Source organism: Schistocerca serialis, chromosome 4 (assembly GCF_023864345.2).
Source record: "Schistocerca serialis cubense isolate TAMUIC-IGC-003099 chromosome 4, iqSchSeri2.2, whole genome shotgun sequence".
Classification (NCBI taxonomy): Eukaryota; Metazoa; Arthropoda; class Insecta; order Orthoptera; family Acrididae; genus Schistocerca; species Schistocerca serialis.
The window spans coordinates 239,181,623-239,253,711 of NC_064641.1; positions in this window are offsets into that span (position 1 = coordinate 239,181,623).

A 72,089-nucleotide genomic window follows, 5' to 3' on the forward strand; every position below is an offset into this window, starting at 1 on the left:
TGCGATGGGCTGACAGAAATGTTGGTGGAATTGAAATAAAACACACTCTTCCAAAAGAAGGAACAATCGTCATACAATCGATGGAAACCAATTGTTAAATACAACCCAAATTACGTGTTTGAACCACGAGAAAATATTCTGAAATATCCGAAAATTCCTATCTCTTTTTATGAACTTCAAACTGAAGAAGTTGTTTAATTGAGTGGAAAGAAAAATTTCGAACTGCATGTCACAAACTACTATAACTCGGTAGAAGTCGACATGCCTTACTTCATTTTTGCAAAATTCCAGACAAATCGAAAAAATAATCAGCTAGTTGACTCTTTGTTACTCGAATACGTTAAACGTCACAGCATATTCCTCAAAATTGGTCGAAATGAAATTTTTCAACAGGAAATGTGGAATATTAATCCACCAAATAATTTTCTCAAAGCTCACGATGCCTTTATCGATTTTAAACGAATTACTCTAATAAAATCAGATACTGACATTAGCCCATTTAGTTTCATAACGAATTACCCGATTTATGTAATCAATATGACTCATAGAAAGAATGTTGTAAGTACACAGAAAACGACTATGAAACTATGCGCAACTTTTAACAATAAAGTTCCGAATGATACACTTGCTTACACAGTTATGTATTGTAAGCAGGATCTTACATACGGTGCACAGTGTTGAATACTTATCGAAAATTTTTAATTATGTAAATGAATAAAAAACTAGAAAAAGTTACAGAAGCGTTAACTTCTTGTTTACATTTCTGTTCGACGTACTTTCGGAAAGTAAAAGCTAGTGAATAATTTACTTCGTTAACCAATTTATTTTATTTATTTTCTTACATTCACCTTTATAAAAAATTATATTAAGTTTAATATCTTAGCTTCACATAGGGAAATGAGTGATTAAATTAATTTTGTTACATTTACTTTTTATATGAAATAAAAAACTCAGAAATCGGTTGGTGAAAGAAAAAATGAGGTAAATTGCTAAAATTATTTTAAAAAATGTGGTTTTGAGCTAAAGCTCAAAAATCTGTGGGGAATGATTTAAATAGACTGAATTCAAAAAATCGGTGGAGATAATTAGAAAATGCAGTAGTCAGTTAGTGAGCGAGTTAGTGAGCTGGAACCTAAAAATACATTCAATTTATGGTGTGTCTTAAACTTGACAGATTATCAGGACAATGAAGAGAGATACAAGGAAAATCAGCGACATACCTGACTAAAACAACCAAGCAAATCAGCTGCCGCCGAGCGCTGCCTCTAATGCAATCTGGACTTAAATACAATGATATGAGTATCGCGATTCAAACGCCAAGTGCCTGATGCAGCATAATTAAGTAGCCTATAGATATAGTCAGAGAACATAAATGAGAGGAATGGCGCTTTCAGTCTGAATTATGTTTGGAGTCTGGCAGTCAGTTTAATAAAATTTTCCCCTCCATCGCACCAACCAGAGCTGGAAAACGCTGAGAACATTTGTGTATCAGAGGATATCAATGCGAGTTCTGAATATCAAGACAGCATTAAAGAATACAGTGGGCCTTGGGAATCGAACTCAGCTACAAATAGTGGCTGGAGAGCAACAACATTTAACATTCTGCTCGGATTCCAGGTAGTGAGTACATGTAACAACGAAACTCGTGGCACCTGATGAAGAGAGCTGGGTAAATTTAACTTGTAGTCTTGAATCTAATTACATTACATCTGTATTACGAAAAATCGACGCTTGGGTTTCCCTACCTTTTCAAAAAGCTGATTTTCGTTCAACATAATTCTGCATTTATACATTCGCATTACATTACGTATACCTGCTTGTCCAAACGGAAACCATTAATTCCGAAATAGTTGATCACTGTTTCAGCATTATGACAGACTATGCATCAATTTTGATAAGTGTTGATCCTATCTCTACATCTTCAACATCAACACATGCATCTGCTTGTTATGTAGCCCAATATTATTCGCTTTTTATTACAAAATAGGATAGCCAGAAATGAAAGGAAAAATAGAAATTCAAATTTTAGTATTAGTTTTTATTTGATTTCAGATTGTTGCCACTCTTCTAGGTTTACCTAAATGGATGTATTTCATGTCATCTATTATAAGTTCGATTATTGTAATATCACTACATTTGGTCATACTCTAGTAACATTGTAGCTTGTGATGCTTGTAACCGATGTCAGCTGAACTCATTTTACAGTCTAATACTACACTATTAAGTTCTTCAAAAAAGTTTTTGTTGCTGTAATACTAGCTTTTGCTTTATTTCAAGATCTCGCCTCTAATCTAGACCTACCTGAATGATTCTGGAGTATGTCACGCACTATATGTTTGACAGATGTAATATAACAATATTTGTCATTACTTGTGTGAAATTTTATTTTGTGGTAGTTGTAAACTTCCCTCACAAATTACATTTTAACTTCGTTCTATATCAGTTTTATGTTTACACTGTAATACATCACTTAATGGCTGCAAACATATCTTCTGTTTTGATTATTTGAATAATCTCTATCTGTTATGTCAACAATGATGTAATATATGAGTTTCTTCTCGACGAAAATAGCCTAAGTCTATCTTTGTCTAGTTGTTTACAATGTTCTGATATATAGTTCACCACAATCTATAGTTCTCTGTAAAGGTCATTTCTATAGTCAATGCTAGCACCACCAACCATCCTTCATTTACTTCTTACATAGCTTAATCATCTCAGTCACTCTGGCACTGCTTCCCATCTAGTAGACAATGGCACTGTGAACTATGCCTATTGACATGACAGCTGTATTACATTTAATCTATGTGCTCATTTTCGTAAGCCTTTTACTAAAGTTTGATATCAATGTAAGTACAATAGTAATTGGAAATTCTGTATATGGGTTACAATGTCTACTGTGTTATACATATTCACTACCATTAATTTCGTTTTGCACTTTATTGCACAGCTTTAGTGTGAGGATGAAATTTTGAAAAATGTAACGCTTCATAAAGAATTGTGCCATCAATACCTGTCTTTATTTCAAAATTCTGCCATGAAGGTTTGGCTCAAGACCAGATGTGTTCGTTGTTTCATAGATGAATGATCCTGTAGATGTTGAAAACAAATCTCATATGCAAAGTTCGTGCAAGCACATCTAATGTTGAAATATCATATCATTATATGTGCTGCTTCCATCATCTTCAGAATGTTATATATGTGGTCAGGCATACATGAAAATTTATGTGTTGGTTAATTCACCACCTCTTAGGAATCGAATCCTATATTAGCAACATGGCGATAATCAAGAAGAAAGTGTGGTTAAATTTCCTCTGTTAGAAAATGCGCCATCAAACTAAGCTTGGCTATACATAATAATTACATCAGCTTGGTCGCTAACTGAATGTCCTAACGTTGTTAAACTAACTGTTTATTTTGCATATTATTATTACTACTAAAAACAGACGTCACAGACTTCAACATGTTGATTTTACCTTGAAAACATTGGTATTGATTGTCAGTTATAACTTATGTAATGGGTACATTGATACAGGTTTATATGTAATAATTTCTTGTTTTGGCATGCAAATATGAACCTACAATTTGTACACATTCCTGCAACAACATGCTGATGATGTTAAAGTTGAACAAGCATTTTTTAATGTTTATTTCAAATTTCTTCACATGCAAGGAGAAATTTTCATTGTCACCTTGCGATTAGCAATTTCTGTTGATTTTGAGCACTGTTATCTCCGTTGATCTGAGCTTATCTATTTCATATTTTCATTTTCAGAGCCACTCTAATATTGAGTATGAATAAAATTTATCCTTTGCTAATGATTATAGCTTTATTTACAACTGTCTTGATTATTTTGTTGACTTCTTGTTGTATTTAATGTTATGAGGATACATAATTTCAGGCAATAAAAATAAAACGCCACATTATAATTCATCCTGAAGGTAGGCTGTGTTATCTGCATATATGGCAGTAAACATTCATTGCACTAACTTTCATCACACTACCGCTACTAGGTCAGTCTTCAGCAGTCTTTAGCAAAAACATCCTTTCAGTACACATATTCCTGTAACCGAAAAGTCTTTGGACAGAGGACACACATATATCTGAAGAAACTTAAAGCTATATGCTAGGTGCATTTCAGTCGAAGAATCATGGTAAGATGGTATATTCTTATATGTTGAAGTTGGTAACGACTAACAGGTAACTCGACAAACATGGATGTTCTTACTGCCCATATTCGTTTCCTTGTATTCCCTTCTGCCCATTCTCAATGTGTTTTTCAACGGATTTTTTAAACATTGTAATCAATGTAAGAGTTCATAAGACATGCACCTTCAGTAGCACGTTGTCACACAATGTGCTGTGTGGCCATGCGTACGTTTATGTTCATGGTTCATGGATAAGGTCATTCAGAATTCCCATCAGAAATAATCTCGTACTCTGTCGGTGGTTCAGGTATTGTCAATCCTTGCCCATGTAGAACTGAACGTATGGCAGATAGAATGTTAGGATAAATCACTGTCCACTTCTACTTCTTAGATATTCCCGTCTTCATATTAGGAACCATACAGAAGTAGCAGTCACTGACATGGTTAGCTGGCTCACGCCAGATGATGAGCACTGCAAAGGGCATTGAACTTCCTTTCCCATGCGTCCAATTCCTGCGGTTGCTGGCACAAGTGGAGCTTTCACATGTGGAGCCTGTGAATTATCCTGATCACATATTTTGCACCCAAAATAACAACTGTGCCCCACACACATAGCAAAATGTGTCAGCACTATTAACACAAACTCGTGGAATCATCGTTCACTTCAGTAGCAGTGAACTTGAACAATTGGTAGTTAATCTGGAAACAAATGTGCAAACATTATTACAGGCATCAATGAAGTCACTGAAGTTGAAGAGGAGGCAGACAAAAGGATCTCTAAATTTGGTATCAAAATGTTTATATCCAAAGTATTGCACACAAGTAAGCTCAGGGACAATAATATAAGCCATTGTTACTAGTTTTTATGACTTTGACAAACCATTATAATATTTGATTTTAAACTTAAGATAAAAATCTGTACATAATTATCTCACTGTAATAAGACATTGTAAAATGAAACCTAGAGCTAATTTTCAATCGTCTTTGTGATATTCGTGATCAGCACATTACAATTTATAGGAATTAGCTATTTTCATTCAATTCACATTTTCCTTGTTTCATACTGTTATCAGAAAGATGGACTGCTAAGTATATACGATAAGAAGAAACATTCGTAAATTTCAATTTAAAATCATAAAAATGTGTACTTAGTATATACTAATAACTTCATATGTACCTTTAAAGTAACTTACATGATATATAAACAACTATCAGCAGTGAAAGTAATATTTCAGTTTAGTTTCGCGATAGATTATGTTGTTTCATTATAGTATTTTTTGGCTGGTAACTTGTCATATGACATTTGTATAACAGCTGCGTTCTTTTATACCACCTTCTGCATTCTCTATTTATATCACTCAAATCTTGCATATTTTATCATTCTAGAAATAAAGCACACACACACACACACACACACACACACACACACACACACACACACACACACACACACACACACACACACATATATATATATATATATATATATATATATATATATATATATATATATATATAGGGCACTTCCTTGACAGCATTGTCATTGTCTTGGAGCAAAGCAGACACAATCTGGTGCGGCCGTTTCAAAGTAAAAGGAAATGTTGAAGTCAGAAAAACAGAAAAAGAAGGTACAGGTATAATTCGTAAACGCAGATAAATAATTAGATAAATTATATATAGTACTATGTAGAAAAAATATGAAATAGTTAACTAATTGTCACTTAGGAAATGAGAAGTTTGTTTCCAATAAAATGTGGCGCCGGGTTGTGACTCTTGTTCAAACTCGCCCTGTTGCATAAGTATCAGCAATTATAAAAGTTGTAGCCTCATAGGATAGTTATGATCGCCACCAACAGTATCCCTTGATGTCGCTCAAGGAGGCACTCAGTAAAAATTTGAATTTTAGTCAGTGACATTTCGAGAAAACATCCTGTGATCCGAAATTTTACATCATCGTCTCCCCTGCCTTTGCTGCCAAGATAACGGCGGTGCAAATTTCTTCCATCTCAGGTTCCAATCGTTCTCACAGGAGATGGGCACCCCCCCCCCCCCCCCCCAAATATTTGTTGACAAGATGAACTGCGTGGAGGGTACGCCGGGTAACATAGTTCCTGTCATGCATTATTTAACATAGCTCAGTTCTCTCGGTTGTGTGTTTCTGATGGTAAACTTGTTTATGATGCTGAGGCGCACTGGGACAAGTGTACACTGACGTCACGGAGTGTGCATTCTGAGGGATACTCAAAATTTGTATCGTAAACTGAATATTAAATATCTTAAGTAGATATCCAAAACACCACTAACCACAGTATTCTTGCAATTTCAACTTATTACATTCTATATCATCAACATTTCAATTGAAAACTGTAAGTTTATCAAAATTATTTATGAAAAATGCTATAAATATATCTAATACATGAGCAGAATTCATTGACACTGGGTGATATCAGAATGTTCTGATATGAGCCAGTGCTCTGATATCAGCACTTCATTAGTTGTTAAAACACGCATCCAAAGATAAATATTTGCCCGTTATTAAATTCGTACATCATCAGCAGCTACGGCAGCGGGAGAGCAAATATTTGGGGTTCCCGTTTATTTGCACTTTGTTATTCGTATTGGCGCTTTCTGAAAACTTTCATCAATTGATTCGTGTCGTTGTTTCAACGATAGTCTGTTTGTTTCAACACAGAAAATACTGAACACATAACACCTCTGTTTGCTCATACTGTCTGCTTAAACGGCGTAAACATGATTTCACAGCAACGCTAATCACTGATGTCACCCAGAGAAAAAAAAGCACTTATTTTCCAAGAAACTGTATCTGGACTTGATTTCACAGGGGTTATTGTACGTTTTAGGTTTCACAAGGCATAGATACCTGGTCCAAAAAATATTTTCATCCACAATAGCCTAAAATATCCGGCAATTGTTTCGTTGAAATTGCGATACAGCTAGAGCTTAAACTCTGTTGGACAAGCATGGCAAATGTGAAGTCATAGGGGTACTCCACAGGGAACCTAAACACGGCTTCCATGCGAATATTTAACGAGTCCTTCTCCCGAATATAACGGGGCGTCACTATAGCTTGTGTAGATTCTGACTGGAACATACTTTCGAATAGCAATGTTCAGTTAGCGCTATTTAACTTATCAGGTAATTACTCTGCCGGGAATGGAAGTTTTCACAGAATGAAGCAGACCGACGTTTGTCAACGTCTGTGGAGATATACAGGGTATTACAAAAAGGTACGGCCAAACTTTCAGGAAACATTTCTCACACACGAATAAAGAATAGATGTTATGTGGACATGTGTCCGGAAACGCTTGATTTCCATGTTAGAGTTCATTTTAGTTTCGTCAGTATGTACTGTACTTCTTCGATTCACCGCCAGTTGGCCCAATTGAAGGAAGGTAATGTTGACTTCGGTGCTTGTGTTGACATGCGACTTATTGCTCTACAGTACTAGCATCAAGCACATCAGTACGTACCATCAACTGGTTAGTGTTCATTACGAACGTGGTTTTGCAGTCAGTGCAATGTATACAAATGCGGAGTTGGCAGATGCCCATTTGATGTATGGATTAGCACAGGGCAATAGCCGTGGCGCGGTACGTTTGTATCGAGACAGATTTCCAGAACGAAGGTGTCCCGACAGGGAGACGTTCGAAGCAATTGATCGGCGTCTTAGGGAGCACGGAACATTCCAGCCTATGACTCGCCACTGGGGAAGACCTAGAACGACGAGGACACCTGCAATGGACGAGGCAATTCTTCGTGCAGTTGACGATAACCCTAATGTCAGCGTCAGAGAAGTTGCTGCTGTACAAGGTAACGTTGACCACGTCACTGTATGGAGAGTGCTACGGGAGAACCAGTTGTTTCCGTACCATGTACAGCGTGTGCAGGCACTATCAGCAGCTGTTTGGCCACTACGGGTACACTTCTGCAAATGGTTCATCCAACAATGTGTCAATCCTCATTTCAGTGCAAATGTTCTCTTGACGGATGAGGCTTCAATCCAACGTGATCAAATTTTAAATTTTCACAATCAACATGTGTGGGCTGACGGTAATCCGCACGCAATTGTGCAATCACGTCATCAACGCAGATTTTCTGTGAACGTTTGGGCAGGCATTGTTGGTGATGTCTTGATTGGGCCCCACGTTCTTCCACCTACGCTCAATGGAGCACGTTATCATGATTTCATACTGGATACTCTACCTGTGCTGCTAGAACATGTGTCTTTACAAGTGCGACACAACATGTGGCTCATGCACGATGGAGCTCCTGCACATTTCAGTCGAAGTGTTCGTACGCTTCTTAACAACAGATTCGGTGACCGATGGATTGGTAGAGGCGGACCAATTTCATGGCCTCCACGCTCTCCTGACCTCAACCCTCTTGACTTTCATTTATGGGGGCAATTGAAATCTCTTGCCTACGCAACCCCGGTACCAAATGTAGAGACTCTTTGTGCTCGTATTGTGGACGGCTGTGATACAATACACCATTCTCCAGGGCTGCATCAGCGCAGCAGGGATTCCATACGACGGAGGGTGGATGCATGTATCTTCGCTAACGGAGGACATTTTGAACATTTCCTGTAACAAAGTGTTTGAAGTCACGCTGGTACGTTCTGTTGCTGTGTGTTTCCATTCCATGATTAATGTGATTTGAAGAGAAGTAATAAAATGAGCTCGAACATTGAAAGTAAGCGTTTCCGGACACATGTCCACATAAGATATTTTCTTTCTTTGTGTGGGGGAATGTTTCCTGAAAGTTTGGCCGTACCTTTTTGTAACACCCTGTATAAGAAAGGTATTACATAATACTTTGTATTTGATAAACAAATTCACCAGTATGAGACACCGGAGAGGACTAATAGACTCTCGCCGTTACCTCGATGCAAACAGTCCTCAAAGATATCTTGAGAAATTTCTTTCTTTGCTTTAAACTCAAGTTGTGTCTGTTTACGGAAATGAAGGTGGAAGAATTATTTCAGGATTGCCTCACAGCTACTGATGTTTTTATTTTCATTTTGAAGCCAATTGTAGAAGACATAATTTTCCAGAGCAATCTTTACGCAACACAGAAGGGAAAAATTTTTAATCTGAAGGAACATGAGCTGTTGGCTTTTTGGGAATTAATTTATTTATGGGTTACCACAACCTGCCGTCGTGGAAACACTACTGGTCTGCGTGGGATGACTTTGGTATTTCTATTGTAAGGTGATGCATGAGTAGAGTCAGGTTTGGTTTTATTTTGAGTAAATTACATCATAATGATAACACGTTCAACTTACGGTCTTGATAGGCGATCAAAGAAATGGTGGCACCGTCTCTTCTGGGGAGAAATAGAAATTGCTTTTGTCAATGCTTACGTCATTTTCAGTGATTTACATGGGGCACTGCCACTGCTGGAATTCAGGCGTGCTGTGCCACTAGGGCTAATGAATGAACAGCAAGTGCCAAATCTCAAAAAGAGAAACTCTGGTAAAGATGAAATAACTCCCCCAAAGAGAAGGAAAGATAACTTTTCTGTTCCTAAGGATGTACGTCTTGGCAACCGAGGAAACCATTTTGTAGTGTTCAGTTGTAAAAGAGGACGATGCGAAATGTGTGCGAAAAATAAAATTCAGTCGGGACCACGTTCACAATGTAGTACACGTAAAGTGTATTTGTGCTGCAATGAGAAAATGAACTGTTTCCAACAATTTCATGAGGTATCACTAAATACGTGACATGTAAGTACTGTCAAAAATGTATAGCTAAGTTACTATGTATTGTGAAGTTGCTTTAGAAGGTAAATTTATGCGAAATTAAAAAAAAACTCAGAAATATCAAATTTTTGTTATCTAATTTTCTAATGTGAAAATACTTAATATTTATGTGGAATAAAATACAAGTTATAAAAATTGGAACATTTTTCTGTCCATGGATTCTGACGGTACTTCTGAGTACCAGGAGTGAAAAAGTTGTAAAAAATAAAATAAAATTTTACAAAAAATCCTACCATCATTTGAGGCCACAATAGCATAAATTCTGCAAAGAAAAATATTAAAAAGTAAATTTTTTCTTATGTCAGGAAAGAAACGGTTAAAACACTTAATCCGTCCTGCACAGTGTCAAACACGCGATCCATACATTGCAGTCACCACAGCTCGTAATACAACCGTCTTTAGCTAAGAACACATAGCGTCCCGCCGTCTTCCGGCCTGCAACACACATCTTTTGTCGGGACGCAAGACACTGGTCAGGACGCGCGCTCGGGCAGTCGCCAATCGTAGGCATACTTCCTGTCTCTCGAGAAATACCTCTGCCTTCCTTCTTAGTGACCAGGTGAAGCCGGCAGCAGACCTGAAGCCACTCTGCCTTCGTACCTGAACCATCCGTGATACATAGCCATACAGAGAACAGAGGAAATGCACTGCAACCGCTTTCGGGTAGAGTGCTATACTACACGGTCCGACCAGAAAGAAACAGTGCATTTGCACTAAGGATCGACAACTATCCTACTAAATACATTCACAATAAATATTAGAATACGTGGCATGAAGTGATGTCATGATTGCATGGGCAGATGTGACATTAAGGTACGAAAAAATGACGGAAATGCGCATAAATTGAGGGAGAAATACGCCGAAATGTGGGAGTGCTTGCATATCTTCTGCTTCGTACAGGAAAATTCTTATGTGTAGCAGCAAGAAGGCTGATAGAAAATGGATGGAGTGATATGTTGAGACTGAGTTGTTACGAGGTATGATGTAATGGTAGATTAATAAGTCATTCTAGAGAGAAAGGGTTACGTTGTTGCAGGTCATTTAACCATTTTTCCGTTGTTCTGTCGGGGTGCATCAGCTGTGTGGCTTAACCTGTGTTTGTCTCGTATACAGCTGCGTGTTCTGTGAGTGACTTAGAGCACTACTTACGAGCAAAACGTTAACAGGTTACCTCTCAGTCATCAGAGGACTTCCAACTCACTTGTGATGATGATGAAACATGTCCATCCCGTTTCAGCACTTTCTTCTAGACGAACGAAGATTTATGACACATACACCATACCCCTGCCGCATCTTCGGTATAAACCCGAGTCTTCACTATTCTAACTATGGTGATTCTAAGTTAGTGGCAGGTGTCTGTGAGGTACTGGAACTCCCATATGGAAATCTGCTTAACTGATGTCCTGTTTACGGAGTTAGTGGCAGCATGACGAGTAATTTCACAAGTCAAAGACTGCTGACATGCCTTTGTCTCGTTCCTTGTAAGAGACATTCTCCGTTGCTGACAATCATTTTATAGGACTGATGGGAGCATAGTATAATTTCTTAACCGTGATCGGATGTGAATAGTGGGCGTTATACACCTGCCGAAAGTTGTGTTGTGCTTGTTTCATGAAGAATCGATGTATGTCATACGTTGAAAATATATTTCCTACATTGGAATATTAGCTGCATTATATTCGACATGACCACTATGTCAGGAACCACTCCGCTCTAACATTACAGTGTGTTATAAGTGCAGAACAGTGTAGCCTTAGGAGATGGATTATTTATCTTACGATATCGTCCTCATACTGAGCTCTCACACTAGAATAATACATTAAAATTGATAGCATGGTAGATTTACGTAAAATGCTTCAGGCTCCATCCATCTGAAGCTCCATCATGCATAAAAACCACCCGTTCTTCTTCTTCTTCTTAACTGTCTGCTACTACATCACTACACTTTCATTTCAACTACTATACAACGATAAGTGGTGCTAACTTCCTCGACGTGCGCGCACCTGGAGAAATTTTGTGCACTTGGATGGCTGCTATGATTAAGATCGGTGCGCAACAGTAGCTACAGACGCACATGAAGTCCGTGACAGTGCTGTAGGTAGGGCTGGTCATAGCCAATGCAAGGAGATCTTTCATTCTTCGACTTTATCCTAAGAATGCGAAAGTGCTCTGTGACGCAGAGAAAGATCGTAAATTACGCTCTATGATCGAAGTGCTACAAAATATTTAGGACAGTGGTATACTTTGGTGTATGTGTTCGAGAATTAACACTGAATGAATGTACTGCACAGTCATCTATCTACTTTCTCAATCGTACTCGCAAAGCACGGGAGGTGCAGTTTAGCGATGATGCAGAAATTGGGAAGCATGCTCCTGTGACACTGATTGGTGCTGAAATTACGGGAAGACTGTTAATATTGACTGCACAACTGTGATGCTTATTATGTGACGCTTATTATGACTGTAAATCGATGGTGTCTTTTCCACCTCATCCATCCAATGGTATGTTGTGGGTCACCGCATAATGATTGACTGACATCTCCTGTCTGAGATGGAGAAAGAGTCTTGGTGGAGGGGCAACACCTTCTGTGGATGACTAGTGCTGAAGAAGTGATTGTGTGCGTGACTGCTATATAAGGAATTAATCAAAATGTAGTATTGATCCGCCTGCTGTCCAATCACTGTGAAACGCGAGTTTAAATATAAAGGCTGCTGATCACCTTTGGACAACTTTTTTGAAACACCGCAAAACTCTTCCAGTTTCCATATGTTATGACTGTCTTTCATTAAAATCTCCTGTGTGTGCGTGTTTGTGTGTGTGTGTATGTATGTGTGTGTGTGTGTGTGTGTGTGTGTGTGTGTGTGTGTTTGTGTGTGTGTGTTTAGTGAGCAGCAGCATAATTTACACCCTGCCATGTCCAGATTACAGTCAGAGCCAGTGCGCTGAATTGTGTTAATGTCAGCCTAGAATCTGACACAGACCTCAAAGTCATGGTATAGAAAACAAAATTTATGACAGTGTACAAAGCTATGTCATATACTGCTTCTTGAATTTGTTGCAGCATAAAAGGAAAAAATGTATCGAACAACAGCACAGGGACCATCTCTTGTGACTGACAGTCTGTGCGATATGGTCCTCCTACACTACAAGTGATGACACTTTACACTAGTCTGTGCAGGCAGCTTCAATCACTGAGTGAATCAATACCTGTATATTTTAATGATGATCAGCACATATGTTAATTTCCAGTACGCAGACTGTATTTATTTTCGATATATATATATATATATATATATATATATATATATATATATATATATATGTGTGTGTGTGTGTGTGTGTGTGTGTGTGTGTGTGTGTGTGTGTGTGTGTATCAGGTCTATGGTCAAATCATATCGAGTTCTCTACCTCATGACAATAGTAGAGTTCTTATAGTTCACAGTGTTTTATTCACTGTGGATGGTACAAAATAACGATGACAGGGAGAATGTTCGTGTGACATATGTGAATGCACAATGCACCCTGAGGGACGCAGAGCGCCTTCAGACTGCAGTACCTCTGTGTATTTCGGACATGAACCACAAAGTGGTAGCAAAATTTTCTTGTCCTTTGTCCAGCTCCCGTAGAGTTTTTCCACTTCTACCTCAGGTTGCCAGAGAGAGCGTCGTTTGGCGTTGGCCTTACATGTCGTACAGTATTGGCAGAGCTACAACAAAATGTTCCCATTTCCACCGAATGATCAAAGCCTGATCCTGTCGCACTAACTCACTTTATTTCTACATGGTTTGCTGAAGGTGGCAGGTACAGGGCATTCTGACTTCTGCTCAATTCCAACTTAAAGTGGAATGATCACATGCACAAAGCTGCAGGAAAGGTGGGGGAGAGACTAAGAAACAGTTACAAGATGCATAGTGTCTGGCTAAAGAAACGATGTTGGAATTCTAGTGCAGCAGATCGGTTCAAAAAAACTTTCTCGTATCGAGATATGAGAGGGCCATGAATGTGATTCATTCGTGGCTGTAATCACTAAGACATCTCCATACGATCCAATGCAAGAACATAGTGGAATGGAATTGCAGACAACATTTCTGCCAGGAAGCAGAACACCATAGATCATGGAACCTATGACATCTAGACAGAATGTATTACAAATTCTGGACAAAAATCTAGTGGTTGCATAAGGGAGTTGGCGAATACCAATTTCATACCACTTTCCTTAACCGAATGACTTTTTAAATATGGTGATTTTATTACAAGCTTACACCGCCAGTAACATGCACGCTGCTCTTTTGGCCTGTTAATACACACCCCAGCGATCACCATTTATACTCAGTCTCACGGTATTTGTGTAGAACACCGCTTCATTGGAAGCAATACCATACAGCGACTGCATAGTCTTAGACGTGGATATCATTAGAGATACTGTCTGCACAGGTAGAACTAATACTGCTTGAGGCAGAACACAGCCATTGGAGTTGTATTTTCTAAACAGCTGGTCGCTCTGTTTCTAAGACACCTGGGTACAATTCTCAAGAAAAACAAGGGAGACATGTCCATCCATCGTGGATGTCCGCTCGATATTGTTTGGTATCACCAGCATTCAGTTATTGGTGAAGTGTTATACTTAGTAGTAGGGGATGCTTGATACATTCGCCGTGATCAGTGGACGTATAAAATTTGTGTGTGTACCGACATGTGTAAAGACACTGGCTATGTCCTGTCGTAAGGCAGGTAAGGATTTGACAAGGAAATCGACGTATTTTTTTACGTGAGAAATTATGTCCAGTCATAAGAATACTCCAGATATTTATGTTTACAGGGCCACAGTCGTCAGGATGGAGTATTTCAGACACTTCACTCATTGTTGAATATTGTCAGATTGAGACTGAAATCGTAATATTTAATTGTAAGTACCTTGATAAAATATATGTGGCTGGTTCTCTAGGATGATTCTGTCCAGTGCGTGGCCAGAACGGTTTAAATTTGTGGTTTACAATGGTAGCTCACTGGGCTGGAGAAACCGGCTGGGGTACAGGATTGCAGCTTACATAACCCTGTTGCCCTCAAGGCGGGTGAACAGCGATCTAATATTCAGTATGTGTTGGGCAGACTTGGTGATTGTATGCGTTCTCCATGGAAATGTGAGAAAATTCAATATGGGCTTGTGTTTGAAATGGAAAGTGACCCACCCCTGCAGAATGTCGGATTGACTGCTTCTACACATTGCCAATCGTTATTTGGTTGGGAGAATATGGATTGGGGTCTGTGTTGTGTGCGTCTAGATGGTGAAAAAAAGGCAAAAGAAATGTTCTCTGTTCCTCTACACATGAGAAACACCTTAGTTGACTTCATAAAGCAGAAGTATGATTTAGAATCAGTTATATCAGTGACATCGGTATTCGCGAGTGCTACTACCAGTTTCCTCTATTTTTATGGAGTTTTCACGTAAAGATCTTCGAAGACAACATAACTTTCCTGTGACTCAGTGGTTTGCAGTGTATTCCACTTCGCTGCAGTAGCTAAAGTTTCTAGAGAAATAATTTCCACTCCTTATCTTCAGAATTATACTGTGTGAACGATTCTGTTATGCAAGTGATATTATTGTGTGCTTCATAGCGACAGTTATCTCGTACACGGTATAACATTTTAGGAAACCATGTGGAAATACGTATGTTCTTGCAACCCCGGGTCTGGAGATGGTAGCAAGCAAGCAAGTAAGCAAGCAAGCAGGTTGGGGTCGAAAACAGTAATTCCTTGAGCCGAGGGAAATCAGCCCAGTCTTTGTATACCAGTTCGCAGAGTGACAGCGATACACTGAGGGCGCTCTGGCTATTTGACCAACTGACCTCGCGGAAAATATCTAGTGCTGAAAGGACTATGTACAGTGCCCGTGCTTCCACACAGGCAGAAGCAGCAGTTTGGCGGGTAAATCCAGTAAGAACCAATCACAATGCTCCATTCACAAGACATTGTTTGTGTGGAAAATACGAGCCTCTTCAGTGAAATTAGAACAAGACAGGGGCAAGGTATCTACGGAAAGTTCTGTGATGTCTGAAACTACCGTAATGTCTTGTTTCCTCGAATGTTCGAGACACGTTCAAGCAGACCATCCCTCTCTGGTGGGATGCTGTCCCTCACCCACTGTAGTGGCTTTAGAGGACATCTAGACCAGCAGTTGCAGGACACAGAAAATTCAACGAAAATTCCCGTCATTTTTCTCATCTGTAGGACAGTGATTAAAATTCTGTTTGTGTAATTGCTCTGACTTTCCCATCTGTGCATAGACAACAGCATGTGCTTTGAGAAGCGAGGACAATAACATCCCTGGCTCCAGCAGCAGCAAACATAAAACTAAGCCCACTCAATGTTTCAGAAAAGTCAAGAGCACCACAGCTACTCTAGGATTCATATTTGTTTCTCTCTCTCTGGCAGTGCCTTCAAACAAGCAGCTATACCTAAAGAAATGGTAATCGTCCTCTTTACAGTTACAGAGATCTTTATTTCGACTTCCAAATATCCAAGTTTTGGCGTGTAAGATCAGATATTGCAGCTGATATCGGTTTCGAGATCTGTTTCCCACAAAATCGTGTGAAGTGCCTCAGGGAGCTTGCAAAAGTGTGCTGCGATCGTTTTTGAGTCCATATTCGAAAGCGGCGATATACAGCGCAAAACTGACGCAAACTGCTCTGCAGCAATCTTTTTTGAAGGTGTACTTAGAGATATATTCAGTTGGATTTAGTAACTCCTGCAGTAGCCCTTGTTCAAAGACAACTGTGTTTCCTGCAAAAGTGCACAAAATGTCTCCGGGATGGTTTCAAAGGCGTGTCACGATCGTTTTTTAGAGTGTGTGTTCAAGTGTGGCGGTATAAACTGCAAAATTGCAGCAAACTACTATGTAGCAATCTTTTTTAAAGTGCATTTAGTGACATATTGAGTCGGTTTTAGTAACTCCTGAAGCAGCCCATGCTCAAATACAAGAGTATTTCCCACAAAAGCGCGCGAAGTGTTTCGGGGATGGTTTCACAAGTGTGTTCCGATTATTTTGGAGTCCCTATTTTAGTGTGGCGATGGTGGTATTCCACAAAATAAATATGTAGTTGTTTAAATATTTTCATGTCATCTGCAAGGCTATCACTCTCTCTTTGTGCTGTTGTATATTTATTTCCTTTTATATCTTCTAGTTGCATATGTGACAATATTCCGCAACATTAGATGTAATAGCTCCTGAAGCAGTTCATGTTCAACGACAAAGGATATCCGTGTGATGGGAACGAGGAAGGCTGTGGGTATTTCCAATGCGACAGGAAGTCCATAGCACATGGCCCTGCGTCTATTGCATGGCTGTACTGTAAGTCAGTGTGGAGGCTCTTGGGCAGGGAGCCAAGCATGTTGCCTCTCTTTCAGAGGGGCGCAGAGACACTGAGCTGAATGTCTTGACTCTTGCGTTTCAGAAGACTGATTTGACATTTACCGAATGATCTACAGTTACAGCACATGCATTTATCAGTATGAGTTGCGAAGCGTAACTTAGCCCATTTTCATTATTTCATGAAGCGTAATCATCTTCACCAAACATCATTGCTATCGACACAATCCTCAGATGCATGACTGCAGCTAATGTACTCCTTCTCAAGCACAGACATCTCGTCCACTGAACATAGTAAACAATTACGTCTGTCCTCCCGGTCTAGCAGCGATACACATACATATTTCTGGACATTTTCTGTAGATTGCCATCTTGTATTACATCGCAGGAGGAGAGAGGAGAATGGTTGACAGCGCCTTCTGGTGGTGGTATTGTGAACTAGGTCAGCTGGATTCTGGACCTCATGGTGAACACATTGGTTGGAGCTACTGTCCATGAAGATTCACACTGTTTAGGTAAATAAAAGCATACTTATGTCTATTTTATCTGGCAGCCCAGCACAGACTGAATCGTTTTACCACCAATTTTCAGATTGGAGAGGGGAGGTGAGGGGGGCAAAGGATACAAAATAAAGACTTGTGTCCATCCTTTCTGGCTTCCCTGCATAGGCTGACTCGTCTTCCCGCCAGTTTCCAGATGGGGGAGTGCAAGAGTGTGGAATGGAGGGGAATGGAGAGGAGAGAAGTGTTATGTTAGTGGAGAGAGCCCAATTGACCTATTTTCCCCCAAAAATTTGAACATCGCACCATGACATCACTGGAATGTTGCCTCTTCTATGGCTGTCATGTAGGATCCGCCATATTGAGAAAATATGGCAACAGAGCAACGTTATGTAGTAATCTCTTTGTCCTACTACTAATGTTAACCATTCCTTCTGATTTGTTCCATCTTAAGTCTTCCAAATCTCTTTTAAATTCTGATTTTCCATACTTGACCCTCTCTCTCTTCTGTATCGATTTCTGTTTCTTCTTCTAACATGTCATGGAACAAGTGCTCCCCCTCATAGAGACAATCATTATTCCCTTTTCATCTATCCGCTCTCTACTCTTCATTGAACAATGCAATTCCCATTGCTCTCTAAACGTTACCATCCTCGCTTTTAATGTAACTGACGTGTTTTGACTTTTCTATATGCTGAGTCAGTCCTTCCAAGGGCACAAGTTTTTCGATTTCTTCACATTTTTCATCCAGCCATTTCTCCTCACTTTCCCAGCACTATCTGTTCATTTCATTCCTCAGTGACATTTATTTCTCTATTCCTGATTTCCCTGAACACTTCTGTACTTCCTTCTTTCATGGAACAACTGATTTCTTCTGTAACCCGTGCTTTCTTTGCAGTTTCCTTCTCTATACCTATGATTTACTTTTCTATTTCTGTGATTGTCCTTGCAGAGATGTTCATTCCTCTTCATCTGAACTTCCTACTGAGCTATTCCTTATCGCAGTACCTACAGCCTCAGAGAACTTCTAGCGTACATCTACAGTGCTTAGTACTTCCATATCGCACATCTTTCCTCATTGTTTCTTCCTGACTTGTCTCTTAAAGTTCAGCCTACTCTTTATCACTACTAAACTATGATCTAAGACTATAGCTGCTCCTGGGTAAACCTTACAATCCACAATCTTATCTCGGAATCTCAGCCAGACCGCAATGCAATCTAACTGAAAGGCTCCCGTAGCTCCCTGCCTTTCCCACGTATACCTACTCTTCTTGTGATTCTTGAACAGCGTATTCTCTATTACTAGCTGATAACTATTACAGATATCCATTAGTCTTTCTCCTGTCTCATTCCTAGTACAGAGCCCATATTCTCCTGTAACCCTTTCTTCTGCTCCTTTCTCTGCAATTGCACTCCAGTCCCCTATGACTATTTGATCTTAATGTTCCATTACGAATTGCATTACCTTTTCAATATCCTCATAAGTTTTCTCTGTCCCTTCATTTTCAGATTGCGACGTCGGCATTTATACCTGAACTTTCGTTATCGGTGTTGGTTTGCTGTCGATTCTGATGAGAACAACCCTGTCACTGAACTGTTCACTCTCTGCCCTACCCTCCCATTCATTTCGAGTCCTACTCCGGTCCCACTTTCTGATGCTGTTGACATTACCCTATACTCACCTGACCAGAAATTCTTGTCTTATTTACATTTCACCTCACTAACCAAGCCTTTACACTTCCATTCAGCTTCCTTGGAACGTTTAAACTTAAAATATTCCATGGCCCGATTTTTAGAACGTTATCGTTTCGTCGTTTATTAAATCTTAATCTCACTCTCACTTCCCAATTGGCAGCCTCCTCTCGGAGATCCTAACGGCAGACCGGAATCTTCGCCAACGTAAAGATCATCATGACACTTTTTCAGTTACAGGCCACATATCCCGTGGATTCACGTTATGTGTCTTTTAATGTAGTGGATCCCATTCCCTTCTGAATCCACACGCCGTTGATTATTACTGATTCTTTCACATTTAGTGGCAGTTTGCCACCACAGGGGCAACAGAATGCCCTGAACTTCCGTCCGGTCCTCCGCCCTCTTTGACAAGGCTGAACGAGGGTGACGTCTTAAGCCGGATGTTTTCGGCCGCCACTGTCGATGATTTTTAATCAAGATTTAAGCTTTTGCGGGGTTATAACAATGGACCGAGGAAGTTTTGATTACAAATCGAAGACGCTATTCCCAGACCAACTTTATTTTACTGAGAAAAGTATTTGGCAAACACTGTTTATACATACTCGAGTTTTTGAGTGTTTCAAGAGTTTCCGAGACGACTGAGAAATCATTGAATATGGTTCACTCCCGGGACTCCCTTCAGCATAAAAAAAAACAAAAAAACAAAGACGCGAACAAGAAGAACATGTCATGAGTTCTGCATCAAGACAGCCCATCGGCTCATACCGCATTCTGTGTTAAGTGGTTTCTACCGAAGAACAACATCCCAGTGTTAGACAATCCATCTTATTTGCTTGGCGTAACACCATGTGACATTTATCTATTCGCAAAGATCAAATGTACATTAAAAGAAACAGGATTTCATTCCACTGAAGAACAGTGGAGACTTCCAGTATTGTTTCCATCAATGTAAAATTCGCAATGGGCGTTGGGGGTAGAGGAGTGGAGTATACTGAGGGTGACAATAGCTCGACATGTACACTGATGACCCAAAACGTTACGACCACCTGCTTAGTATCTGGTTTGTGCGCCTCAGGAACGAACTACATCAATGAATCTGCGTATCAGGGATACGACATTTTGTTGGTAGGTTAGTAGAGGTATGTGGCAATAGACGTCTACGGAAAGGTCATGTGATAAGGGTAAATAATGGGGCGCTGATTTGCGTAATCGGTGATGGAACCCGATATCGATCCAGATGGGTTCCATAGGACTTTCATCAGGCAAATTTCGTCACCGAGACACCAACGTGAATTCACTGTAATGCTCCTCAGGCCACGGTTCCGGCTCCGGGACACGTACAGTCATGCTGCTGAAAGATGGCATGGCCGTCGAGGAAGATATCAAGCATGGAGGGGTGCAAGAGGTTCGCAGGTGTCAGTGTGTCTTAGGTTAATACCACAGGTCGCATGCAAGCACAGGAAAAAGTATCCCACAGCACAATGCTTTTCCCACCGGCCTGTGGTGCACGTTTCCAGCTTTCGTTCATATCGATAACGACGATTGTAGAGACGATCGTCGACCTAGTGTAGCAAATATGTGTTTCATTAGAGCTGACGTGTTACCGTTGATTGACGATCGAATCCCGATTGTCTCGTGCCCACTGCAATCGTAATTGACCACGTATTGGGTCAAAATGTGAACATGAAGGGATGATCTGCTGTGGAGTTCCATGTTCAACAGTGAACGATGAATGGTGTGCTCCGAAACACTTGTGCGCACACCCGCATTGGGCTATTTCACGAGCGATGCCACAGATCACCATATATCCCACTTTACAGAAAAAAGCCTTCGGACCCCACCTTCACGTTGCGTGATGGGTTGTGGATGTCCAACCATTTAGCGCCTAGTGGTAGTTTCACTGTCCACCTACCTATTTCCGTAGGATGCTCACGACAGTAGAACGTCAACATTCGACCAGTTTCACCATTTTCGAGATACTCGTTCACTAACTCTGCATAATAAAATCTGACCTTTGTCAAAGTCAATTTCCTCCTTATCTTTGCCGGGGTGATCCCCTGTCCGTGTCTGCTCCGCTTAGATACTTCTGTTATCGCGTATCAAATTAGATACTTCTGTTATCGCGTCACGTGCTCGGAACGCCACCATTTAGCATCCAACGTCGCTGTGAGCAGTGGTCATAATGTTTTGGCGTATCAGTAAATACTTTTTAAATAAAATGTTTTACCGATGTTAAGGTACGCGTTACTAGACTTTTTGCCTCCAGTGATCGTTCCTAGCACATTCGGAATATTGCTCGTTCCATGTGGGGCACCCCAAATGTGTAGCTATCAGTATAAAGTAGAGTATGCCGAAGGAGTGGAGTTTGAATTCCCCTCTCACGGTTCCGACTGAGATTGTTCGCGGTATCTACAAATTACGTGAAGAAAATACTTTAAAAATTCCTTAAACTGGACACGGACCCCATTCCGTAACAGGTATCCAGCGAAGGGGTATTATTATTTAACCTTTCTTTCTGCTTTTAGTTTTAAGAGCCAGGTATTACAAGATCAAATAGAATTTCCAAAAACATTATTTCACTGGAATTGTACTGAAGTAGAGCAGAAATAAAATGTTTTCAATTTGATAAAGAAAACGGTTTCGGTGCGGAGACTTAAGATACTGAGTGGTTGGCTAAAAGTGATGCATATCGCTATAGCGTTCACGTGTCTCAACGTGTTGCTCAGTACATCTACATCTACATCTATACTCCGCGAGCCACCTTACGGTGTGTGGCGGAGGGTACTTATTGTACCACTATCTGATCCCCCCTTCCCTGTTCCATTCACGAATTGTGCGTGGGAAGAACGACTGCTTGTAAGTCTCCGTATTTGCTCTAATTTCTCGGATCTTTTCGTTGTGATCATTACGCGAGATATATGTGGGCGGTAGTAATATGTTGCCCATCTCTTCCCGGAATGTGCTCTCTCGTAATTTCGATAATAAACCTCTCCGTATTGCGTAACGCCTTTCTTGAAGTGTCCGCCACTGGAGCTTGTTCAGCATCTCCGTAACGCTCTCGCGCTGACTAAATGTCCACATGACGAATCGCGCTGCTTTTCGCTGGATCATGTCTATCTCTTCTATTAATCCAACCTGGTAAGGGTCCCATACTGATGAGCAATACTCAAGAATCGGACGAACAAGCGTTTTGTAAGCTACTTCTTTCGTCGATGAGTCACATTTTCTTAGAATTCTTCCTATGAATCTCAACCTGGCGCCTGCTTTTCCCACTATTTGTTTTATGTGATCATTCCACTTCAGATCGCTCCGGATAGTAACTCCTAAGTATTTTACGGTCGTTACCGCTTCCAATGATTTACCACCTATGGCATAATCGTACTGGAATGGATTTCTGCCCCTATGTATGCGCATTATATTACATTTATCTACGTTTAGGGAAAGCTGCCAGCTGTCGCACCATGCATTAATCCTCTGCAGGTCCTCCTGGAGTACGTACGAGTCTTCTGATGTTGCTACTTTCTTGTAGACAACCGTGTCATCTGCAAATAGCCTCACGGAGCAACCGATGTTGTCAACTAAGTCATTTGTGTATATTGTAAACAATAAAGGTCCTATCACGCTTCCCTGCGGTACTCCCGAAATTACCTCTACATCTGCAGATTTTGAACCGTTAAGAATGACATGTTGTGTTCTTTCTTCTAGGAAATCCTGAATCCAATCACAAACCTGGTCCGATATTCCGTAAGCTCGTATTTTTTTCACTAAACGTAAGTGCGGAACCGTATCAAATGCCTTCCTGAAGTCCAGGAATACGGCATCAATCTGCTCGCCAGTGTCTACGGCACTGTGAATTTCTTGGGCAAATAGGGCGAGCTGAGTTTCACATGATCTCTGTTTGCGGAATCCATGTTGGTTATGATGAAGGAGATTTGTATTATCTAAGAACGTCATAATACGAGAACACAAAACATGTTCCATTATTCTACAACAGATTGACGTAAGCGAAATAGGCCTATAATTATTCGCATCTGATTTATGACCCTTCTTGAAAATGGGAACGACCTGCGCTTTCTTCCAGTCGCTAGGTACTTTACGTTCTTCCAGCGATCTACGATAAATTGCTGATAGAAAGGGGGCAAGTTCTTTAGCATAATCACTGTAGAATCTTAAGGGTATCTCGTCTGGTCCGGATGCTTTTCCGCTACTAAGTGATAGCAGTTGTTTTTCAATTCCGATATCGTTTATTTCAATATTTTCCATTTTGGCGTCCGTGCGACGGCTGAAGTCAGGGACCGTGTTACGATTTTCCGCAGTGAAACAGTTTCGGAACACTGAATTCAGTATTTCTGCCTTTCTTCGGTCGTCCTCTGTTTCGGTGCCATCGTAGTCAACGAGTGACTGAATAGGGGATTTAGATCCACTTACCGATTTTACATATGACCAAAACTTTTTAGGGTTCTTGTTTAGATTGTTTGCCAATGTTTTATGTTCGAATTCGTTGAATGCTTCTCTCATTGCTCTCTTTACGCTCTTTTTCGCTTCGTTCAGCTTTTCCTTATCAGCTATGATTCGACTACTCTTAAACCTATGATGAAGCTTTCTTTGTTTCCTTAGTACCTTTCGTACATGATTGTTATACCACGATGGATCTTTCCCCTCGCTTTGGACCTTAGTCGCTACGAACTTATCTAAGGCGTACTGGACGATGTTTCTGAATTTTTTCCATTTTTGTTCCACATCCTCTTCCTCAGAAATGAACGTTTGATGGTGGTCACTCAGATATTCTGCGATTTGTGCCCTATCACTCTTGTTAAGCAAATATATTTTCCTTCCTTTCTTGGCATTTCTTATTACACTTGTAGTCATTGATGCAACCACTGACTTATGATCACTGATACCCTCTTCTACATTCACGGAGTCGAAAAGTTCCGGTCTATTTGTTGCTATGAGGTCTAAAACGTTAGCTTCACGAGTTGGTTCTCTAACTATCTGCTCGAAGTAATTCTCGGACAAGGCAGTCAGGATAATGTCACAAGAGCCTCTGTCCCTGGCTCCAGTTCTGATTGTGTGACTATCCCATTCTATACCTGGTAGATTGAAGTCTCCCCCTATTACAATAGTATGATCACGAAACTTCTTCACGACGTTCTGCAAGTTCTCTCTGAGGCGCTCAACTACTACGGTTGCTGATGCAGGTGGTCTATAGAAGCATCCGACTATCATATCTGACCCACCTTTGATACTTAACTTAACCCAGATTATTTCACATTCGCATTCGCTAATAACTTCACTGGATATTATTGAATTCTTTACTGCTATAAATACTCCTCCACCATTGGCGTTTATCCTATCCTTGCGGTATATATTCCATTCTGTGTCTAGGATTTCGTTACTGTTCACTTCCGGTTTTAACCAACTTTCCGTTCCTAATACTATATGCGCACTATTTCCTTCAATAAGAGATACTAATTCAGGAACCTTGCCCTGGATACTCCTGCAGTTTACCAATATTACGTTAACTTTTCCTGTTTTTGGTCTCTGAGGACGGACGTTGTTTATCAACGATGATAATGTCCTCTCTGGTAAGCCGTCAGGTATTTTATCGTTTCGCCCAAGGGGGGGTCCCTCTAACCTAAAAAACCCCCGTGTGCACGCCACACGTACTCTGCTACCCTAGTGGCTGCTTCCGGTGTGTAGTGCACGCCTGACCTGTCTAGGGGGGCCCTACAGTTCTCCACCCAATAACGGAGGTCGATGAATTTGCAACCATTATAGTCGCAGAGTCGTCTGAGCCTCTGGTTTAGACCCTCCACACGGCTCCAAACCAGAGGACCGCGATCGACTCTGGGCACTATGCTGCAGATATTAAGCTCAGCTTGCACTCCGCGTGCGATGCTGGTTGTCTTCACCAAATCAGCCAGCCGCCGGAAGGAACCAAGGATGGCCTCAGAACCCAAGCGGCAGGCGTCATTCGTTCCGACATGTGCTACTATCTGCAGCCGGTCACACCCAGTGCGTTCAATAGCTGCCGGAAGGGCCTCCTCCACATTACGGACGAGACCCCCCGGCAAGCACACCGAGTGCACACTGGCATTCTTCCCCGACCTACCCGCTATTTTCCTGAGGGGCTCCATAACCCGCCTAACGTTGGAGCTCCCTATAACTAATAGGCCCGCCCTATGTGACTGTCGGGACCTTGCCGGAGAATCGGCCACTGGCCCAACAGGCGAGGCATCCTGTGGTGGCTCGGAAACGATGTCATCACCACTAGGAAGCACCCCGTACCGGTTGGAAAGGGGTAAGGCAGCTGCCACGCGGCCAGATCCCACCTTCGCCTTTCGGCCAGGCACGCGCGAGCCCACCACTGTCCGCCATTCACCCTGGAGTGATGGCTGACCGGTAAGATGCTCACTGCCGGAAGACGCAGCGACATCAGGGGTTCCATGTGATTCCAAGGCCACCGAAGTAGGCATAGGTCTCACCACAGTTGCCCCAACGCCACTACGAGCCGACGCCTGCGCCTCGAGCTCGATGAGCCTAACAGACAAAGCCTCCACCTGCCCCCGAAGAGTGGCCAATTCTCCTTGCGTCCGCTCACAACAACCACAGTCCCTACACATGACTATGTTTACCCTACTCTATACGGTGACAAATTCCCAAGATAATCTTCTGATGAGCTACTCTGATAATCAAGAAACACTCACTGAAATACGAGACGCGAAAACTACGCTAGGTTTTCCCAGAAAAACTGTTTAAAAGCTAAGCGCAGCAAATAAGTACAAAAACGCTTTATACAAACTGAGGTAAAAATTGAAGCTTTCAAAGAGTAAGCGTGTTAAATGCACGTAATCATCTGATCATTTTGGATTTCCGGTTACAACATGTCATATGCAAAGATATCTCCTTTAATACGCCTGACTGTGCTGAACAGAATGAGTGTGAAAATTTCTAACAGATTGAAACTGTGTATAAGCCTCACTGGGACTCGAATGCTGGCATAACTCACGACGCGCCTACACAGTTTCAGTTCTACTCCTCCTTGTCTCTTACACTGCAAGATTTACAGAAATTGTCCAACATTCTTTGATGGACCAGCAGACCTTTGATAGAGGATATTGCGAAGAAAAGGCCAAACAATAGCCTGGAGTGGTTTCCAGAATTAGTCTCTCACTGTGAAATGCAGTGTGCATAGAACACGGCACCACAATTAACGCTCAGCTGTGCGGTGACACTTTGCACAAATTAACTGCAGCTCATGGAGACAGATATAAGAAAGCATTTTTTGTGCTGTCCACGACAGAACAGAAGAACAGGATTTTTAAATATGTAAAACTACAAAAAAAAGGAAAAAAACAAAATACGCTTCCGAGCGAACCGCATTGACTTGCAAAATATAAATGTTTATGCAAATGTAACATTCCGAGATGTTTTCCGTTCTTTTGTATTCTTGTTCTTGAGATTTATTTTTTCTTAGCAGTGGCAGCGTCATCTAACTTCAGCAAGCTACTGATCCCACGGGGCTGACTGTAGTCCCTCTTCAATGCTCGGACTCGATTTTCTTGCACACGAACTGATTTTCACGTCCGCAGACTACTGGGCAATTGTGGACTTTTCGTTCAACCAGCGAGAGAAATGACACAATAGTTAAGTCTTTGCATTCGTGTCTTCAATCAGAATGACGTAAAAACAACCCGAAGTTGCAGCCTGAATTATGGCTGACACCACAAGTCATACGCTGTATCTTTTCCACCATAGAATGTAGAATTCTCTCTCATCGCAGTAGTTCCATGTCTGCTGCCTTGTCATCGTTTTCCGTTTATTGTTCTTTAGGGATCTCCACAAAAGGACCTCTAAAGTTCCTGGAGAAATTCGTGTTTGCTGTGTGTGACCCGCAACACATTCGTAATTCTCTTGCGAAATACTTAAACTCAACTTCTTACAAATGTTCGAATCTCAGATTACTTGATCAAATTAACTTATAACCGTTGAGGTACAGACCTCCATCACTACAAAAGTTGGTTTAGATATTTAGCACATCCGTGTAGCATGGTGCAATGTCAGTAGCGATATCCCTGTGTGGAAATGGAACACCTTTAAAACATCATTTTCGATATGTTTCCACTATCTGAATTACTGATGCTTCGAAAAGTTTCACCAAAATTTTCTCTGCTCATCGTCGGAATCTCTAATGATATTAACATATTGACTCGTGTACATTTTAGGAAACAACCATCTCTGTCGCTGGCGTTAAAAAGATTTTGTAGAGTTGCCGAAGAACTGCACTGCGGTTGCCGATTACCATTGGCAAACGCGTCCTGTGTGATCGTTTCTGTAAGCTCACGAAGTCCCTAGAAATTCCGTTACATCCACGTTCGCGCTCACTCCTCACGTGAGGGAGGCTTAACGTTAATGGCATTAGACTCAGCGCAACAGTTACAGCACTGCATTGGGTCACAGCCAGACAGGAACAAGCCCGGCTGGTTTTGTAGCGCTAAAAGCTTTCAGAAACACAGCTGCCACTGTCACGAAGGAGCGACAGTGAAACATGTTGAGACTGGTTGACTCTGGTACAATGGTGTTCTTTTTTGAGAAACGAAGCTGCCATTGCCATGAAGGTGCGACAATGAAGCATGTTGAGACTGTGAAGACTCCTCTAGTATAATGGTATTTTTCTTGAATTCACTGACGGCTTCACCTATTTTCACCGATAAAGACAGTAATAAAGTGACTACTACAAGAAATTTGTAGAAACCTAACACTCGAGGACATATCACTTCACAACTGTTACGATAACAACATACGATGCAGATCCTGTCTTTCAACTTGGAGCATGATAGAACATGGTTCGCAAAAATTAGAAAAAGCCACGTAATGCAGTAATACTGGAAGTCACTTACAAACGCCCTATAAACGCTGGGAATAGTGCAGAGAAATAAGGCAAAAACACGAGTCGACTGTCGGAGCCTAAAAAATAAAAATAGAGAAACCAAACAATAATATTTCTGAAACAAAACACGAAAGGCAGTGAATGTTTTGTTGACTGAAGAAGTGTGTCTTGTAAGAATAACACCTGTTTCAGTCAGTTTAAAATACGCTCACATCAGACTGTAGCAAAGTACAGTTAGGCGACAAAAGTCATTGGAAAGCGGTATATATATATATATATATATATATATATATATATATATACATATATATATATATATATCTATATATATATACACTCCTGGAAATTGAAATAAGAACACCGTGAATTCATTGTCCCAGGAAGGGGAAACTTTATTGACACATTCCTGGGGTCAGATACATCACATGATCACACTGACAGAACCACAGGCACATAGACACAGGCAACAGAGCATGCACAATGTCGGCACTAGTACAGTGTATATCCACCTTTCGCAGCAATGCAGGCTGCTATTCTCCCATGGAGACGATCGTAGAGATGCTGGATGTAGTCCTGTGGAACGGCTTGCCATGCCATTTCCACCTGGCGCCTCAGTTGGACCAGCGTTCGTGCTGGACGTGCAGACCGCGTGAGACGACGCTTCATGCAGTCCCAAACATGCTCAATGGGGGACAGATCCGGAGATCTTGCTGGCCAGGGTAGTTGACGTACATCTTCTAGAGCACGTTGGGTGGCATGGGATACATGCGGACGTGCATTGTCCTGTTGGAACAGCAAGTTCCCTTGCCGGTCTAGGAATGGTAGAACGATGGGTTCGATGACGGTTTGGATGTACCGTGCACTATTCAGTGTCCCCTCGACGATCACCAGTGGTGTACGGCCAGTGTAGGAGATCGCTCCCCACACCATGATGCCGGGTGTTGGCCCTGTGTGCCTCGGTCGTATGCAGTCCTGATTGTGGCGCTCACCAGCACGGCGCCAAACACGCATACGACCATCATTGGCACCAAGGCAGAAGCGACTCTCATCGCTGAAGACGACACGTCTCCATTCGACCCTCCATTCACGCCTGTCGCGACACCACTGGAGGCGGGCTGCAAGATGTTGGGGCGTGAGCGGAAGACGGCCTAACGGTGTGCGGGATCGTAGCCCAGCTTCATGGAGACGGTTGCGAATGGTCCTCGCCGATACCCCAGGAGCAACAGTGTCCCTAATTTGCTGGGAAGTGGCGGTGCGGTCCCCTACGGCACTGCGTAGGATCCTACGGTCTTGGCGTGCATCCGTCCGTCGCTGCGGTCCGGTCCCAGGTCGACGGGCACGTGCACCTTCCACCGACCACTGGCGACAACACCGATGTACTGTGGAGACCTCACGCCCCACATGTTGAGCAATTCGGCGGTACGTCCACCCGGCCTCCGGCATGCCCACTATATGCCCTCGCTCAAAGTCCGTCAACTGCACATACGGTTCACATCCACGCTGTCGCGGCATGCTACCAGTGTTAAAGACTGCGATGGAGCTCCGTATGCCACGGCAAACTGGCTGACACTGACGGCGGCGGTGCACAAATGCTGCGCAGCTAGCGCCATTCGACGGCCAACACCGCGGTTCCTGGTGTGTCCGCTGTGCCGTGCGTGTGATCATTGTTTGTACAGCCCTCTCGCAGTGTCCGGAGCAAGTACGGTGGGTCTGACACACCGGTGTCAATGTGTTCTTTTTTCCATTTCCAGGAGTGTATATATATATATAATTATATATATATATATATATATATATATATATATATATATATATATATATATATGGATGTAGTGTCACGTACACAAGGTATAAAACGGCAGTACATTCCTTCTGAGGTGATTCATATGAAAAGTTTTCCGACATGATTATGGGACGACCGGAATTAAAGAGACTTTGAACGCGGATAGATAGTTGGAGCTAGATGGATGAGACATTTGGGAAATCGTTATGGAATTCAATATTCCAAGATCTACAGTGTCAAGAGTGTGCAGATAATACTAAACTTCAGTCATTACCTCTCACCACGGACAACGCAGTGGCCAACGGCCTTCACTTAACGACCAATAGCAGCGGTGTTTGTGTAAAGTTGCCAGTGCTAACAAACAAGCTACACTGCGTTACATAACTGCAGAAGTCAAAAGTGGGACGTACGAGGAACGTATCTGTTAGCAATGTACGGCAAAATTAGGCGTTAATGGGCTGTGGCAGAAGACGACCGACTTGAGTGCCGTTCAGTGCTTCTCCTGGGCTCGTAACCATGTCGGCTGGGCACTCTATGCCTGGAAAACCCTGGCCTGGTCAGATTAATCCCGATTTCTGTTGGTAAGAACTGATGCTAGCGTTCGAGTGTGGGCAAAGCCTACGAAGTCATGGACTCGTCGACAAGGCACTGTGCAACCTGGTGGTGGCTCCATAATGATGTAGGCTGTGTTTACATGAATTGGACTGAGTCCTCTGGTCCTCTGAACCGATCGTTGACAGGAAATGGTTATGTTCGGTTACTTGGAGACCATCTCCATCCATTCATGGACTTCTTGTTATGGACGACAATTTACTTTGTAACCGGGCCACAATTGTTCGCGACTGGTTTGAAGAACATTTTGGACATTTCGAGTGAATGATTTGGCCACATGGCCCAACATTAATCCCATCGAACATTTATGGGACATATTAGAGATGTCAGTTCGTGCACAACATCCAGCACTTGCAAACCATTCCTAATTATGGACGGCTATAGATGCAATACGACTCAATATTTCTGCAGATGACTTCGAACGACCTGTTGAGTCCATGCCACATCCAGGTGCTGCACTACGCCGCTCCAAAGGAGGTTCGACAGGATATTAGGACCTATCCTATCAGTTCTGGGACCTCAGTGTATATAAAATCACATTACATTCTGCAAACGAACTGTCTTTAAATATATACGCACACATATCTTTCGAACTGAGCTCATAATATACTGTTTACCTGTTTCCTGCTGACGGATAGTGTAGTAGTCCTAAGAAGGAATGTGTTAGTAGAAAGCACTTTCGTTAATAGGTAAAGTGCGATTCTAAGTGCTTTATGTAGAGCGCTCATCTGAAGGGTAACCAGGGGGCCGTATTCCCTCTCTAACACTGGACAACGCAGTTTTAATAGCAGAATTTTGCATTTGTATGAAGGGAAGGTATTCAGAACAAATTGTGGCTGTGGTAAGATCCACGGAAGTCAGAAAATTACCAGAATTGGACCTTCTTCTGGTCCTGTGGGGAAACATGAAGACTAAGCCGATGTGAATGGACATCTGTTGCATTTGGCCCTGTTCCTTTGGCTGGCTTACATCGGGGCAGAAGGTCAACATTTTTTCAAAGAAAGTAATCTAGCATAACTTAGTTAGAACAGTACTATGAGTGATAATGTACAAGTACGAGGGTATATCAGTTATTATCCGCAAAGTAGTTATAAAATTTTATTCTAATGAAATAGGAAACTTACAAGAATATCATTTTTCGACATAGTCTCCTTGCGTTTCAACACACTTGTTCCATCATTGTACAAGCTTCCTGATGCCCTCATAAAAGAACGTTCTCGGTTGAGCTGCGAGCCAGGAATGCACCGCTTCTTTCACTGCTTCGTTAGAGGCAAATCAACAGCCTCTTAATGCCTGTTTGAGTGCACTGTTCGAGTGATGGTCAGAAGGGCCAAGATCAGGACTATTGGAGGATGATCCAGTACTTCAAACTTGAGTTTATGGAGCGTTTCAGCAGTGTGGGTAACAGTATGCGGACGGGCGTTGTCGTGCAACAAAACAACACCGTTTGACAACAATCCTTGGTGTTTCCTTCGAATTGCCGGCTTTAGCCTGGCAGTAAGCAACTCACTGTAACGTACACTGTTTATTGTTGTGCCGCTTTCCCCGTAATGTTCCAGTACTGGACCTTGTGCGTCCCAAAAAACCGTAAGCTTCAATTTTCATGGGGACGGTTGGGTCTGGAAGTTTTTTTACACGGCGAATTTGGATGTTTCCATTACTTACTCTGCCATTTACTCTCCGGCTCGTAATGATGGATCCATGTTTCGTTACTAGTAATAATCCTGTCTAAGAATTTATTTACCATAGCGATTCAGATGGTTTTGCAGATGTCCAAGCACGTTTGTTTATGCAAATGTGTGAGTTGTTTTGGGACCCTTCTTGCACGAACTTTATGAAACCCAAGTCTGTTGTGGATGATTTCGTAGGCAGAACCGTGACTAATTTGCAGACGATGTGCCACTTCGTCAATAGTTAATCGTCTGTCTAAGAAAATCATTTCACGTGAACGCTCAATGGTTTTTTCATTTGTGATGGTAAACGGTCGTCCGGCTCCTTCATCGTGCGTAACACTGGTGCGACCATTTCGGAAATTTTCAATCGATTTGTACACACTCCATTGTGGCAAAACACTGTTACCGTATTGCACCGAAAGTCTTCGGTGAATTTCGGCACCTGATACGCCTTCCTATCACATAAAAACAGATCACTGAACGTTGCCCTTCTTTGTTGCTAATAGACAGCGGAGCAGCCATGATTAACACCACGGCAGCGATAACGAAAGTAACGTAGCATTTCGAAAATTGCAAAGATACAACAACAAATAAACAAAGCATGTGTCATCAACATAAAACGACAATACTACCAAAATAAACAAAAATATAAGTAAACTGCGAATAATAATTGACTTAACTTTGTAACAACTTAGTTGACTTAATTTCAAAACATGGATGATCTTTAATAATTCTTTTTTATCCCATGTGCCTCTACAGCATCGTAAGGTGCTGTCTGTGAATAAATGGCATTAAGTTGTTTAGTTGCTTATTGACAACAGCTCCTTGTATGTAGACAGTCCACTATATTACCATGTTACAAATTTATGTTGGAAGATATCATATCTCATATTTCAACTAGAGTGGTCCTTTTCCATGCGAGAAAATATTTGTTTTCCTAGTTTTCGCGTAACAGATTTGTCTCGCACTTCTACAACGCTGTTCGTAGACTAAATAAAAACAAATAGGAAACTAGGGTAGCTAATTGCATGTTAAAGCGTTCATTCACGTCGACTGTTAACGCCGAATGGTAATCGTATTTAGCTGTTTAAATGAAACGCCAGAAGCAGAGTGTCGTTCTCTCCCTGAGACACTCGTTGTTCAGATATAAAAGTGCAAAATTCGATGGAGCTGTCAAGCTTCACGTGGCGCCATCTGATGGTAGAAACCACATGACATTTTTATCCTCTCTATTTCTGACACAAAAATGTATCACGTCAACAACTGCAGATTTTTAAATCAATGTTTTCCCCCCTTTTTGCAAACGTTTGACGAAAACACAGTTCTCCACGTCAGCATCAGTAGCCGTTACAATTAAACAGCAGTCACTTCATTCCCGTGCTGCTTCCGTGCCCTCCTGGTCTACTAGTAACTATCAGTCTCCCTGAAGGTAATTTCTACAGGGAAACAGGAATAATACTCAGATTCAGTCGTAGTATTAGTATCTCAGCGTTTAAAATTTGGTAACAACATCTGGAAGGAGAAGGAGTTCCAGATAAAAATGAAACAAGACAGTAAAAAATTATGTCAGGAATATAAGACATCTTTGCGCCAAAGGATAACGGGAAATCTTTGATATGTACTTCCATGAATCTTACTATGTGGAACTTATTTTCCAATACGTTTTCTACATTTAACATACCCAAGGAATGGAGCATGCATTCGGAATGTTAAGCAATATTTTTTACTTTTAATCGTCAAAATAAAAATTACTCCAATGACCGGATTCAGTCACGACAGTTATTTTAAGGGCGCCAGAGAAGGCAGAAAACGCAGAGAACCGTATTTATGTACGTGTATATGTATATGTATATATATATATATATATATATATATATATATATATATATATATACAGTATATATATATATATATATATATAGGGAGTCAAATTTATCTTGACCACCCTAAATAATTGTTTGTCCAGATGCAAATTACAAAATTTTTCAAGCAAATGTTCTTTAGCCGTCAGGGGGACATCAATCAGCATCTTTGCCTTCGCTGTAGCTTTGTTTTTACAATGATATGAATAGCGGTATGACTTTTTTAAATGGGCCCCTGTACTATTTATTCGGTAATTTATTTATTCTCCTAAAGATGTATTCAAAAATGTATCAAAGTGTACCATTCACTAATACACAACATCATTAATTACACAACGCAACACTGACACTGACGCTCCCAACGCTTAGTTCAGGTACTCGGGGTAATGGAACACATCCAAGTGCTGACGTTGGCAGAGGACAAATGTAAACAGAAGTAGAAAGAATACCCATTATTCTGTCAATCATCTTCAGTTGAAGAGTGTAATGTTGATGCCTTAATTTGAGGTGTAAGCGGTGCTGATAATCCAGACCATAAAAGTGGGTTAAAAGCTGTGAGCTATCTGAGGAAGTTAACCTTGCATTACTGCGCAACTGTTTTACCGGGTATCCAGTCTAGCTTACCAAATTCCCAACCAGGTTAACATTAATTATGATCTTTTATTACTCATCTTACAATAACCAGTGATATATATATATATATATATATATATATATATATATAAAGACAATTTAAATAAAAAGAAATAAATCAGTCTATATTTGGACATTTATTTTAACGTTGATCATTATTCCATTAAAATTTCAGCATATCAAACTTGATTCATAACTAAACTGGTGCCTTATTTAAGATTGTGTAAATGTGAGTTTGTAATCTTATGGAACACATCAAATAGGGAGCGAAGATTGGGAGACTACATACAACACAGCATTCATAAAATAACACACAAAGAACGTTGAAACATATGCAAGAGGAAATTAACCACAACCAACCGATTCAATTTTCACCCAAAGAAGTTGCGTTTGTAGCGCAATCCTGTCCGTCATGAAATTACCACACACTGGTATACTAAATTCATACTAACTCTCTGTGAAATCTTCCCGAAAAGAGTAGCTGAGGGCTACTTTGATGCTTAGACCACATGCTTCACGTGGTCAACTTGGTTTACACAAAGAGTATAACTCCACAATAATTTTGATAAATTTCATCGAAACGCAATTTACAAAAGAAAAACCTCGAACCGGTTACTATCATCTTACTATTAACCTGATGGGTCAAACAATTGTATAAGGACGTGGTACTGGTCTCACAAAGTACACCCCACGTGGGTTGAACATAAAGAAAAGTTGCTATATTGAAAAATATTGTCAAGACAAGACTTTATAATCTCACGCATATTCGCATTTAAGATTGATGATCTTAGTTAGAGTTACTGATCAACACGTGGTTCCACTTTGCTCACAAAGTAGTGACAATGCAACTACCGGAAGATATTCTACACCTCACACGCGAATTACACTGCATTGCAATTTAAGGTAACATTAGATATTTCAGAGACAAACCTGAAATAAAGGTGATTAAATTTTCAGTTAGGCTGAACTTAAGAAATCCAGTCCTACGGTCTCAGCAGACACGCGCTTAGCCGGTGATCTTACCACTTCAGACACTCGCCGCGGACAAACTGACCTGGGCTCCTACCGAGCGTGCTTAACAGATACAAACGGAAGTGGCCAGAGAGGCAGCTTCCTATACCAACATGAGAGGGGACAGACAGAACCATACTAAGAATAGAAACCTCTCTGCTTTTAGAAAGCGTAGCTACCTGTTCTGACGTTGGTCCTACTGTTCTCTAGCAGACAGGCTTGTCTGCTACCATGAAGCATGCAACTAGAAATACATTTGCTCATTCATCCTCTCACAAGAGGAATTTATGCCGTAAATGGCAACAGATTTAAGAAATTAACATGAAATGAATCCAACAGAGACCTTTCATAACCCCAACACTCCGGAAAAGACTGTGCAGGGAATTTTCTGGCCAAGCTAGGACATTCCCAAGCAGGCTTCTCACACCCAACTTAAACCAAAAATGTGAAGAAAATTCAAAGGTCACCAGCTACTTGCTAAAACACAATAATTTCAACACATCTTTAGAATCTACCAGTTTCAAAGAAAAAAAAAAAAAATATGTGACACCTATTTAAAAGATAGTGTAGACCTTATTCGGTCAGCAAGTAAAAACAATGGTTCCTGTGTCATTAATATGAAAACAATTTCTTGTTGTTACCCTTACGGAGTTCACCAGTATTTGCTCATTGCAAGAGCCAAGTGATCACAGGAAAATTTATTACTGTTTATTAACAAGTAAAATTTATGAAAATAGCAAAGGTGCCACAGCAATTAAAAAAAAACATGAAAATAACATCACAATTATAAAGCAGAACATTACAATGTACAATTCGTAAAAGCAAAAACAAAGAGAAAAAACATTTTTTACAAATTGTCTATCGCAAAATAGTTCTATATCTTATAAAACTAATAATTTGTAGAATTAAAATAACTTTGTGGCACTAATTTATTCACTCTACTATATTTCAGGTAGTTAGCAAACAATGATCACTGTGTCATTAAACTGAAACTACAATTAACTATGTGATTGTTACCCTTAAGGGGTTCCTCACTATAAATATGCCCCATGCAAAGGCTAATCGATCACAGTCCAATGAGAATGAATAGCTGTCTGATTGATAAACGAAGCAACGCCACACGAACGAATTTACAAAACAAAATATCACAGATCTAATACATCACACAAGAACAAACATTGATCAATAAAATAGCTCTGAAAGTACAATAGTCAACATCTAAAAAAACACCAATAAATAAAACAACTGCAAAATACAAGAGTCAAAGTGTAAAAAAGAAAAAAACAGTAAATAGAACACCTGCAAAATACAAGAGTCAGTCTAATGAACACCAATAAACGAACCCCTGCAAAACACACGAGGCAAAGTTTCTGTGACAGAAACAAACGTATATGCATTGGACTAAGAACCGTTTAATCACTGTTTACTGACACACTCAGTAGTTTGACTGTTCCGAGGCACAATATAAGAGGGGGTGGGGGGGGCGGGGTCGTGGCCGCAGTTGTCAGTAGGGATTTTTGTCCATCTGTTGCGTGAAATCCCGCCGTCTCTGCCCTCTCATGTAGTTTCTCTTGGTGGCCCATGACACGTACATCTCGATTTGGTTCCATGTTTGTGTTGTCAAATTTGTGCGGTATCCTCGTTCGACACGCCAGGTTGATATTCCTGGGCAAGGATGACACTTAATGGCTTTTCTTTGTGCCACCCTTAGCGACCAGAGAACATCGAACCATGATTTACTGTCGCTTGACAGTGGGCATCCGTCATGAAATGTAGATAGGCGTCGTTGAAGTCTGCCCATTTCTCTGGACAGTACGTGTCAAAAGGCTCCACGCCCCTTGTGTTCTTAAATTCTTGAGTTATCCTCAATTGGCTCACCGGTTTGATATTCCTGGGCAAGGATGACACTTAGTGGCTCTTCTTTGTGCCACCCTTACCAACCAGAGAACACCGAACCATGATTTACTGTCGCTTGACAATGGGCTTCCGCCAAGAAATGTTGATAGTCGTCGTTGACGTCTGCAAGTTTCTCTGGACAGTTCCTGTCAAAAGGCTCCACGCCCCTTTATCCCTTGTCTTCTGTCGTGTCACTGCGGCCGTCTCGTCACGGTCGCATGCGTGTGGTGTGTTGCCAGCAGATGGATTTCCGCGCGGTGGACCGCTCGGCCATCTCAGGTCATCGCCTACACGAAGGGTCGCACTGGTGCGGCCGGCCATTAGCTCCAGGTGCAATGGAAAGTGTTTGCCCCGCAGCCCTTCTTTTGTTGCGAGTGTGCTCCAGAAGAGGCCCAGCTGACAGTGTGTCCTGCTGGGAAAACCCGCCTGTTAACACCTAGTCCTCCTCCTCGCTGCTCCCGCTGTCTCGTAAGAGTTTAGCCGGTTTGTTTTCACGTTCTCAACTGCATTCACAGAAATTGTTCATCATAGTTACGTGATTACAAAATTCATACATAATACTGCTTAGTATTGTCTTTCACAATTTTTAAGAACAAAAGTGAGATTTATTCTTTTTTTTTAAATAAAAAAGTTACAGGAATCGACAATATAAAAATAAAAGTTAAATGACTTGACAATATAAAGAAATAAAAGTTCAATGAATTGACAGTAAAAAATAGAAATTAAAAGAACAGACAATATAATACCTAAATCCACATCAGTAATGTGGTTCACTTGCGTTTTAATAAATCAAATGCTACTTATTAATTCACTAAAATGAATAGGATTATGCCTTGTGCAAGTATAGGTAAGGGCAGCATAGGGTTCACATGTTATTTACACACACACACATGCACACCTGTTGTCTATACTACAAACTAACTACCCATAAACATGTATTACCCAAAATTCTACTTCAATCCACTACTAGTTAATCCAACAAGCTACTTCAATGCTACTTCAACACAGTGTTTATACCACTACAACATTGTTCTAATTCATCCTCTTCTTGACGCTCGTGGCATATGTCTTGTCACATGATGAATATGGAGAAACTTTCCTTAAACATACATAGTAAAATGAACAATGGTTATTTACACGCCAAAACATTTATACGAATTGACACACTTGATAAGAGACTCGCAATTATACATTTATCATACTCATATGTTTATTCATAAAACAGTAAGACAATTTCATATAAAATTACGTTATCATGAGAATTAATAACATAGATGATTCTGAGAAGGGTAAAAATATTTTCATCATACAGGTTATACTACATTTTCTTACCCATTTTGCTACAATTTCGTTCCTTCTTTCACTTACCTTTCGCTTCCAAATCAGTTATTTCGCCTGTGGTGGTTATTCTGCATTCATTTCTCATGAATGGCAAAATTGTGGTCTTCTCTATTCTGTAAAACAGTTTCACCTTAACATCCTATTGAACTTACAACTGACACAAAAGATCTGAATCCTCCTGTAGTTTAAATGACAAATGTTTTGCTTCATCCTTATTACCTTAAACCAAGTTTTCCTTCGGTCCCATAATCAAAATTATTTAATTTTCCTCTACCTTCAAGAGGGACATTTCTTCAACTCATATAGGCTGCAGTGCTTCCCGCACCAGCGGAAACAGTAAGCTGTAATGCTCACAGCATCTGCAAAACACACAAACGTCACTTTTCTAGGACAAGTATTAAAACAGAATAACTTTTCAGGCTCTGGCTCAACATCAGTCAAGACTACAAAAAGGATCCATATTTCCGTCCCATTCTCCAATTGCTGGAGAACTGCTCGTCATTTGACTGCCATAATATTATTTCAGGGCCACATAAATTACACAAACCACTACTCTTCTTTCACCTTGAAGGGAATCCATCTACTTACGAAATCCACAGACAGCACTTTACGTACTCAGCTATAAAAAACAAAAAGGATATATCATCAATATTAACATATTAGCGCATCTTGGGAAGCCATTGGTTAAACAATCGTATTATCGCATCCTGCTTTCAAGATTCCAAACTTCCTCATTTCTTTCTCAGAGTTCTCCTATCTTAAAATATTCATGCAGCACGCATACTATAGTAAGAGATCCTCATTTATACTGACAGATATAGAATAGTAATAGATATATAGTAGCACTGAAAGCAGAAAATAGGAATCAAGGCTACTAACAGCTGGGGACCTGGGTTTGCCAGACCCATAATACCCACAGATCGGATATTCCCCTGAGTTTTGCATTAATTCAACACAGATCTTGCTTCCCTCAGGAGCTACTCTTTTCAATTTACACAAAAAAAAAACATAAACATCACTTCAATCAAATACATAGAAACATCTTTATCATTATTTTTACCAACATGTTATTCATAATGCATTTATCACAAATGTAAACTAATCAATTCTTTCTCTTCACCATCCTCTCTACTCCTCACTGTCCTTTCTATATACACTATGTACTCATTTGCCATGTCGCTCATTTGTTCCGATTGGGCGCCTTCTGCGCTGGTCATTTGTCATTGCTGGCTTTGTTCATTTCCATTTGCTGGATTATGTCTACCATTGGCCGGCCGAATTCATTTCCTCCTGGCGAGGCCCTTGAATGTTTCTATTTTTCTCATGTCTGCCCCTCAAAATACATTCTTCCCTGTCGTCAAAATCCCCCTCGTGGCCGGCGTCCCTCTCTGCACTGTTTACACAACTATTTTTAGTGCTATTGGCGAGTTCGGAATCACACCCCATGCGGCTTTCCAGATGCGCCATGCGTTCTTGTAATTCGCCTGTTACAGCTTTGTGCCGCCTGTTCACTTCGAACTGTCCCTTCTGAAATCTAAGAAGCGAACGCACTTCTTCGGTCTCTACGACCGCTACCGGTGTAGTATTGTTATCGCTCTCCGTCACCTTCATCGTGTCTAAGATGTCCGCTAATGCCGCAATCTTATCATATATTTGTCTGTCGTCCTCCGCCCCAGCCTGTTTCAATTGTTCTACTTTCTGTTCGAGTGCGTGAATCGCTTGACTGTTGTCCACAACTGTATTGCTAACGGACGCGGGACAATGCGTTTCCGCCTCCTGGACACTGGCGAGTACCTGCTGGTATTCCCTTTGGCATTCTTCACTCAGAGCTTGGAAATTCCTAAGTAGCTGTTCCATGCTCTCTTTCGATTCCGCATTGCGACTCCGCTTGCCCTGTTCTAAGGCTTGCAGACGATCATCGATTTGTTCAAATGTATGCCCTAATTCTTTCATAATATCACTCTTTATTTCAATTGCCAGATTGTTTATTCTTTGTGAGATATCATTGGACACTCTCTGCATCAATTTGTCGACTTTATTTGTCTGCTGGATTAATTTTTCGTCTATTTGTTCTCCTAGCTCATGGATCGATTTTTTTGATTTCTCTGCGTTTTCTTTATTTTGTTGCAATAAGGCTTTCATGGGTTCTGCCAAATCAATTTGGTTAGTTGGAGGCAAATTAATTTCTGACTCTGATGTGAGCCCATTCATCCTGTTTTGCATTTCCTCTGAAGTATTTATTCCCCAATGCATTTTCGGAACTGTCTGTCGCGTTAATATTCGAAATCAAATTATCTGCTTGGTCCTTGTCGCTGAAGTTGTTGGACCACCTACTTTTAGCTTGGTTACGAGTCTGCATTAATTCAATTTATACCCAGTACGCACACACTAATCAAAATAAACGTATCCCCCAAAAATTACGACAGTCACACGAAAGGTACCCAACCTAGTATGCACTTTTTCACACGCAAAACAAATTTATATATCTGATCGAAGTCAGTGTAATTTACAAGCGAGAAAAAAAACACATACATATAAAACACACAAATACAGAAAAGAAAACAAGACAAACAACGCAACACTGCTCAACAACACAGTGAATCTTTTGAAAGTCTGCTCAGAAACAACGCAGAAGTTGTTTGAGCGCTGCAGGGAAAAAAAATTAAGATTATGCAATGCTCACAATCAAACGTTACAGAGATTCCAGAGTCTAGCGGAATCACAGAACAGGGTCGCCATGTGTAACGTTGTTGCATTAATTTGTTCTGAACACGGTGCTGATATTCAAGACCATAAAAGTGGGTTAAAAGCTGTGAGCTATCTGAGGAAGTTAATCTTGCATTACTGCGAAACTGTTTCACCAGGTATCCAGTCTAGCTTACCAAATTTCCAACCAGACTAACATTAATTATGACCTTTTAGTACTCATCTTAAGATAACCGGTGATATATATGTATAAAAAGACAATTTAAATAAAAAGAAATAAATCAGTTTATATTTGGACATTTATTTTAACATTGATCATTGTTCCGTTAAAATTTCAGCATATCAAACTTGATTCATAACTAAACTGGTGCCTTATTTAGGATTGTGTAAATGTGAGTTTGTAATCTTATGGAACACATCAAATAGGGAGACGAGATTGGGAGACTATATGCAACACAGCATTCATAAAATAACACACAAAGAACGTTGAAACATATGCAAGAGGAAATTAACCACAACCAACCGATTCAATTTTCACCCCAAGAAGTTACGTTTGTAGCGCAATCCTGTCCATTATGAAATTACCACACACTGGTATACTAAATTCATACTAACTCTCTGTGAAATCTTCCCGAAAAGAATAGCTGAGGGCTACTTTGATGCTTAGACCACATGCTTCACGCGGTCAGCTTGGTTTACACAAAGAGTATAACTCCACAATAATTTTGATAAATTACATCGAGACGCAATTTACAAAAGAAAAACCTCGAACTGGTTACTATCGTCTTACTATTAACCTGATGGGTCAAACAATTGTATAAGCACGTGGTACTGGTCTCACAAAGTACACCCCACGTGGGTTGAACATAAAGAAAAGTTGCTATATTGAAAAATATTGTCAAGACAAGACTTTATAATCTCGCGCATATTCGCATTTAAGATTGATGATCTTAGTTAGAGTTACTGATCAACACGTGGTTCCACTTTACTCACAAAGTAGTGACATAGCAACTACCGGAAGATATTCTACACCTCACAAGCCAATTACACTGCGTTGCAAGCTAAGATAACTTTAGATATTTTACAGCTTAACCTGAAATAAAGGTGATTAAATTTTCAGTTAGGCTGAAGCTAAGAAATCCATTGTCCTACGGACTTAGCAGACACGCGCTTAGCCGGAGATCTTACCACTTCTGACGCTCGCCGCGGACAGACTGACCTGGGCTCCTACCGAGCGTGCTTAACAGATACAAACGGAAGTGACCAGAGAGGCAGCTTCCTATACCAGCATGACAAGGGACGGACAGGACCATACTAAGAATAGAAACCTCTCTGCTTTTAGAAAGCGTAGCTACCTGTTCCGACGTTGGTCCTACTGTTCTCTAGCAGACAGGCGTGTCTGCTACCATGAATCATGCAACTAGAAATACATTTGCTCATTCATCCTCTCACACAAAAGGAAGGGGGATGACAGTATCTTATATACAGCATATAAAATAAAGCGGATGTAGGTGCCGTATGAGACTGTGTGACATGAATTACATATAAACTGTGTTTTAAAGTGTAGTAGTGAGACAGATCGTTCTTGTTTATGTGTGAAAGTAACACGTTTCACTGCTCAGTCTCCTCCCAGATAGTCAGAAACAGTAAATTTAGAAGAGTAATTTATGCCGTAAATGACAACAGATTTAAGAAATTAACATGAAAGGAATCCAACAGAGACCTTTCAAGGGTTGTGTGTGAGCAGAATATACACCAACGAAGAGGAGTTAGTAATGCTACTCATCTATGGGGAATGTAAGTTAGCAGAACAGTAACTGTGATACTGTTTTCTTATGTACGGGTACATTTAGTACAGAAGTTCAATTGGATAGAGTAGGTATACAGCAAAGGCTATCCTTCTTACAAACTTCATCGCCATAACGTTTCTTTTATTGTTGTTGTTGTTGTTGTTGAAGGTAGGCGAAACACTACGCAGGCATCGGAACTGTACAGAGTGCGATAACCTGACAAGAACCCACCCTCCCGATGGATGTTTTCTCGTCTTGTTGCTACACGTCAGGAAACGGGAAGTTTCAACCCACGACAACGCAATTGTCGTTGCACTCGCACAGAAAAAGCTTCCCTTGCTATGCATCCACATGTAAGCACATCACAGCTTGAACACGAGTTGGCATTCCTAAAATGAGTGTACATCGTATTCTTACATGTCACCGGTTCCATCCTTCTCGTGTACACCTACACAAAGAATTGTATGGGAATCATTTCCAGAATCGTGTACTGTTTTGTCAGCGTGCACAGTAGCAAATCCTCGCCAATCCGAACTTCTTCTTCAATGTTCCTGCCGATGAATGTTCCTTCTCAAACACAGGACAGGCAGATACAAGGAAAACGTGCATTATTGGTCCAGTGACAACCCACGATGGCTTAGACAGGGCGAACGTCAGCGTCACTGGAGAGTTAACATCTGGTGTGGGATGCCTGGTACAACAGTTATTGCCTCTTATTTCATCAATGGTAGTGTAAACGGCACAGCGTATGCCAACTTCCTCAGACGAATTCTTCTTCCTCTTCTGAATGAAGAGCCGCTAAGAATCAGAATGTTTATGTGGTATCAACACGATGGATGTCCAGCACATAATGCCTGGCGTGCAGGTCGTGTTCTGAACCGAAGGTATCCTGCTAGATGAATTGGTCAAGGAGGAACAGATACTTGTCCTGCTACGTCTCCTGATTTAAATCCTATGGACTTTTTTCTTTTGTGGTGCATTAAAGATGTTTTCTATCTTGATATTCCAACAACTCTATAGGACATGCAGAAATGTATAGTGTTTGTTTGTAATTCTCTTCAGCAGGCAACCCTGGAAGTAGTAAATAATTCTTTCATTCAAAGTGTGCACCAGTGTATCGGTGTCCAGGGTCACCACATTGAGCACCTTTGTATTTTCTGCTCCTGGGCAATGGCACAGGAGAGTCAAAGTTAATTTTTTGTTATGTTTTTACTTGGTTTTCATTTGTTTTCTGACAAATCCAGGAAGTAGACGAGTTTGTAATCGCGGGCTCAAAGTCAATGTTGTGTCATGTAATTAATAACGTTGTGTTTTAGTGAATGGTACACTATGATACGTTTTGAATAGGTCTTTAGGAGCGGAAATGAATTACCGAGTAAAAATACAAGGTGTCATTTAAAAAAAGCCATACTGCTGTTCATATCGTTGTAAAAAACAAAGCTACAACGAAGGCAATCATGCTGATTGATGATCACCTGTCGGCTGAAGAACATTTGCTTCAAACATTTTGTTATTTGTATCGGGACAAACAGTTATTTTGGGTGGTCAAGATAAATGGGACATCCTGTATGTATATACAGTTTGTTACTGTAGTAACATGTGTAAGTATTTTGCGTAGGCAGTCCAACTGAGGTAGTGTGTGGTAGTGTGTGTGTGTGTGTGTGTGTGTGTGTGTGTGTGTGTGTGTGTGTGTGTGTGTGTGTGTGTGTGTACATCGCATGCAGTAAGTTACTAAAATACTGCAGTAATGATCAGGACTATGTAGGTATCTTTTTTCTCACTTTCCTCTCCTGCTTCGTCCAAATTTCTTCTTTTTCCAGTGACAGTTTATAACTACATGATTCTGTATTTTCTGTCTTTTCTAGTGACATGAAGACTAACTATCGTAATTATTGTACTGTAGGAACTGTCATGTATATGTGCGTAGGATTCTATAGTCCACTTTTGTCTCAGTCAAATTCTTGTTAGTTTGTATCAAAAGAAGCTGAGCTGGTGTCGTCTTGAAACCATCATGAGGTCATGTGTCAAGATTATTTTCATTGCTACGTCACTCGTTTTTTCGGTGGACAGTTCCTGAATATGGACTAATGTAAGATGTCGTACAGTAAGTAAGTGAATGCTGCTAGCTAAGGAACAGGTAACACAAGAGAACAGAGCGCGAGAAACATTAGAAACAGATCTGAGCCTGTGAAGACAGCTTTCTTTAAAAAGTGGTACGTAACCGAGCGGGGTGGTGCAGTGGTTAACAAACTGGACTCGTACTCGGGAGGACGGCGGCTCAACCCGTGTGTGGCCATCCAATTTAGGTTTTCCATAAATTCTTTAAATCGCTTCAGGCAAATGGTGGAATGGTTCCTTTGAAAGGGCACGGCCGATTTCCTTCTCTATCCTTGACACTGTCCGAGCTTGTTGTCTGTTTCTAATCACCTTGACGTCGAAGGACGTTAAACACAATCTTCCTGCCTCCTTCCTTCTACGACGACGTTCGTAAACCATTTCGTCTGGAACACGGACTAGTACAGCAGTTAAAGAGCATATGCAAAATCCAGATAAACATACTGCATTTTAAAGTTGTATTACTCGACAGTATTAAAAGGAAACTCTTCTTATAAGAATAGATAGATCAGTGGGACAAATATTAAGCATGTGGAAATTGTTTAGATGATCTCGAAGTAGTTGCAGAGAGGCAAAGTTATTGAGCATAGTTGATGTTAAGGCACCATCGAATTAGTAGAATGAAAATAAATGAATATAAAGTTCTTGCGTTACTGAATATCTAAATTTCAACAACAGCAAATGTCCCTACGCTGGTGTGCAAATGTTCTATAAAATACTAAAGGCTGTCGTATAATGTCACAGTCCAAAGGCAGTCCTAAGTAAATGTTTATGTGTATGTAAGTGACCTGTCTACCTCACACGCACCAAACAGTCAGTAGGATGATCCACATAATGATATCCAAAAATTTGTGCTTGTTCGAGGTTCTTATTTTTAGTCCATTATCTGTCTTTCATTAAGTTCGCTGAGTTGCAATAAGGTTTCCTACAGTCCGGTTAGGGAAGAGGTAGATACATGCTCAGAAAAATGAGTAATGGGCTCTCTAGGCTTTGGGGAGATGATTTTATGTATGTAGACTGAAGTGGCGAGTGAAAATTTGTATCAAGGTCGGAAATCGAACCCAGGTCTCCTGCTTACTAGGCAGGTTTGTTAACCCTATGTCACCTAGACACAGCCGTTCACACACCTACACGGATTACCCTGGCACGCTTCCCCCTACCCCCAGCCCCCACCCCCTTTATCCAAACTTTCACTGCCACAGCAGCCCACTTTAAATTTCCTCTTAAACACCAACAAAATTGCCGAGGCTCTCCATGTTCTGGAATAGCACCTCAGCATCAATCGTAATCGGGGGATCCAGCCTTGTTGTGATCTTCAGTCCTGACTGGTTTGATGCAGCTCTCCATGCTACTCTATCCTGTGCAAGCTTCTTCATCTCCCAGTACCTACCGCAACCTACATCCTTCTGAATCTACTTAGTGTATTCATCTCTTGGTCTCCCTCTACGATTTTTACCCTCCACGCTGCCCTCCAATGCTAAATTAGTGATCCTTTGATGCCTCAACACATGTCCTACCAATCGATCCCTTCTCCTAGTCAAGTTGTGCCACGAACTTCACTTCTCCCCAGTCCTATTCAATAGTTCCTCATTAGTTATGTGATCTACCCGTCTAATCTTCAGCATTCTTCTGTATCACCACATTTAAAAGCTTCTATTCTCTTCTTGTCCAAACTATTTATCGTCCATGTTTCACTTCCATACATGGCTACACTCCATACAAATACTTTCAGAAATGACTTCCTGACACTTAAATCTATGCTCTATATTAACTAATTTCTCTTCTTCAGAAACGCTTTCGTTGCCATTGCCAGTCTACATTTTATATCCTCTTAACATCGAGCATCATCAGTTATTTTGCTCCCCAAATAGCAAAATTGCTTTACTGCTTTAAATGTCTCATTTCCTAATCTAATTCCCTCAGCATCACCCGACTTAATTCGACTACATTCCACTATCCTCGTTTTGCTTTTGTTGATGTTCATCTTATATCCTCCTTTCAAGACACTATCCATTCCGTTCAACTGCTCCTCCAAGTCTTTTGCTGTCTCTGACAGTATTACAAGTCATCGATGAACCTCAAACTTTTTATTTCTTCTCCATGGATTTTAATACCTGCTCCGAATTTTTCTTTTGTTTACTTCTCTGCTTGCTCAATATACAGATTGAATAACATCGGGGAGAGACTACAAACCTGTCTCTCTCCTTTCCCAACCACTGCTACTCTTTCATGCCACTCGACTCTTATAACTTCCATCTGGTTTCCGTACAAATTGTAAATAGCCTTTCGCTCCCTGTATTTTATCACTGCCACCTTTAGAATTTGAAAGAGAGTATTCCAGTCAACATTGTCAAAAGCTTTCTGTAAGTTTACAAATGCTAGAAACGTAGGTTTGCCTTTCCTTAATCTAGTTTCTAAGGTCAGTCGTAGGGTCAGTATTGCCTTTATTAAACTGATGGTTCGGTAATTTTCACATCTGTCAACACTTGCTTTCTTTGGGATTGGAATTATTATATTCTTCTTGAAGTCTGAGGGTATTTCGCCTGTTTCATACATCTTGCTCACCAGATGGTAGAGTTTTGTCAGGACTGGCTCTCCCAAGGCTGTAAGTAGTTCTAATGGAATGTTGTCTGCCCACGGGGCCTTGCTTCGACTTAGGTGTTTCAGTGCTCTGTCAAACTCTTCACGCAGTATTATATCTCCCATTTAATATCCATCTACATCCTCTTCCATTTCCATAATATTGTCCTCAAGTACATAGCCCTTGTATAAACCCTCTATATACTCCTTCCACGTTTCTGCTTTCGCTTCTTTGCTTAGGACTTTGTTTCCATCTGAGCTCTTGATATTCATAAAAGTGGTTCTCTTTTCTGCAAAGGTCTCCTTCATTTTCCTGTAGGCAGTATCTATCTTACCCCTAGTGAGATAAGCCTCTACATCCTTACATTTGTCCTCTAGCCATCCCCGCTTAGCCATTTTGCACTTCCTGTCGATCTCATTTTTCAGTCGTTTGTATTCCTTTTTGCCTGCTTCATTTACTGCATTTTTATATTTTCTCCTTTCATCTAGTAAATTCAATATATCTTCTGCTACCCAAGGATTTCTACTAGCCCTCGTCTTTTTACCTACTTGATCCTCTGCTGCCTTCACTACTTCATCCCTCAAAGCTACCCATTCTTCTTCTACTGTACTTCTTTCCCCCATTCCTTTCAATTGTTCCCTTATGCTCTCCCTGAAACTCTGTACAACCTCTGGTTCTTTCAGTTTATCCAGGTCCCATCTCCTTAAATTCCCACCTTTTTGCAGTTTCTTAAGTTTTAATCTACTGGTCATAACCAATAGATTGTGGTCAGAGTCCACATCTGCCCCTGGAAATGTCTTAAATTTAAGACCTGAATCCTAAATCTCTGTCTTACCATTATATAATCTATCTGAAACCTGTCAGAATCTCCAGGCTTCTTCCATGTATACAACCTTCTTTTATGATTCTTGAACCAAGTGTTAGCTATGATTAAGTTGTGCTCTGTGCAAAATTCTACCAGGTGGCTTCCTCTTTCATTTCTTACCCCCAATCCATATTCACCTACTACGTTTCCTTCTCTCCCTTTTCCTACTGCCGAATTCCAGTTACCCATGACTATTAAATTTTCGTCTTCCTTCACAATCTGAATAATTTCTTTTATTTCATCATACATTTCTTCAATTTCTTCATCATCTGCAGAGCTATTTGGCATATAAACTTGTACCACTGTAGTAGGCGTGGGCTTTGTATCTGTCTTGGCCACAACAATGCGTTCACTACGCTGTTTGTAGCAGCTTACCCGCATTCCTATTTTCCTATTCATTATTAAACCTACTCCTGCATTATTCCTATTTGATTTTATGTTTATAACCCTGTAGTCACCTGACCAGAAGTCTTGTTCCTCCTGCCAACCAACTTCACTAATTCCCACTATATCTAACTTTAACCTATCCATTTCCCTTTTTAAATTTTCTAACCTACCTGCCGGATTAAGGGATCTGGCATTCCACGCTCCGAACCGTAGAACGCCAGTTTTCTCTCCTGATAACGACATCCTCCTGAGCAGTCCCCGCCCGGAGATCCGAATGGGGGCTATTTTACCTCCGGAATAATTTACCCAAGAGGACGCCATCATCGTTTAACCATACAGTAAAGCTGCATGCCCTCGGGAAAAATTACGGCCATAGTTTCCCCTTGCTTTCAGCCGTTCGCAACACCAGCACAGCAAGGCAGTTTTGGTTAGTGTTACAAGGCCAGATCAGTCAATCATCCAGACTGTTGCCCTTGCAACTGCGGAAAATCTGCTGCCCGTCTTCAGGAAGCACACGTTTGTCTGTCCTCTCAACAGATACCGCTCCGTTGTGGTTGCACCTACAGTACGACTATCTGTATCGCTGAGGCCTGCAAGCCTCCCAACCAACGGCAGGGTCCATGGTTCATGTGCTGGCGGAGTGGGGGTGGGGGGGTGCAGCTACTTATACAAATGAAATGACACAATTTCTGAGACTTTAGGAGACCAGTAATGTATTGCAGGCCTAGATCTCCCAATTACGTTCGACGATGAGGTGCCATTCGTGAAAATGAGGCGCCTTGTAAATTCTGGTCGATTATAATATGGAATTTAAAGTAGACTGGGATGGCAGTGAGGATTTCGATCGAGAAGGGAGGCATGCAAGGTAATCCGAGCAGTTGTGTGAAACGCTTTGCGAAGGTGGCTTAGTGGTTAACGCACCTGCCTAGTAAGTAGGTGACCCGGGTTACATTCCTGGCCTCTGTACAAATTATCACTTGCCTCTTAAGTCTTTATACGTAAAGCCTTATCTGTATGAGACCACTACAGTCTCTAAAATTGTGTTGTTTCATTTGGGGAGATGGAAAATTAACTCCACTGACATTAATGCAAATGGCAAAACACAGGCTATACCTCTATTAAGCTGAGCAAACTCACGGGCATGGTAGTGAAGTCAATGAAGAACAAGAATGTCGGCTATCGGAAAAAAAACATGTAGTCAGAAATTTGTACACAGTGCCAGGATGGAGTGTCGTGAAAACATACTAAAACTCCTGACCGGTATGGTATGGGCGTTGCGATGGGGTTGGGTGTTAAGGTCACTTTTTAATGTCTTTCTCGAATAACCTTGGCATCTAGCGAAAATGTTTCTCAGTACAAAATTAAATTATAACAAACAGCTTATAAAAAAGGGCCCTATTTACGTTTTGCTCTAAGACTAATAGTTTCCGCTTTAAGGGCTGGAAATATAACATTATTTAAAATACTGTTCTAGCGGTTCAAAATTAAAGTCTGTCCTTAAATTAAGTGGATGAAAAACAAATATTCCAAAATATTTAAATGCGTGTGAATTCCTGAGCGATCAAACTGCAGAGGTCATCGGTCCCTGGACTTACACATTGCTTAAACTAACTTATGCTAAAAACAACACACACACCTATGCTCGAGGGAAGACTCGAACCTCCCGCCAGAGCGGCCGCGCAGTCCGTGACAGGGCGCCCCAAACCGCGCGGCCACTCTGAGAGGCAAACAAATATTAAATGTGTGTATCACATCTAAGTACGGTAGAGCCGTGCCAAGGGGTAAACTGTTTTGCAGGGGGTGTGGGGAGGGGAGAGAAGTAAAGGATAGAAGCACGAGGAAAGGTAGGTCGGGGGGTTGTATTCATGCGCATGAGCTGGAACAGAAGGTCGAGTACGTGGTTTCCCACTATCTACTATGCTACGTCACAAATAGCAGCTATATGGTATTATATCAGCCATAGAGAAATATTATGGGACCTTTTTTTGTAGGAAATTTAATGTAGTTTAATTTTGTTCTGGGCAAAATTTCACTAGACGCCAGACTTTTGGAGTACCACTTACACCATATCACTCAGACCTCATAGGTAAGGAGTTATTCAAGGTATCACCGTGCAAAAATTTCCAACTATACGATCGCCCCCACCCCTTCCCCAAATCTTCCTTCGGTGATTGGAGTAAGGTATTTCTGTAGTTCGTAGCTGCTGTCTCTCTTGTTGGAAAAATGAAAAGCCAAGGAAGTTGAAGTTACAAACCTAAGACGCGTATTACAGTCATAAAATAGTATTGCTAATTGTGTGCGGATCTAATGACAGTCATAATAGGACCCAAAGTACTTATTATTATTTCTGTGTAATACTTATCTTTTTTTCCCTAAAGCGTGAGAGTGGATGTTGAAATATATATTGTTGAGTGTTACTTAAGTAAATAAATTAGTGAAATCAAAGTGAACTAGAAATTAGAATATAAATGGAAAACTTGGTTTAGTTTAGAGAGTTACACACTGGCATTCAGCGGGCAGAACAGAAGAGACAATGACCATATGAAGTCAGCAAGTTCCACATAAGCGGGCGCTGTCGATTCAGCCGTCAGGGCATCGCCCAACCGGCTCACGTGTTTCTCAGTTGTCGCATGTGAGCAAAGGCCCTCGCCTACATTCCAAGAGCCAATGACCGACCCTAAGAAGATTCTTCGAGAAGCTTTTCAATGTGACGGAAGAGGCAGTGACCGGCTCACATGTTTCTCAGTCGTCACATGCGATCAGAGGCCCCCCCCTACATTCCAAGAGCCAATGACCGAGGTCAAGAAGATTCTTCGAGAAGCTTTTCAACGTGACAGAAGAGGCAATGGCCGTGAAGTCGTTCACTTCCAGTGAACTGAAGTGAATAAATACGCGAGACGCGGTGGGCCCGACAGATGAAGACAGAGGAAGAGAGATGAAGACAGATGAAGACGGGGACGAAGACGAAGATGGAGACGGGAACGGAGACGAAGACAAGAGACGAAGGAAGAAAAGAAGAGTAGCAGTAGTTTTCAGTCAGTTTCGGTGCTGAAGACCGTCATGCGAGAAGAGACTGCATCATGCACAGACGCACCAAGTCCGCCGCTGTAATGGAACAGCAAGCAGCAGCCGCGGCGCCAGAAGACAGAAGTTAAATGGTATTTAAAGTCTGGGTTTTACGTACCCATGTGACTCGTGAGGACGGGAAGGAGACGGCCTCACATCAGTAGTTACCTGTGAGCTGGGATAAAGACCTGACAGCCGAAGACTGCCAAGCGGTTCGAGTTCGGGACACTGGCCTTGCCCCGCCACGCCGCTCCGCTGGTCGACGCACAACACACGCGGCCGCTTAGAGAAGAGAAACACTGGGACGCCACACCCAAGGTTTCATCCGATGCACGACTTCGCTCGCAATAGTTAAAACCGGCCACCACGCGCTGCGCGTCTCCGGTCAGCTGGGCGAGACGGCGACACGAGATACACACCGCTACGCGTAATCAGACGCCGCCGCCGCCGCCGCCGCCGCCGCTGCCGCAGCAAAAGACTTCACAAACGACACAGCTGCCACTCTCCGAACCAGAACATCCCGTAAGATACAGTTGTACAAATCTTCAATAAAAGTTATCTTATGTAAAAATGATGTTTCATTCGACCTCATACCCGAGCCAAGGGAGAACCCACCCTGCCCACATGTTGTAAGAGAGAAAAGTTAATTTATTTAATATTTTCACCCTGACAGAATGCTTTAGAATGCTCATCCTGACAATTGACAGCATCAAAAGAGAAAACCCAGTTACATTGAGTGACAGAAGTGTCACATTTAGTAACACAACTGATACATTTGATGTCAGAAGCCGTTATATTTGTTACAATTGGTGTCAGAGAAAAAACCCTTGGCTCAATATGAGGTGTGAATGACAGTCACTAAAGGTCCACGGTTAGTATTTTTTAATGTGTGAAGGGATAGAGGTTTGCATAGCAGTCGTAATATTTTCTTTATTTAGAAGTGTATTTTCTCTCATGATTTTAAGAGTTTGTCAGAAATATTTAAACATCTTTTAAATTCAGTATAGGAAGATTGTGTAACTAACAGTTTGCAAAATGATGCCACGAAATCGTACAAAGTCAGAGTCAGCACCACAAGCGGTTTCTACTGATGAAGCTATTCAGAGCTTAGTTAATCAAATAGCACAGCTTAAAAATGATAATAATGCATTATTGAAGCAGTTGTGTGAGGTTAGGCAAACCAGTTCAATCCCTCCCACCGTAGATTCCTCAGCAGCAGCCTTAGTAACTCCTTCTTCAGGTAAACCTGGCGAGGACATAACAGCCTTTTTTGATGATTTAGTAGCAGCCGCCAAGTTAGGATCATGGTCAGATGAACAGCTCTTACAAATGACAAAGTTAAGATTGATAGGAGAGGCTAAAGCACACGTCTTATACCATGAAGCATTATGGAATGCTCCAACATTTGAGGAATTGAAGAAAGCATTGCTTAAACGTTTTCAAAAACAGAACAGCTGTAGATTTTATAGGGAACAGTTAAACACTATCACTCAGAGGCAAAACGAGTCGTTAGAAAGCTTTGTAGACAGGATTAGAAAAGTTAATATTAACACCTATCAGTTGACAACTAGTGATGAAGCAAATAAAGTTATTTTACAAGAGGCAGAAAATAGAGCTCTGGATACATTTTTACGTGGGTTCCCTCCTGAAACGTCCCGTCGTGTCAGGGCAGAGTTTCCTAAAAATTTAGCACAAGCTGTATCTGTGGCCACAGCTTTTGAAGAAATTGACATTGCCACCAGATACAAGGAGAAGCGAAATATATTTTCAGCAGGAGTACGATGTTTTAGATGCGATCGACAGGGACATATAGCAAAAAACTGCAGACAACCCCAATGCACTAATTGTGAAAGAAAAGGTCACACATTCAAGGAATGCAGGTCTAAGAAAGTTTTTGGAAATAGAAATCAGTTAAACTCAAACGGGAATGTCGGAGCCGCCGCCAGGCGTTCCCAATAAAATTTCATGCCATTAAGGCGAATGTGAAGGCGGAATGCCGGTTATCTGCTACCATATGGGATAAAGAGGCAAGAATACTGGTGGATACAGGCGCAAACGTATCGATAGTAAGTAATGAATGTATTGGAGATAAGAAATATGACTCTCCCAGGTATAGATTGAGTGGAGTAGGAGGAGGTACAGTTAAGTCTTTAGGAAGTACATCATTGATTTTCTATATTCGCGGTGTACAATTTCAAGAAGATGTAGAAGTGGTAACAAAGGTAACTGACGGGTATGACGCGATCCTATGGTTGGCTTTCATGAATAAACATCACGCTAAAATCGACCTCAGACAGCAAACTGTAGAACTTAGCGGAATAGTGTTTCAGCTAGGTGACACCGCTGCAAAGGGCCCTCTGCCGCAAGATTTCCCCAACCGGAAGGCGAAATCAACTATACTGCGTGCAACGTCCTTGAAGGTTGATTCGCGGGATCAGATACCATCTGGCTCAGGAAGACTTCTCTGGATGACCGTTGACCACGAAGTACCTACAGATACAGTGTGTCTAATAGAGCCTTTAGAGGAAAATGAGGAATTAGATGTATCACATTGTTTTGTACGTAGGAGTGTTGTACGGGTTCAAGACGTTGAGGGAGAAAGAAAAGTACCGGTACATATTGACAATTTCGGAGTGGAGGACAGAGAGTTGCATAAGGGAATATTAGTGGCTACAGTCAGTACTTTTGAAGAAGAAGATTTCATTTGGTCAGATATTAATGATGGTCAGAAACCAGACGCCAATAAAACCGCATTGCGCCAGAAGATTGAGCATTTGAAAGGAAAGGATAGAGACACGATAGAAGCAGTTTTAGTTGGGTTCCAAGATTTATTTAATGCAGAAGGTCCATTGCCAGCAACAGACATCACACAGCATAGGATCCCAACAGGAAATAGCCCCCCAGTTTATAGGAAGCCTTATAGAGTTGCGCATCACTTACAGCCAGTACTGGATGAAATTATAGAACAGCATCTAAAAGATGGAATTATAGAATATTCTGATTCTCCTTATAATTCAAATATTGTAATTATTCCAAAGAAGTCTCCCGACGGTACGAAACGATATAGATTTTGTTGTTACTACAGGCACCTTAACAAACAAACTATCTCAGATGTTTATCCTCTTCCCAACATTACAGATATCATTGACAGTTTGGGTAACAGTAAATACTTTTCAACAATCGATTTACGTAGCGGATATCATCAATTGGAAGTTGCACCTGAAGATAGGCATAAAACAGCATTTTCTACCCCTGGAGGCCACTGGCAATTTAAAAGAATGCCTTTCGGTTTGAAAAATGCACCAGCAACTTTTCAAAGACTACTCGATGGAGTATTGCGAGGACTCAAAACTCAGCAATGTTGTGTATATCTAGACGATATTATTGTATTCTCCAGAGACATTAATGAACATGCTGTGCGTCTGTGTAATGTTTTTCAGAGACTTAGAATAGCTAAATTAACATTAAAGATGGAAAAATGTACTTTTGCATTGACAGAGGTTATATACCTAGGGCATGTCGTTAGTGAAAAAGGAATTAAAACAGATCCTCGATTAATTTCGGCAGTTAAGGACTTCCCAACACCACAACGCGTTAAGGAAGTACAAAGTTTCATTGGTCTCGCATCGTATTACCGAAAATATGTTCAAAATTTTGCTGAAATTGCCCGACCCTTAACCCAATTGTTGAAAAAGGGTGCAAAATTTCATTGGTCTGAAGATTGTGAATCAGCATTTCAAACCCTTAAAGATAAGTTAACACATAGTCCTGTATTAGCCTACCCAGATTATAATAAAGAATTTATTTTATCCTGTGACGCAAGTGGTCATTCAGTAGGAGTTGTTTTGAGTCAGAATATTAATGGCGCGGAACACCCCATAGCCTATGCTTCGAGACAACAAACAATGGCAGAAAGAAATTATTCCACAACGGAGAAAGAATTGTTAAGTGTTATTTATGGTATCAAATACTTTAAATGCTACTTGTGTGGTAGGAAATTCAAGGTCATTACAGACCACGCAGCTTTAAAATTGTTGCTTGGATTAAAGGATCCATCTAGTCGTCTTACCCGTTGGGCCCTATGTCTTTCCGAAATGGATTTCGAAGTTATCCATAAACCAGGCAAAAAACACACGAATGCAGATTGCCTAAGTCGGAAAATAGCACTTTTGGAAGCAACAGGCCGAGATACTGAGGACTGGAGAAAGGCACAAGATGAGGATACAGAATGTAAAAAATACGCAACTCAAAAACAATTTTGCTTTGAAGATGGTGTATTATGCCGTAAAACAAAACTTGGACCGCGAATTGTTGTTCCCCAACACCTTAGACAAGAAATAATGGCAGAGGCCCACGATCATATCCTTGCAGGACACGGTGGACAGCGGACAACCGAAAGACGAGTGGCAGAGCGATTTTGGTGGCAAACCAGAAAGCAGGATGTTGCGCAGTACGTTCGTAATTGCATTGCGTGCGCACAACGAGCTGAACTTTCTCGTTCAAAAATACCCTTACAGAGGCTCCATTTCAAATCTGCGGAGTCGATCTCTACGGGCCATTTCATAAAACACCTGCTGGTAATAAGTATGTTCTTACAATTATCGATCACTTTTCACGCTATCTAACTATGGTGAGTCTCCCAGATCAGCAAGGAAATACAGTTGCCCAAGCTTTAGTTAACAACTGGATACTTAAATTTGGCGTACCTGAAGCTATTATCACAGATCAGGGATCTAATTTTATGTCTGAATTAATGAAACAGCTATGCCACTTATTAAAAATACGCAAATTACGCACAACTCCGTTACACCCTCAGTGCAACGGGCGCACAGAAAGAGTTCATCGGACAATTGGCAAGATGCTTAGTTATTATATTAACGAACAACATTGTAATTGGGATACGTATTTACCAATAATCGTGTCGGTATACAACGCCAAAACGCATGAAGCAACTGGCATGTCACCTTATGAAGTGGTCTATGGGAAAAAAATGCCGTCCCCTTTTGATGTAATCAGGCAGAAAAACGGAAAAGTCGGAGAAACAGTAAGAGATTTCAGTCGAATGATGAAGGATGTATGGAAAAAGGTTCAAAAATCTAATACAAAGGCTTTGGAACGACAGGAAAGATTAGGTAATACCCAAGCTAAATATCCAAATTACAAAATCGGTCAGTGGGTTATGCTTTCAACTCCTTACATAGCGAAAGGAAAAACGAAGAAATTTGTAACAAACTACAGAGGTCCTTATCAAATTATTGAGATCACGCCACCAGTCAACGTTAAATTGCAACTGCCCACCCGAACTACCATTGTCCATGCAAGTCGTTTAAAACCTTTTAAGGGCGCTCCAGATGTAATTCCATCAACAATAGTGTCTGCTTTTCCGAATGGTGGAGGAAGTTCCCGTAAAGGAAAAGGAGTGGCCACGCCAGCACAACATACAGACATGGCACCATACAATCTTCGTTCAAGGGTGCGAATGTCCTAGTTGAATCTTAGTAGACTGTGGACAGTATACAAATGTAAATAATTAATAAATTATAATGGTTTATTTTTTAAGAAAAAGAAAGTTGAACGTAGAAACATGTAGATCTTGTAGTTAACAATGTATTTCCTCTTTTCTTTATTTTTGTTTTTACTAGGTTGGTAGGTTCATAACCATGTTGTTTGCTATTTTCAGAAAACGCCATGCAAGCATTTCCTACACAAAACCTGTCCTACCTCAATTACTCCCTTGACAGTTCCCTTCTGAAGTCATTAGATACGTTCATTAACTCGCACAGAAAGGCAAAATTGATGCCAATGTTATGATGCAACATGTTTTAAAGTTAAAAGGTGAACACAAAACTAAAATTATAATGCTAGGAACGGGTATATCTGGAACCTTTGTGTTGGTGTTCCTGCTTTGTACAGTTTCCTTTTATTTAAGACGAAAAAATTAGTCAAATAATAATATACCACTTCATCAAATCCCTGTTAACTGGATACCACACTCTTAACTGGTGTACTTCAGTAGTTACTTTTGAGCATTAGTGTATTAATTTTGTTTATTGTACTTCATTCTTCATTAAACAGTCTCTTGTTAAAATACACAATACTGTAGAATAGATATTCTTGCATTAGTATAGGGTAGATTAAACAGCTGTTGCTCTGTAATTTTCTAAGTGCAAAATCTATTTTTTGTTTATTCATTGTCATCAAGATTTGTCACACTTATTACAACCATTTATGTAAGAACTATGTGATTCATGACCGTACAGTGCTTTTGTAAAGTGATAAAGTATTTTCCACATACTTAATGTGAAGCGTGTGTAATCTTCTAAGTCGAGAATTTTCAGTGTTTGTGCTTTTGCCGTGTGAAGAGTGGAGGAATGTTGAGTGGTAAACTCGAGGGCGAATTTCTCCGAAGGGTGGAGGAATGTTGAGTGTTACTTAAGTAAATAAATTAGTGAAATCAAAGTGAACTAGAAATTAGAATGTAAATGGAAAACTTGGTTTAGTTTAGAGAGTTACATACTGGCATTCAGCGGGCAGAACAGAAGAGACAATGACCATATGAAGTCAGCAAGTTCCACATAAGCGGGCGCTGTCGATTCAGCCGTCAGGGCATCGCCCAACCGGCTCACGTGTTTCTCAGTTGTCGCATGTGAGCAAAGGCCCTCGCCCACATTCCAAGAGCCAAGGACCGACCGTAAGAAGATTCTTCGAGAAGCTTTTCAACGTGATGGAAGAGGCAATGACTGGCTCACGTGTTTCTCAGTCGTCACATGCGATCAGAGGCCCCCGCCTACATTCCAAGAGCCAATGACCGAGGTCAAGAAGATTCTTCGAGAAGCTTTTCAACGTGACAGAAGAGGCAATGGCCGTGAAGTCGTTCACTTCCAGTGAACTGAAGTGAAAAAATACGCGAGACGCGGTGGGCCCGACAGATGAAGACAGAGGAAGAGAGATGAAGACAGATGAAGACGGGGACGAAGACGAAGATGGAGACGGGAACGGAGACGAAGACAAGAGACGAAGGAAGAAAAGAAGAGTAGCAGTAGTTTTCAGTCAGTTTCGGTGCTGAAGACCGTCATGCGAGAAAGGACTGCATCATGCACAGACGCACCAAATCCGCCGCTGTAATGGAACAGCAAGCAGCAGCTGCGGCGCCAGAAGACAGAAGTTAAATGGTATTTAAAGTCTGGGTTTTACGTACCCGGGTGACTCGTGAGGACGGGAAGGAGACGGCCTCACATCAGTAGTTACCTGTGAGCTGGGATAAAGACCTGACAGCCGAAGACTGGCAAGCGGTTCGAGTTCGGGACACTGGCCTTGCCCCGCTGCGCCGCTCCGCTGGTCGACGCACAACACACGCAGCCGCTTAGAGAAGAGAAACACTGGGACGCCACACCCAAGGTTTCATCCGATGCACGACTTCGCTCGCAATAGTTAAAACCGGCCACCACGCGCTGCGCGTCTCCGGTCAGCTGGGCGAGACGGCGACACGAGATACACACAGCTACGTGTAATCAGACGCCGCCGCCGCCGCCGCTGCCACAGCAAAAGACTTCACAAACGACACAGCTGCCGCTCTCCGAACCAGAACATCCCGTAAGATACAGTTGTACAAATCTTCAATAAAAGTTATCTTATGTAAAAATGATGTTTCATTCGACCTCATACCCGAGCCAAGGGAGAACCCACCCTGCCCACATGTTGTAAGAGAGAAAAGTTAATTTATTTAATATTTTCACCATGACAGAATGCTTTAGAATGCTCATCCTGACAATTGACAGCATCAAAAGAGAAAACCCAGTTACATTGAGTGACAGAAGTGTCACATTTAGTAACACAACTGATACATTTGATGTCAGAAGCTGTTATAGTTGTTACAATATATCCGCAAACAAGCGAATATAAGCAAATAGTTCTGGAATGATTGTCACATGGTCAGGATCGAAAATCAGATGGAGGTCAGTTTTCGGGAAATCACTACAAAAGGGATTGTAAAGTTTACTGCACACAGAAAGTGAAATGTTTAGTCGTCTTATATTATTATACAAATCAATATGTGGTGTGGTTATTTCGTGATAAGCCTAAGTAGTGAACCTAAATCTCTGCCTTTAGCAAATAACGATTTCTGCGAACCAAGCCATCAGAATGTTCAATCGCAAGGCTACAATGACCGCCGCGTTCCTCTTCGCATCTTGCAGATTTCAGGTTGGAGGGAATCCTGAGTAGTCTCTTAAGACTTCCTTGAATGATGGAAACCGTTAACTCACCGCAACCTCTGAACTGCTCGAGGAACACCTCTCTCTCTTTGTCATCCTTCTGTATGGCTGACTGAGTTTGATTTGAAGCTTACTATATTCTTGTAGTCGTGTACCTTGAAGTCTGGTCAGGCCGTGGATGTACTGTTTCCGCCGAAACACCTCTGGGCAGGGGCTGGCAGTAGATAATGGATCACCTTCCTCCTCCTCATCCGGTTAGGGTGAACTGTGGAAAACAGTCAATGTTGAGTTATTCCAGACACGTCACAATAAGGTATCAGGATTTCCTGTTAGATCTCGACCTGCAGTATCGGTTTGAGTTATTTCAAACTGTACAGGTCTTTATCTATTTCTTTCAAGGATATAATTCTATAGAGGCTGTTCTGCGATTAATTTTTCTCGTACCTTGGGAACTTACAGGGCACATTACCGATACTGAAGACAGATGACCAAGAGAAACTTGAATAAAACCATGGAGATAAATATAAATCAAATCAGCATTTCTCATAAAGAAGACAGCAACAGCGTAACGAAGCAGGATATTAGAGCTGCATATGGTGTTCTTAACTATGGAAATGTAAGGGTTCTCCCACGAAAACACAAAAAGGCGAGCAAACGGATACCATTAAAAATTTACATTGCAATGTATGTCAGGAAAATGGGTGATTAAGAAAACAAAAAGCTAAAAATGTGATGAAGGGAACGGAATTGAAAATTTGTATCTGCCTGTGATTCTGAAGAAAGCTAGGAACAAAATAGTAGTGAAAATGCTCCATAAGGAGAGGCATCAGCTTATTCTCACATCTCTCATACCAATAGAGACTGAAGCTTCTGTCATCAGAGGTTTTATTTGAGAAGCGACATTAGTTAGTTTTAGCAAAGGTTGGACGAGAATATTGATTATATATCTGATTATAGATCGATGAAAATATTCGTCACAGAACTTGCTTGACGTGACAAGGAAACAACAGAAACGATATAACATGATGACTGGAAATTTTCTTGCTTACACATTAACACCTCCATGGCTACGTCCTAAGAAGTCTTTGTGACACGAGAGATCTCTAGAGGACGACAATCCTCTTAGTAAGCAGGCTTTGTCGAATGGCTGTGAAACGACTGTCAAAAGAAATGCTCGTATCAGCTAAGAATATATGTTGGTTATGCTCCATAAGGAGAGGCATCAGCTTATTCTCACATCTCTCATACCAATAGAGACTGAAGCTTCTGTCATCAGAGGTTTTATTTGAGAAGCGACATTAGTTAGTTTTAGCAAAGGTTGGACAAGAATATTGATTATATATCTGATTATAGATCGATGAAAATATTCGTCACAGAACTTGCTTGACGTGACAAGGAAACAACAGAAACGATATAACATGATGACTGGAAATTTTCTTTCTTACACATTAACACCTCCATGGCTACGTCCTAAGAAGTCTTTGTGACACGAGAGATCTCTAGAGGACGACAATCCTCTCAGTAAGCAGGCTTTGTCGAATGGCTGTGAAACGAGTGTCAAAAGAAATGCTCGTATCAGCTAAGAATATATGTTGGTTATGTCATCATAGGACAAACACAGAACAGATTTTTACGCGTTATGTTCTCATACCCTCATGTGGACCAGCTGAATGCTTCTTCAGTGGAAACCCATATTGGGTTTTCGGGCGGAAACCTTTCTCTCTGCTGCCAAGTAAGTAATTTACCGCACATCTTTGTTTCGAGGAGGCGAGTTACTTATCAGTGAAGGCAGTTCGGAGCAGGAAGATTACCCCACAGGAACAGAATGTGCGGTCTGCAAGGAAGCAAAGTACAAAGGCAGGAGCCGGATCCACCCGCTAATTGCCAATTAACGCCCGTCGGGCCCCGAACGGATATCTTAGTGCAGATTACCAGAACTACTGTCCGGTTAAAGGACTCCGTAGCTATCATCCAATTATCTCGCGTTCACACAATAATGACTCATAAGCCATTACGCTTTTGAGACAACATGATGTAAAATTATCTTTTGGAAGAAGATTTTGGTTACAAGACCCGCTACGAGTCGTTAACAGAATGGGTTACACTTGCAGCTCTCTGCGTCCTCCGCAAGACGAATAACGTTCCACTGCAGATTTGACATTTGTATAAAAGTAACAACGGCTTCCTGCCTATTACGTAGTATACAATACCTGTAGGGTTAGGTTTGTGATGTGGGAAATGTTTCTGGAACATTTCAAATATTCATGTTAAGTTGCTAGCATAGTCTCCACTGGGATACATCTCAGAATGAAAGTATTGTCTGAAAACATCTGTACCAGGGGAGTTCAATAAGTAACGCAACACTTTTTTACCATATTTTTCACCTCTCTTTTGGCTACAAAACTCTGTTTTTCAGCATAATTCGCATTCAGTGTGACGGCCTTACGCCACCATCCTGGGAATGCCTGTACAATAGCCTACTGGTCTGCGCTGGAGCCAAAGTCTTGCTGCATCAGTAACTCACTCTATCATCCACATACTACTTCCTGTGGAGAGCATCCTTCAGAGACCGAGCGAGGTGGCACAGTGGCTAGCACACTGGACTCGCATTCGGGAGGACGACGGTTCAATCCCACGTCCGGCCATCCTGATTTAGGCTTTCCGTGATTTCCCTAAATCGGTCCAGGCAAATGCCGGGATGGTTCCTTTGAAAGGGCACGGCCGACATCCTTCCCTAATCCGATGAGACCGATGACCTCGCTGTCTGGTCTCCTTCCCCAAACAACCAACCAACCATCCTTCAGAGGGCCAAATAGATCGACGCTGGAAGGTGCGAGGCTCTGGTTGTGGAAAGTTCGTTTGCATTTTTGTAGCGACGAACATTTCCAATGATCTTACTTTATGTTCCTCATAGGAGCACAATACACTTCAGAGTTGACCGCTGCACCACGAGGGAGGACATACGAACCGCGTCAGCTCGTTTTCCGAGCCGTTATATCTTTGCATACTGGCGCAATCCGTTTTCCTGTTCCGCCACCGTGTGGCGCTCCGGTCTTCTTGTAGTTGGCTCTTTGGTTCGAGGGAGTTGGACACAGGTTGTTGACGGACGGCTGGGCAGTGAGTGAGAGAAGTGTGACGAACGGTGATCTCTTCGAATATTTTACTTAGAGCTGTTGAGAAGAATTCTTACTATAGCCGATCTAGGAGCCGGCTGCTGGACGGGATGTGTGTTGAAAGCGATCGCAGCCTCCGCCGACCTTACGGCGCCGGATAAACAGCTTCACGGACGGGCTGCACAAGCGGCAGGAAGAACTGATGTGGCCGTAGCAAGGAGAAAAGTACTGAGTACGTACATGACCCTCCTCGTGCATCAAAGAAGGTTAAAGTAACCTCCTCGTGATGAGGTTTTGGTGTTATAAATAGGGTTCCAGCAGTACTCAGGTCACAGTGGAAACCTATAGTGAACAGTCGACGCTGCCTCTTTGTCGCTCGTCGCCTGATATTTGAATTTTGGTCTATACGTTAGGTTTGGTACCGCCATCTCTGTGGAGATAGAGCCAGAACAAGTAGATGGGAAATTTATGGGAAGTAGGATTACTAGCAGTGCCAGAGGAACCTTTAATGTTCAGCAGTCAAGGGACTATTATTTCCCTGCTTCCATAAGAAATCCTCAACCACTTCTCTTCTCTGCACCACCCTTTTAGCTAGTCTCCTACAGCTGTTGGAGTCTGCAAGCCGCCCCACTTACTTCCACACATCGAGAAGATCGACTGAGGTAAGCCCCCTGTGTTGTAGCAATGCGTACATCTCATTCCCTCCTGCGACACGATTACGGGGGGTGGTCGGCGGTTTCTCGTGCAGGTGGGCGGCAACTTGTACAGGGCCGTGTTGGTGTGGAGTGTTGGGCTCTACGCTGTTGCGTACGATTGACTATCTTGGTTTGGGAGTGACTGTCTGCTGAAGTGCACGTCACGATGATTCTGATTTTCTGTGGTAACTGCCCGCCCTAGCTTATTTTTGGACGAGTTACTTCTATTTATAGATTTTGGCATATGTGTTCTGGTGCTGAACTTGCTCCCGTTAAGGTCTGCCCGCTGTTCTCCGTCACTCCATACTCAAGCTGCTACATTCACCCCAGCCCCCTCTCTGTGTGAATTCCATTTACGGATGATATATTGGAGTGTATTTAAACTGTGTTTTCTTTTATTGCAATTTGTTCAGCGTTTCGCTGACCTTTTTCATTATTGCTCGGGTGTGAAATTAATTTGTTCTAATATGTTCTAGGGCATTACATATATTAGTGACCACTGAGGTCGAATATCGAGCCTGACGCTAAAGGTGTCAAGTTTTCACTTGCCCAACTTATGTATGAATTTAACACCGAACATGGTCATGGTAGGCAAATGCCCAGCGGCCGGATGAATGTTCGATCGTTTTATGTACTCACGTTGGAAGGTCTTGGTGAGATCCGGCACTTCTCTTAAAATAATTAATTTGTTGTTTACTGCAGTACATTTTATTACTTCTGTGATCTTCAGCTCAAGTATTAGCGCTCAAGTATTTCTTGCTATTTCTTAACATTACTTAAGTAAATTTTTTGGGATCTTGTTAACAGTTGGCTGCTTAATCAAATTAATTGTTATGTTTGGTCATTACTTTTAAACGATTAATAGGTTAGTCACCTTTGTTTCAGTTATGCACTCATTCTAACATTTACACTTTGGTCGCTGTTTGTAGCGGGGTTTGCATTTGGTATTTTTGTATCAGTCCTTAACAATTTACTTACTTTAATGCCCAATCTTGCATGAATTACAGGTCTGTTTGTTTGCCGTCGGCTTCCCGAGTTGTTCGTAGTGGTGTAGCCGATGGTCCCGGCGTATTATCCGCTACCCGCCGATTAAACGGGCGTGGCCAGTCCACGTCTTGTGTGTATGCGCGCGCGGTGTGGTGTGTCGCCCCCTGTCTTGCGGTAGCCACTCAGGTGTAGTGGCCGTGCTCTTTCTAGGGAACCATCGCGGCCTAAGACGATTTAGGGAAATCATGGAAAACCCTAAATCACGATAAGCGGACTCGGTTATAACCATCGTCCTCCCACGTGTGAGTCCAGTGTCCTAACCACTGCGCTACTCCGCTAGACATGTATCTTCAGAGTCCCTTCCCTGGCTCAGCTTTTATCCATATAATTAATGAGGATGTTACTTTTGGTTGTAATCTAGTACAAAAGAAGGACCGATGAGGTCATTGGCATCTTCCATCTCCTGCACCTGGGAAGCTCACTTTTACTGCCGTCTGTAAGTGACTGCCATCCTCGTTCTAGCTCCTGGAGCAATGGCTGTCCCCTCTCTACAGAAAACCCTAAACTCGTTTTCCACTTCGACAGAATGGTCCGTCCCCGGTACCTGAGTGGTTAGCAGCCCTCTGTAATAAAAAAAAAAAACTGAGTTAACCGATCAAAGACGAACTTAAACGGATGTCTTACAACGTCCGCCCCGAGCACATACAACGAACGAAAACGAACAAAAATGAGAATTAAAAGAAAGAGGTCAGCGCAACAGACTGTCAATCCTAAGAGCTTGGGTTCGACTCCCGCCTGAGTCGGAGATTTTCTCCGCTCAGGGACTGGGTGTTGTGTTGTCATTTCATCCCCATCGACACCCAAGTCGCCGAAGTGGCGTAAAATCGAAAGACTTGCACCAGGCGAGCGCTCTCCTCGACGGGATGCACTCGTCACATGTTTTTTACTTCGACAGAATGTAATCTCCATTGCCCTATTTAATCCTGTAAATTCGGTATATGTCACCCTATGGCACTAAAAGCTATGGAAAAGAACATGGTACTTGGCACACATTTACTTGGGCACCACTTGCCGATTGTCTCCCGCCAGACGTACATCTACACTTATTACGTATACAATGTTTGTTATACAGCATTTACCATAACGTCAAGTCAACACCCGGCACAGCACTAATCTGCATGACTTTAATAGTGTTCATAATTGCTATTTTTATTTGACACTGCACAAATTGATGTTGTCTAAAGTAACGTTGTTAGCGTATATCAGCGAATCAAGTATTCTGTCGTGAGAAAGTGACCAAGTTCTTCCTTGTGTCAAATCTGAAAGGAACTTGACAGTATTAGCCCACTTATTAATATGTTGTTGCACCCATTCTGGGGTGGATGCATGCATTGATTCCGTGGAAAAGGGTGTCATAAAGTCGTTATATCCTCTCGGATTGTTGCAACTTGTCCTTGATATCCTGGATATGGACTTCGGAACTAGTCCTACAGATGTTCTGTCGGGGACAAAACTGAAATTGTGGGAACCATGCGGATAACTCAACATCACACAGAATTTTTGGTACAAACACACAGTATGTGGGCAGGCAATACCCCTTTGAAAAGTAACGCCACAATACTGTCATACGAGATCTCAAGAAAATTATTAATATTAGAACTCAGAATGTGTTAAGTAATTCTGCAACCGACTGATGTCAAGGATACTGGTCTGTAAATTTGCAGGTTCTTTCTTTTACACTTCTTATTACAGAAGCCACTTGCTCATTTTCCCACTCGCTTAGGAGTTTGCGCTGGGAGTCAGATTTGCAATAAATTCTAGCTAAATAAGGGGCCATGACATACACTTTGGGTGTGAGATTCCTCTCAGCCTTGACCTGAAACCACACCTAATGACCCTTCAGCATGACGGTAGCAGTAATACCGTAGTGGCTCTCCAAAGTATTTGAAGAATGGGATCCCACCCCGTGACCAACACTTTCGTCAAAGACGGTCTTTCGGGATAGTGCAGAACTGCGATTCATCGCTGAACAGATTGCAGCGGTCCAAGCTTGAGAGTCGTGGCACCACTTCAAAGGCACCCCACTGTATTGTGGTGTTCACAGCGTCCTGCTCACGGGACGGTACAGTAATTTCGTAATGCAGCTGTTACTTGTGTCCGACCAAGGGTGCGAGATGACACAGAATATTGCTGGGATTCCATCACTTATTCTTAGATGGCAGATGCTGCTGTGAAAAGGTTGCGACGTTCTTGGAGAATGTTACAGCAATCCCGCCTTATGATGGTCAGACATGGTCGATCGTAACCTTCACAATCCTCAAGTTCTCATGCAGCTCAACATCGGGTCGCCGTCACGTGGGAATGCCCCACGTACGTCTGTAAAGCACAATTCCACCAGTCGGCCAAATGGAGACCCACAATGAGGCCCTGTACAAGTTGTCAGGTGCTGATAATACTGTCTCACACAAGTACGCAGGACCTCTGTGTCCTTCACAGTAGTAACTCAATGTCTGGGGCTGTTTGCGTTCCTTGAACACGCTACAACACCAAACACGAGCCACACTAGTGCACTCTGGTGGTCGTTGTTCTCGTCGCAGAAAATTGAAACGCTTGTCAGTTACATACCCGCCCATGTCATCTATGTGATTCGCCCTTTTTGTAAGGCAGTTTAGTGTTCACTCTCCCGATATGTCTATCCGCAAACTCGATTCTTTCAGTCCTTTTCATATCTGTGGACTTGATCTCCCCTCATCCTCAAAACTGGAGAACTCAGTTTTCTGCCTTTTTAAGATATATGACAATTGTAAGATTAGGTTCAAGATTTGGGAAACTATGCTACAACATTCACGTTAAGTACGATTACATTAATCTGAAGTATGAAGGCCGCACCATTTAATTATCAATGTAAATTTCACAAAGAACGAAACTACTAAGTAAGGTAGAACATGTGCTTGATAACGGAAGATACTAGAAATTCGCTATGGAGGTGGGCCATAACGTAGCAGACTGTAACACTGCACTTCGGGGCAGTGCATAGGTAATGTAATCTAAAATCATGTTTGCTGTTTATCATGTTCTGGGGCTTGCAGTATACTTGATGCGTGCTTTCAAAACAAGATATTAGATTAAATAAAATTTTTAGAAAGTAATATAACCCGGAAAGAAAGGAATGAGTTATTTTTTTAAAAACTACAAGAAAAAAAGCTCTAAGGTTTCTTGAACCCTTTTTCATTCTGGAAGATCTGTTAAACTGAATGGATAAATTTTCAAGAACAGGTTACAAGATGGAGACACATCAGACTTCATTTTATTAGACTCACCGAGTGAGGTGGCGTACTGGTTAGCACAATGGACTCGCGTTCGGTAGGACGACAGTTCAGACCCGCGTCTGGCCATCCTGATTTAGATTTTCCGCGATTTCCCAAATCACTTGAGGCAAATGCAGGGATGATTCCTTTTGAAAGGACACGGCCGATTTCCTTCCTCATCCTTCCCCAATCCGAGCTTCTGCTCCGCCTCTAATGAACTCCTGGTCCCTCAATAAACGCCTTCTGGATGTACAGCCACGTCATCTATATAAATTACTGAAAATCCTGAAATACTACAATGTCCAACGTCTCGGCCGTGTTGGAGTGGCTCTCCTCAGGACGTAGACGAATATAAATGGGACTTCGTTCTGCTTGATTTTCTTTCACCCCGTCGCCCCATCAAGGCGATACTTAGCTTCTACTCTTCACTCAAGCATTTTTAAGGATTCGTTTTGAAAAGAGAAACAGATTACGCATGTTTTGACTGTTGGTAAGCAAATATGAGTGCAATTAGCTGAGAGTGAAAGCCTTAATCCTTTTTCTGCCTTTGCCATGAGATCACTTACGTCAAATACGTCCCTAAAATACGACTGATCGGTGCAAAGAGAGAGAGAGAGAGAGAGAGAGAGAGAGAGAGAGAGAGAGAGAGAGAGAGATAATAGATTGACCGTGAACTGCTCTATTTTCGGGTGCTTGGTAGCACACTACGAATCAGCAATAGGCTTCTCGGGGAGTCGCATTAGTTCCGAGTTAGGAGAAACGACACCAGCTGTACGTGTGCTGTATTTCTGAGCGGTCATAGAGTGTCCGTAATTCTGTATTTCATCTGTCACTCTTATTCTCCGTGTGCACATCCACGGCTGTCTCACACATACTCGAGATTTCTGAAGCCGCCCACAACTGCGATGGCGCTCCACAATTGCCGATCTATTGTGCTGCCGCCAGCCACTGTGGCCGAGCGGTTCTAGGCGCTTCAGTCTGGAACCGCGCGACCGCTACGGTCGCAGGTTCGAATCCTGCCTCAGACATGGATGTGTGTGATGTCCTTAGGTTAGTTAGGTTTAAGCAGTTCTAAGTTCGAGGGGACTGATGACCTCAGATGTTAAGTCCCATAGCACTCAGATCCATTTGAACCATTTTTTTTTTTTTTGGTTCAAAAATCTTCAAATGTGTGTGAAACATTATGGGACTCAACTGCCAAGGTCATCAGTCCTTAAGCTTACACGCTACTTAACCTAAATTATCTTAAGGACAAACACACACACACACACATGCCCGACGGAGGACTCTAACCTCCGCCGGGACGAGTCGCACAGTCCATGGCTGCAGCGCCTAAGACCGCTCGGCTAATCCCGCGCGGTTTTTTTTTTTTTTCTTTGTGCTCCCTCAATTAAAAGCAGCGCTCATGTTCTGCTACACGGGTGAAAAAGGACCTTCCGCTTTTCCCATTGTAGATGGCAGTGCACTCACAATGTACCTCGTTTGTACCTCCTGTGTTGAGGGGATCACAAGTTGAACTTCACGAATTCTGAATACTACAGCCAGTCCGAAAATCTGGTCTGAAGCCTGCTCGGCGAAGCACCTATAGTTGCAGTCAGGAACGATGGCGGTCGAGTTTAGGCTTGATCCATGCACTCTATGACAGCCAATGAGCGTTCGGTAATGTTCTGAGTGCTCTGTTGAGAATGTCATAGCCAGTGCGGACAATAACCCTGAGCGCAGCGAATTAGTTCCGAAGTTATATTCCGTTTTTTGCGATTGTCATGCCTGGTTATGTTGGTAAGCGACAGATTCTACATAATCAACTGAGAGATATAATTTGCAGGATACGCTTTTTGAGGAGCAAAGCAGATGTTTGCACGTACTGCAAGTGTCCGCTAAAACCAGCAATACTGCGATCCATGTTCATCCCTTGACCTGCGCAAACTGCTTTCGTTCGTGAATCGGACGGTGGCCTCCTCGATCGCTGACGAAAGTGCACCACCAGACGTTGTCCTTTTACTTCATTTTCTGTGATTGCATTCCTGTTGAATGTTGCTGCTCTTCTTATAGCCTCGCTGTTACGCCCACTGGCTCTTGAACTGTCAAGGAGCTCTCTTTCAGATCATGTTTGTTGCTGTTTGACATTGTTTATACCGGTGATGCGGTTGGCTTGGGTGGTAAGCGTCTGTAGGACAGAACACTTCTATGGCGGTGGTTCGCTGCGTGTAGGTAGTCGTAAATGTGGGCTGGTATATGTTAGGCTTTGTGTCCCAGTTTCCGGTTGATAGTTTTTACGTTGCTGCTCTTTTTTCTCGTATAATATTGTGTTTATGTGGGTTCTCTTTTCGTAGAACCATGCTTTAGTTACCGAGATCGACTTTCCCACTTACTGTATTATGAAGTACTTGATCTGAATATTACTTTTCATTGTAGGTTACAAGATTCATATCAAAGAAGTAAAACCTTGGTATTGGAGAGTACTGGAATTAAGTCACGTTAAGTTGCGTGAATCGGATTATGCATGAGATTCAAAATTGATAGACCAGTTTTATTACTTTAGCAGGAAAATAACTGATGAAAATACAAGTAAAGAGATTTCAAACGCAGACTGGCAAAGCAAGTTAACGTTTTGTGAAATAGACAAACTTATTAACAAAGGATAAGTTGGAAAGCTTTTTTTGAAGGTACTTATCCTGAGTGTGGAGTTGTCTGCAAGTGAAGTATTGGTGATAAATAGTCCAGACAAGAAGGTAAACGAACCTTGGGAAATGAGATGCTAGAGAAAAATCTTGAACATTACATTGACGGATCGAGTAATTAATGAAGATGGTTTGAAGAGAATGAATGAATGAATGAACGAAATGTTGCAGTTTGCAGTTTGGCGAAGAGGACTATCTCGTCAGTGAACCTCAAATTTGTTAGTCTCTGGCCTTTATGCATAATCCGTCTTTGTTATTCCGTTTTAGTTTCCTGAGTATGTCCTCCAGTATGGAGGTTAATAGTTTTGGCGAAAGATTGGCCTGTCTTCTCGGTTTTCACTCTAGAGAAGCTGTGGTTTTGAACGTTACTTAGTAATTGGATGTACTTTGC